Source organism: Cibotium barometz, chromosome 25 (genome assembly GCF_041138505.1).
Source record: "Cibotium barometz isolate CiBa-2024 chromosome 25, ASM4113850v1, whole genome shotgun sequence".
In the NCBI taxonomy this organism is placed as follows: domain Eukaryota; kingdom Viridiplantae; phylum Streptophyta; class Polypodiopsida; order Cyatheales; family Cibotiaceae; genus Cibotium; species Cibotium barometz.
Window position 1 is genome coordinate 7,789,602 of NC_141070.1, and position 72,089 is coordinate 7,861,690.

The 72,089-nt window shown below is 39.1% G+C and overlaps 1 protein-coding gene across 1 annotated transcript; it reads left to right on the forward strand.

The window, feature by feature from the left end:
• Nucleotides 1-9,436: 9,436 nt before the first annotated feature.
• On the forward strand, nt 9,437-32,947 carry LOC147624207 (uncharacterized). The gene is made up of 4 exons (XM_086820034.1): nt 9,437-9,523; nt 30,360-30,674; nt 31,613-31,698; nt 32,325-32,947. The coding sequence occupies exons 1-3, from the start codon at nt 9,437-9,439 to the stop codon at nt 31,691-31,693; spliced, it is 483 nt and encodes a 160-aa protein (XP_086676160.1). The 3' UTR covers nt 31,694-31,698; nt 32,325-32,947.
• Nucleotides 32,948-72,089: the final 39,142 nt, after the last annotated feature.

Here is a 72,089-nt window from a genome sequence, read left to right on the forward strand (position 1 = left end):
CGCTAATTAGTGCGTCCTCTTTACCGCAAGAAACTAGACTTGGTGACTGCGGTATTGCCGTATGATCATTAGCGCTAGTTGTGCTCGCGTTTAAGCTTGAGTCCAACTCTAGCTGTGCAGGTAGTACAGGTGATAATGAGTATAATTTCTGCACACATGGCCAATAAGCATTGCCACCAATTAGTGCGTCCTCTTGACAGCAACCAAGAAACTAGTGGTGACTGCACACATGGCCAATAAGCATTGCCGCTAATTAGTGCGTCCTCCTCTTGACAGCAAGAAACTAGTGGTGACTGCGGTGTTGCCGTATGATCATTATAAGCAGTAGTTGTGCTCGAGCTTACAACACCAGCTTGTTCTACTTCTTGTGCGCCATTCGTGATATAATAATTAAAGCTGGAGACATGAAGCTCTGGCGGTGTTTCCATAAAAATGTCTTGCCATTCAAATGTGCCGAGATCACTGTGCAGTAGATCTTCCTCCAGAGCCATTTGTGCGCTATATATAGTACCTTGTAATGTAGTAGTGGTGATGAAAGGAGAAGGAGAATCAGGTGAATACAACTCAGAGAGGAACGATGTGAATACAATTGGAGAGGAACGACGAGCTTTAAAGTCACTGTTGCCTGAGGTCGCTCGGCCACGTGGCTCGGGAGTCTGCACTGTTACAGTATTGCGGCAGGCCTCCTCAACTTTAAAAAGTCCCACTCATAAGCCGAGAAAGTAATATGCCTTGAATCTCCAAATTTACCAAAAAAAGTATAGTAATAACGAGATGAAATTATGAAGAAAATGTTCAGTCAAAATTGCCTTCTCCTCAACTTCACTAAAAAATATTTCTCGAACACTAAAAATATTTCTCAAACACAGTACAGCTCTTGATCGTAGGCCTTGTTCCCGGAGCCAACAGTGTCACGGAATTAAAGGAGACCAGGACAAGAGGGCCCGCAAGTCTCACGCTGCACAATCATCACGATTTGTAAACTAGACACTGGAGTTTAAACTGTACATATTACAACCAATGTTTGAAAATGACATTTTTCTCAACCACTCAGATTAAAGAGACTTTCAAAAATCTACAAACCGACCGGTTTTAAAACTAAAATTCACAAAATCTTCACACACGTGAGTTTAAACTGTACATATTACAACCAATGTTTGAAGATGACATTTTTCTCAACCACTCAGATTAAAGAGACTTTCAAAAATCTACAAATCGACCGGTTTTAAAACTAAAATTCACAAAATCTTTACACACGTGAGTTTAAACTGTACATATTACAACCAATGTTTGAAAATGACATTTTTCTCAACCACTCAGATTAAAGAGACTTTCAAAAATCTACAAACCGACCGGTTTTAAAACTAAAATTCACAAAATCTTCACCGTCATTTCAAGGCCAACATAAATTTCCATTGGATTTTTCCAAATTCAGCCATGAAAAATACACCAAAGGCCAGTTTTTTCCTAAAACTAGTTGCTAGCCATGCTGGCTTTTTCCTTACGTCAGAATGCATGTGCCCTTATTGAAACACTCTAGGATCCTTCCTTTATCTGATGCATATGAAGAGACCTTTTTGGCTTGCCTTGGGTAGTGTGTGCGAAAAAACGTTTTACTACTTGAAGTGGTAAATTTTGACCTAGCAAAATCCAAGAGTTTTAGAAATTTAAAGGCTCTACTACATTGAATACTTTAAAAACTTGACAACGTAAAACTCCCACTTCTAAAAATCTAAGGATTTTCCCCACCCAAAATGCAAAAAAATACATTTAAAGATAATGACCCCACTGGAGTTGATAGCTCTAAAGGTTTATAGATATGTGACCATGCTTAGGGACATACTAGTTGGTAGACTACATAAGTTGACTTGGGAATCACGCTCCAAAATCGAGGGCACCATCTTGAAGAAAGTTAATAATGTTCATGTGGGTCCTTGACATAAGGACATATATGGGGGGTTGAAAGGTTCCTAGGACTTACTCCCAAAGATATGAAAAATGTGTAGATCTTGATACATTTACTCAATATTCTATATGCCATTGGAGGTAAGCGCGGATTTAATCCAAAATATTATTAAGCTCTTGATTACTAAACCATATAGAAAGAGGGTCATGCTCAGTCGCACATTCGTGTACCCATTCAGATGCGAGCATGAAGAGTTATCATTACTTTGTACTAAATTGCACAATTTTGGGTATTGAAGTTTGGCCTTCGCGGGGTAGTTGGCATCCTACATATTGAGACCAAGACAAGAGTGCCCACAAGTCTCACACTGCACATTCATCACGATTTGTGAACTAGACACACGTGAGTTTAAACTATACATATTACAATCAATGTTTGAAAATGTCATTTTTCTCAACTACTCAGATTTTTCTCAACCAATCAAATTAAAGTGACTTTCAAAAATCTACAAACTAACCGGTTTTAAAACTAAAATTCACAAAATCTTCACCATCATTTCAGGGCAACATAAATTTCCTTTGGATTCTTCCAAATTGAGCCATGAAAAATACACCAAAAGAAAAAGAAAAAAATGTTGATAATTGGTAAATACAATAAGAAATCCATATGAGCAAGCTTTGGCATACTCCTTATAAGAACATAAAAACATGGACAATAGGAATCACAAATTAAGTACCTAATTTAATGTTTCTTGGTAATTGACAATACATTAGACATAGAAGTCTAATGTTCTAACATTATTTGCATGTGGTCCTATTTTAAAGACTTAGACACTCCTTACATCACCATGACTTAGCCTAATGATGAGATCATTGTGTATGAAATCCTTAAAAGTGAAACAAGGCAGCCATTTATTCTCACTATGATAAGCTTTAACATATTGAGATCATTGTGTATGAAATCCTTTAAAAGTAAAGCAAGCCTAGCCATTTATTCTCACTATGATAACTTTTAACATATTGAGATCATTGTGTATGAAATCCTTTAAAAGTAAAACAAGCCTAGCCATTTATTCTCACTATGTTAATTTTTCACATATTCATCAAAGAAATTTTGATTCAAATGAATAAAGCCTAGAGAGGAGTGTTGAGCTTTATAGAGTTTTATGGGCCCACATGACCAAAAAGTAACCCTGGATTGCTCTATTATTGGGTATTTCTACTTTTTATTGAACACTCTTTCTTGAAGGAAGTATTGGAAATAATTAAATGAGAATGAGACAAATATTTTCACCTATTGTAGTTGCAACTCGTGAACTAGACACATATGATTTTGGATTTTTGAAATTATCACGCATTGAAAGAGTGTAGGATCAATTTTGGTATGTTTTTTTCAACTCTGTGTACAACGAAATATTTTCGCCTAGATTGATAATGGTGTGCAAAAACCATTTTACTACTATAGATAGTCCCATTTAGTAAATTTGGGAATTTATGAAAATTTTAAGGTTTTTTCCTTATTGTTATTTTCTATCCACATTCAAAATCTCTCACATTTAAAACTTCAACTTTTTAAATTTGAATATATGCTTTCATTAAACATAAAATCAAAGGTATTGAAAAGAGTAAGGTGGCTCTTGCCAGGCTACAACGAAAAGAGTAAGGTGGCTCTTGCCAGGCTGAAGATCGTAGAAACAACCAGAGTAACATGGAGGAACCACTGTGAGATAAGCCGCTTGGATCGGAACACCCAGACGTGGGATGATCTCAAAGCATACCTCAGAAAGAGATTTTGTCCTACAGGCTTCTTGGAGACAAAGATGAACGAGTTCCTGGAGCTAACTGAGGGAAGCCAAAATATGGAGGAATATCACCAGGCATTCGCTCTCCTCCTCAAATACTCGCCACCGCTGGATGAAGAATAGCTGATGGCTAGGTTCATTCGGGGAATGAACGAACCCTTGGATACCTTGGTGAAAAATGCTAAGCCAGTTTCTATGGTTGAAGCAATGCGGATGGCAAAGGATTTCGCCAAGGCCTTTGTTGTCAAGTTCCCGCCCCGCCGAAATCAACACCCTCGTATTTCAAAAGATTCCTAACCTCGGAAAGTGACTCCAACTTGTTTTTATGTCTATAGCTTGAAGCAGTGGACCACTCCCTACACAAGATGCATATGATTTTGCATTACAATGGGGTTTGGAAGCTCTATTTGAAAAAGGGTGCAAGACGAAGGATATATTGTTATTACTGGGGAGGACATGCTTGGCAAGCATGACAAGTAAATACATTCCTAAACCCTAAACCTCTTTGATTTTACAAAACTAATTTTTAATGAAAATGTGAGAAGAGAAGGGGGTGGAGATTCAATGAACAATAATAAGTGCAATGCATGAGATGTAGACCCCCTCAATGTAGCCCCCCTCAATGTAGCCCCTAGCTCCATGGATTTTAATTACGCTTTATTTTGTATATGAGCTTTTTGAAATCATACACTTATGTAATTCCGCCAAGTATTGTAATTGAATTTCGACATTCCTAAAACCATGAATTCAATTGTCCTTTTTTTGTAGTTGTCAAGTTTTACATTACACTTGTCCATGACGATAGGTAGGACATGTGAAGTTATGTTAGTCTTATTGTGTCTACATTAGAAAAAAATGAGTTGGGGCAAACTGGGGAATCCTGTGCAAACTCCCCAATCTACTCGAGCTTTTTTTTACTATGTAGTATATTTGCTACTAAGAAAGCAAAATCACGTTGCTATTTTTGCTACTCAGTTGTGCAAACCCATTGCAACAAAAATAGAAGCTTTTTTAGCAAAACGAAATGGGTCCGATATCTTCGTACCCTTCTAGTTATAAAAGCGTTGCTATTTTCACTGCTGCTAAACCCTCACTCTATTGTAGTGGTGGTTGGATGTGAGTTCTACAATACTTCACCTCCCCTTAATGTAGGTTATAGGTGGATAAACATCATCTCCCCTGGGTGTTCAACTGGCTACTCTCAGGTGTTCAACTGGCTACTCTCAGGTGGTCAAGTAGATACACACAACAAACAAGATAAAATGATAAGAGGGGTGTCTACTCATATGGTGACCCTAGCCATCTGTTATAAAAGAGGGGTGTCTACTCATATGGTGACCCCTCTTTTATAACAGATGGCTAGGGTATTTGTAGTGTTTACCTCATTGGTCTTTAGAAGAGATGATCACTAGGGATGTCTTCGAGAACTGGATAGGGTATTTGTGGTGTTTACCTCATTGGTCTTTAGAAGAGATGATCACTAGGGATGTCTTCGAGAACTGGGTGATCGAAGTAGTCCCCAAAAAGTTTCCTTCACTTCTCTTCAATCTGCAATCTTCCTCATTGTGCCCAAACTTGTTGCAGTGATAACACTTAAATGGCTTATCTTTGAACCTACATTCATTTTGAAATTTTCCTGTCCTATAACACAATTGCAACACTTCACATTGATTTTGTTAAACAATAAATAATGAACAGCATTGGGATTGCTTCCTTTTAATTATCTCTCTTTATCTAAGAGGGAGAAGACACATCCATCAAATGTTGGCTCTGGCAGATTCTTCAAGGTTATGATGATAAGTGCATTATATTCCTTTCGTGTTCTTTTAAAAGTGAATTTTTTGGTTCTTTCCCTTAGCTCCAAACATGAGATTCAATGTAGTCATTGTGATGAATAAGACTAGTTCCCAGGTGTAAACCAATAAGCAACAATGATTGGTAATGTTTTTCAACCTACCCTTTACTTGGTTCATTTGACACAATTTCTTATGCATTATAAGGTACTTTATCTATGTAGCCTATGTGTGGAACCCTTCCCCATTGAACTTCTCTACATGTGAAGTGATGCTTGTTGATGTTGCCATTAGAAGTACTTCATTTATGTAGCCCAGGTGTGGAACCTTTCCCCATTAATCTTCTCTACATATTCGAAGTCATGCTTGTTGATGTTGCCATAATAAGAAGGTCTTACCAATGAGCTTATGATGCTTTAATTGACAATGCCAATTCTTGTACAACTTGGCAAATGTGGGTGCTTTAAACAAGATGAAATGCAAGTAGCGTGTGTGCTTTCAATTTTTAATTTTTTTCTTCTAGAGCTTCCTGAGGATAGCCTCAATGTAAAGTTAGTGCTTTTGATGTGTAAACACATTGAATGCAACCCTAATTGCTCAATTGTATCCCCAATAGCACCTAATTATTACTTTATTAGTTTCTAATATAGTGATTAGCGTGCTTAAAACTTGGAGTCTTCAATTGAGCTGATTGAAGTGGAATTTGAGGGGGCTTTCTGTCTCGGGGGGGTCACTATATGTAAAATATCCCTATCGCGTGCGTTCAAGGCCTATATTTTAAATCCCTTATTTGTGAATTTTTTAATCTATATAATATCCCCTTTTCTTTATGAATCTGTAAATTTTTTTGAAAAAATTTTAAATCATACCCTTATGTAAATATATTTCTGTAAGTTTCATAAATTAAAATTATGCTTCTGTTGAACGCACGTGATATTCACATTTTTTTGTGTGACCCCCCCCGAGCTTTCTGTATAGCCTTATTTCTCTTAATGAGGAGCAAGGCATTTAGCCTAAGAATCAGCTCAAAACATGTAAAAATCACTGAGATTTAGCAAAAAGCCCCGAAGACTAATAATGTGCTTTGTTGTGGCTCAATCGATGGATCATTTAACATGAAGCTTGGGATCTAGATAGCCTATAACATTGCTAAACATCCCCTAAGACAAGAAAATTGACATTTTTGCTTGCTACACTTGACTGGGATCAATTTGGGCTGAATCCTTGGAGGTGTGGCTTAGCAATTATATGAACAATGTGCTTCTGAAAGGGTTTGGCCATTGGTAGAGAGACTAGAGAGAAATCAGCTCTAGAGGTGAGAAGAGGATAAGATGGGATTAGTGCTATATTAAAAGATAATATTAATAAAATGGAGGGTTAGAGAAGCTTGTGGGGTGAGGGGAAGCTTTGATACCATGTTAAAATCCATGATGGTACCTTCACTAATGCAAGTGAATTAAGCTAATTGTTAGCAAAAATAATATGGGATTGATCATGGTCTAAGACACACTTGAGATTAAGCTAATTGTTAGCAATCCTAATATGGGATTGATCATGGCCTAAGACACACTTAAGATTAAGCATAAGATTAAGGTGGGTTATACCACACTAAAAACTCCATGACTAGAGAGAGAGAGTGAGAGTTATTGCACACTCAATCAACACAAGATCTCTATTGTATTTACAATGAACCATACAATGATATAGGCCTTTTTGCCTTATCCCACTTTACACATCATCATCCATGTGGCACTCCCTTTTCCACTCTTTTAACACTCGCATACCATACAATACCACATGCGGCATTCTTATCTTACCACAATATCTTACACCTATAAGGTACTTTCACACACTCAACCAAATAACCCATTCATTTTACATTACACTTTTCAACACCCCTCCTCAATGTAAACTTGGGTGTGTGCATAGAATCTCTCCAATCAATTTTATCAACTCATCTCTCACCCCCATCAATTTGGCATTGCCAATCTCAACGCTCCCCCTTAATGCAAATTGAAGTGTTCAACAAGTGTGCATGCATGTGTCTACCATCCTAGACACAAAGTCCATTTTGAGCCCACTTGTTCACAGCAGAACCACTGAGTCCAATTTGAACATAAATATTTGGGCGGGAGCCAACCCATGAAGTGCGACTTCTATGCGTGCACAATTCAATGCATGGCCATCACCGCCTCCCCAACACACATCATTTTGTAGCACAACTCTTGAGTGCAGAGAATGGGGGTTTTTGACGATGTTTTATTATGATTAATTATATGCACTACGATATTTATCCATAAATCTTGCTTACTAAATCTCTGCTACCACCTACTCACTTCCTCACTACAAGGGATCGGGCTCATACCCGTGCTCCTAGCCGCTAAAAATGACTTGTGAAAAAAAGTAGCGGGCCCGTGTATCAGCGCGGCCAGAGACATGCGTGTAAAAGCGCGTGTATAGGACTATTTAGACGTGCTCATACACGGGCGTATACACGCATTCTGTCAGTTCAGCTGCGCTCAGACGCACTGATGGAAGCGTCTATACACCCTTTTTGTTAGTTTAGCTGCGCTTATACACGCGTATTTCATAGATTTGATGCGTATTTTACAGATTATCCACGTATATACATGCGACTTTTTGCAGATCCGATGCGTTTATACACGCGAATAGAGAGCAAAAAAAAAAATCCAGAGAGTGCTATTTGGTACCTGAATGCTGTTCCAGCATTCCAGCACCCAATAACACTCTCTGGATTTTTTTTTTTTGGTGCATTGGACCATCCACGAGGAAGATTAAGACAAGAACGACATGAATGCATACATTGTCAATACACGATTCAAGACAGACATGAATGCAATACTATCGATTCACGATTCAATATTACTATCAAAATTTTATGTGTACACATATATACAAGGGAGTCCATATGTCGAAGTAGCCCATGGCTTCAGTTACAAAAATATATATACAACCACATCCTCAATATGGAATGTGATACTATAAGTCTGAGTACTACTCAGACCCAGATGATGACTCGGTGCTCCCTCCATGCTCAGATGATCTCACATCGGTCGGAATGTCCGATGAGTAGTGCTCACGTCCACCCTCTGTAGTGGCGGCGGGTGGATCATCAGCAGCTTGTGCCTGTTCAAGTAATACATAGTATATAAGTATATATATATATGTAATTCAATAAACCAAAATCATTCGTTTAGAGTTTTCAAGTACCTGTCGACCGTATGGTCTCATGGCCATCTCAAACTGTGCGTCCGTAATACGTCCCTCGGCTCTGAAGATGGCCCACGTGTCACGTCTGCTATGCCGGCGAGCATACCCAGTATCGTGGGCTGTGGCCTTCCTCCCCGTAAACCGTCGCTAGATTATAATCAACACAATTTGTAAGATTAAAACAATCATAGAATCAATGATCACCTCCCTAACTAATCGGCTATTTTGATCTTTAAATTTAATAAAATAATTTCTATACAAGTTTGATACTACCCCACGCATGTACTCCATTACCTCTTTCCCCCTCGTCGCATCCATCACTATCCCGCCCCTATCCGTCACATCATAGCAGATCACTCCCTCCACCTCTCTCATCTCCCCCTCTTCCGAACTGTCTCCTCTAACTCTTCTCCCTCTATCTCCTCTCTCACCGCGTGCCCTACTACCTCCCCCACCAAAGCACCCGCCGCATCCTCCACTCCCACTCTTCCTACTGCTGCGGGTGGAGTCACGAGACTGGTGGATTGTCTACGTGACGGTGGCTGTGAGCCCTGACGTGATGGTGGCTCTGAGAGAGTACGTGATGGTGGCTGTGAGCCCTGACGTGACGGTACTTGGGAAGGTGTGCGTGAGTGTGTCTAGGAGACGAGGTATGTGATGGTGGCTATGAGCCCTGACGTGACGGTGGCTTTGAGAGAGTACGTGATGGTGGCTGTGAGCCCTGACGTGAGGGTGGCTCTGAGAGAGTACGTGATGGTGGCTGTGAGCCCTGACGTGACGGTACTTGGGAAGGTGTGCGTGGGAAGGTGTGCGTGAGTGTGTCTAGGAGACGAGGTATGTCTCCTCGGTGGGCGTGGAAGAGGAGAAGCTGCATGCCGTCTCATCGGACTCGTAGGCATAGACGGCAGTGGAGTGCCCTGGATACTCGCGGTAGGGGTATAGACACCAGGCATGGAAGGAGGGGGATGGGCATACATGTACTCTGTAAGCTCAACTGGACTAGGATGACGTCCAAAATGATTTAGTATCTCTATCAGCCAATTGCTGTACACAAATGGATTGGATGAAGAACCTGGAATATCCATAAAGAATCTGCAAAAATAAAAGTATATACATGATTGCATCAAAGCACAAATGCAAGCTAGGCGCACATATGATTTTCCACCATCAAACTGACATCACTATCTAGAGAATTCACATCTTCAACAACACTCAGAATTATAGAGTTATCCTCCTACAACTCTTCAAAAACTACATCACTATCCCCACAACATCCATCTTATGTGGTTATCTTCAAAGGTTGCACACACATTATTGCATGCATGACTATCACCATCCTCATGTACATCATGGGCTGTCTCTTGACTCACACAAATATCATCATCCAAGCCACCTATCAGCCTGCAAACCATAGAATGGGAAAACACAATCTCGTCCAGAAACGTGTGTATACACCCGTCCAGAAATGCGTGTATACACCCGTCTAGAAACGCATGTATACACCCGTCTAGAATATACGCGTGAACCGTCTGTGCAGACAGGATACACGCAAACATACACGCGTTCCTACACGCGACCTGCAAAAAAAAATTGAAAGCGACCGACCTCCGACAAATTGTCCTTATAAAAGGCCCACTGTCGCCCCTGTCAGAATCATTCACCAAATGGCAACCAGAGAAGGAGAAGGACGGAGACAAACCCATAAAAGAAAGAGACAATAGCATAAACAAATCCGAGGAAAGAGACAGGGCAAAGGACAAATTGACTCACCTCTGAAAAAGTGAGTCTTCTTTTTGGTCGGTTTCCTTCACCCGTGTTCATACACGCGATTTTCAGGATGTAGCCACGTTCATACACGCGATTTTCAGGATGTAGCCACGTTGATACACGTAATTTTTTGGATTTAGCCGCGTTGATACACGCGATTTTCAGGATGTAGCCGCATTAATACACGCAATTTTGGATGTAGCCGCATTAATACACGCGATTTTTAGGATGTAGCCGCGTTAATACACGCGATTTTTATACTTTCATTAAAAACTGATTATGATTTTGTGTTTTCTGGTTTGTACATAAGATGTCATCAACCTCCTCAAGCAGTTCTGGTGAAGATGAGACTATGCATCATCGTAATCGCGATGTGTGGTTGGGACAAAGGATCAAGTGTATGTGTAACCGATGTCAAGGATGCATTGTACGAGCACGTCGAATTACCTCGAATCACATCTCCATGTATGGAGAATGGAATCAAACAGGTTTAGAGGTGAGTAGATGTAAATTGATAGTATTCAAATGACTCATGGTATCCAAATTAAATTAATGGAGTTGTAATATATATACTCTAATTGAAGCAGGATGCAGTACCACACCCTAACATGGTGCCCTACGCGCGGCGAGAGCACGCAAAGCGTCGACGAGATGATGCTTGAGCTTCGGGATCTATTGTCAGAGATGAGTGGGAAAGGGATGACAATAGCCCTGCACCCCACGAAGTTGTGGAAGAGGAAGTGTTTGATGATATGGTGCGGAATCTTTTTAAGGATGATCCCAAAGGTATGGATGACAATGATATGGAACAAGAGCATCTTTACAAGGCTTCATCGACACCGGTTTTTGAAGGGTGCACATTCTCTATTTTACGTGCTTCACTTGAACTACGCAATATACAAACAGTTTATGGATGGAGCAATGCAAGCCTTGACGCATTATTGAAGTAAGCATTCTAACTTGCAAATTTGAATTAGTGGTTTAAGGTTTAGGGTTTAGGACTAATTGCTGATATTGGATGCAGGCTATTATCAAACATGCTTCCAAAGGGAAATAGACTACCCAAATCAAGAGACATAGCGAGGCGCTATGTGACATCTCTTGGAGGATTGGATTATGATCGCATACCTGCATGCGTCAATGATTGCATTCTCTTTCGTGGGACGCATAAGGAGGCTCGACATTGTCCCACTTGTGGTGAAGCAAGGTATAGAACAGATGTGAAGAGTTTTGATGTACCTCGTAAAGTCTTGCGACACTTTCCTATAATTCTTCGCATCAAACACATGTTCAAGTGCAAATCCATAGCAGAGCTCATGTCATGGCATTCCTCACATCGATCGGATGATGGCATGTGGAGAGTTCCCGCAGACACTCTTGCTTGGAAGCATATTGAAGATGAGTGGCCCAGCTTTAAAACAGAGCCCAAAAACTTGAGACTTGGCCTAGGTATGGATGGAGTGAATCCATTTGGTTTCAAAAGCACCGCATACAGCGTGTGGCCAGTTGTGTTGGTGAATTACAACCTTCCACCATCAATGGCGATCAAGAAGGGACATCTTATGTTATCCCTTCTAATTCTAGGGAAACATAAAGTCAAGCATATGGATGTTTATCTCGAACCGTTGATTGATGAGTTGGAGGAACTATGGAGAGGTGTTGCGGTGGTGGACATTAGTAGGCCTCCCTCCTCTCGACACTTCAACTTAAAAGCAGTGTTGATGTGGACAATGTATGACTTTCTAGGATACAGCGATTGTTCTGGTAAGAATTCTAATTACCTCCCTACTCTAATACTATTGGCTATATTAATTATAAATATTGACTTTATTATTCTAACTTTTATTTATATTTTAGCAAGTTTGAAAACATCGAGTAAACATGCATGTCCTATTTGTGGCCCTTCGTTAGTACATGAGTATGCTGACGGTTTGTGTAAGACCATATTCGATAATCATCATCGATTTCTCCCCTCAGATCATCCTAAATATGTTGCTAGTAAGAGTAACATTCCTCCACAAACACTTCGTGCAAAAGATTGGAAGCGTATTTGGGAGTCTACAAATATTCTTCCATGAACAGGTATAGTAATGTTTTTCAATCTTGTTTTGTGTAGTCTCTAATTGGATTAAAGGTCACATAGAGCAATCCCTGGTGTAGGTACTCCATTTTTTTTCGGCTACCATATTGGACCCATCTTAAGATCAACCATCTTCTTGATCCCATGCACATCTTCAAGAATGTGGGATCTGGTATTTAGGAACATGTTATTGGTAAACGAGACAATGTTAGCGTACGGGAGGACTTGCGGGTCGCAGGACGTATGCGTCAAGCTTGGCCACGAGAGGAGGGTGGGCACGTTCATCTTCCGCCTGCACCATGGATTATATCAAAGAAAGAGGAGAAGCAGGTAAAGCAGGCCATCACCACTTGCGGGTCGCAGGACGTATGCGTCAAGCTTGGCCACGAGAGGAGGGTGGGCACGTTCATCTTCCGCGTGCACCATGGATTATATCAAAGAAAGAGGAGAAGCAGGTAAAGCAGGCCATCACCACTTTGTGTACTCCCACTCGATGCATGAGATCATTGAAGGGAGCCTTTACAACCACTAAGAAAAGAGGCGTTGAGCAACTATATGGGTTGAAGTCCCACGATTGGCACAAGATGCTCCAAGTAAGTGTTTTCCAAGTCTTGTATGTTGAAATTAAATTTTGTGTAATGCCATAAACCATACATACATGTAACTCATGTCTCTCTAAATCTCTCTCACACACATGTCTCTCTAAATCTCTATAACTCTCTCTTTCTAATTTACTCTCTAACTCTCTCTTTACCTCACTCTCTCTCTAACTATCTCTCTCTCTCTCTCTCTCACACACACACACACATACACACACATCAATATAGAGCCAATGTCACTTATAGTTAGGGCGTGCAATGTGTATACTTTAGAAAGGGGGTCCCGGGGGAGCTCTAAGACAGACCGTCCCGTACCTCTGCATTTTCAACTCCCTTTAACTCAGGGGGTGCAATTTGCATACTTTAGAAAGAAGGGGGATGTTAAAGACACATCGTCCGGTACCTCTTTTTTTTATATAAAGAAATGGAAGCGCTTTGGAAAAGAAATGGTTCCCTAAACATTGTGTAGTTTACCAAATGTGGCGATTAATATAATGTGAATGATTGCTAAAAATACAAGTAGTGGCAGGATGCCGTTTGCAAATGAGCAAAAACTTGCAGCGTGACTTAAGTGTTCCATCAAATATACAAACTTTAGCCGAATTCTTGCAAATGTATTCACAGAGGCTTCTGAATTTTGTCTCTCTATTGCTACTTTCACGACGTGACATAAGGTCTAGCACGCCGCGTGTAGTGTGATCAGGTTCAATTAAGAAAGACATTGTCTATATTCTGGAGCTGAAGAGATTCTGCTTGCAAAGGAAGCTGTGCTGAGAGGCACTTGCAATGTTGGTGAGGTTAATTAGGAGGATGGTAGGTTGGGCAAAAAGTAAGCAAAGTCGGCACCACAAAGATCTGGAAGTCTGTGGTGATTGTGTTGGCCCACAAAGTAGGTTGGTGAGCATTCTAGGATTAAAAACGCTAGCTGCTGCTGCTAGGCAGCGCGATGGGCAATTTGTGATAAAGAAAGCGTGAGTGAGCTGCAATATTTACCTTATATAGGGGCTCTTCTTGACTGCTTTTCGTCCGTATTTGCGCCATCTGTAACCATCAGGTACATCGTCCGACTCGCTCTCTACAACGATTGCAACCCTGGGTAGTCGACGATCAGGGTGCTTTGGAACTTTTCTTGGTTGTGGTTTTATGCTGTTATGCATTGACATTAATAAGTAAGCAACTTAATTTTAAACATCGGTATAAACAAGAATATGTCGGCGCATAAGAGCTTAGTTATCCACGGATCAATGTGTGTGCGACGAATTCGTCCATGCTTATGTGAAAACAAATTGTAATTAAAAAAACAATTATTAATCGCAATTTCAAGAATGCAAGTCCGCTATGCTCGTGCTGCTATGCAAATTATTGTGGGTATTGGTAGAAACAAACCAAAAAAAGAAGAAGCAAAGATTGAAATTAGTAATTCCTTTGGGGCCGGTATTGCAGCAGGTATTGCCATGTCGGGCCTTGATGCCTTCATAATTTGTGAAACCACTTCTTGCAGTACCTTGGCTCCGTCTTCGACGGCTGGAACGATATTCTCCGACGAAGCTCCGTGATCACCACCATTTGCAATACTAGAAATATGGAGTGCAGGTGAGGAGGAGTGGCGCAGTAGCATCTTATAAATGTACACCTTATTATTATCATAATTCGACATCTCTTTTATAATTGATTATTGGACACCTTACTATCACAAGAAATCGACATTGAAAAACCTTGTTGTGGTTCTTCTTCTTCTTGTGCAAAAATTGAGCCCAACCCTACTGAAGTTAACGATGAGTATAATTTCTGCATACATGGCCAGTACGCATCGCCGCTAATTAGTGCGTCCTCTTCACCACAAGAAACTAAACTTGGTGTCTGCGGTATTGTCGTATGATCATTAGTGCTAGTTGTGCTCGAGTTTAAGCTTGAGTCCAACTCTAGTTGTGCAGGTAGTACAGGTAGTCCAATAAGCATTGCCACCAATTAGTGCGTCCTCTTGACAGCAAGAAACTAGTGGTGACTGCACACATGGCCAATAAGCACTGTCGCTAATTAGTGCGTCCTCCTCTTGACAGCAAGAAACTAGTGGTGACTGCGGTGTTGCCGTATGATCATTATAAGCAGTAGTTGTGCTCGAGCTTACAACACCAGCTTGTTCTACTTCTTGTGCGCCATTCATGATATAATAATTAAAGCTGGAGACATGAAGCTCTGGCGGTGTTTCCATAAAAATGTCTCGCCATTCAAATGTGCCAAGATCACTGTGCAGGAGATCTTCCTCCAGAGCCATTTGTTCGCTCGATATAGTACCTTGTAATGTAGTAGTGGTGATGAAAGGAGAAGGAGAATCAGGTGAATACAACTCAGAGAGGAACGATGTGAATACAATTGGAGAGGAACGACGAGCTTTAAAGTCACTGTTGCCTGAGGTCGCTCGGCCACGTGGCTCGGGAGTCTGCACTGTTACAGTATTGTCTCCTGGAGCGGCAGGCCTCCTCAACTTTAAAAAGTCCCACTCATAAGCCGAGAAGGTAATATGCCTTGAATCTCCAAATTTACCCCAAAAAAATAGTAATAACGAGATGAAATTATGAAGAAAATGTTCATTCAAAATTGCCTTCTCAGAAGGATACTACACTAAAAAATATTTCGCGAACACTAAAAATATTTCTCAAACACAGTACAGCTCTTGATCATAGGCCTTGTTCCCGGAACCAACAGTGTCAGAGAATTAAAGGAGACCAAGACAAGAGGGCCCGCAAGTCTCACGCTGCACAGTCATCACGATTTGTAAAGTAGACACACGTGAGTTTAAACTGTACATATTACAACCAATGTTTGAAAATGACATTTTTCTCAACCACTCAGATTAAAGAGACTTTCAAAAATCTACAAACCGACCGGTTTTAAAACTAAAATTTACAAAATCTTCACCATCATTTCAAGGCCAACATAAATTTCCAGTGGATTTTTCCAAATTTAGCCATGAAAAATACACCAAAGGCCAGTTTTTTCCTAAAACTAGTTGCTAGCCATGCTGGTTTTTTCCTTACATGAGAATGCATGTGCCCTTATTGAAACACTCTAGGATCCTTCCTTTATCTGATGCATATGAAGAGACTTGTTTGGCTTGCCTTGGGTAGTGTGTGCAAAAAAACATTTTACTACTTGAAGTGGTAAATTTTCACCTAGCAAAATCCAAGAGTTTTAGAAATTTAAAGGTTCTACTATATTGAATACTTTAAAAACTTGGCAACGTAAAACTCCCACTTCTAAAAATCTAAGGATTTTCCCCACCCAAAATGCAAAAAAATACATTCAAAGAATATGACCCCACTGGAGTAGATAGCTCTAGAGAAGGTTTATAGATATGTGACCATGCTTAGGGACATACTAGTTGGTAGACTACATAAGCTGGCTTGGGAATCACACTCCAAAATCGAGGGCACCATCTTGAAGAAAGTTAATAATGTTCATGTCACTCCTTGACATAAGGACATATATGGGGGGTTGAAAGGTTCCTAGGACTGACTCCCAAAGATATGAAAAATGTGTAGATCTTGATACATTTACTCAATATTCTATATGCCATTGGAGGTAAGCGCGGATTTAATCCAAAATATTATTGAGCTCTTGATTACTAAACCACATAGAAAGAGGGTCATGCTTAGTAGCACATTCGTGTACCCATTCAGATGCGAGCATGAAGAGTTATCATCATTACTTTGTACTAAATTGTAGAGTTTTGGGTAATGAAGTTGGGCCTTCAGGGGGTAGTTGGCATCCTACATATTGAGACCAAGACAAGAGTTCCCACAAGTCTCACACTGCACATTCATCACGATTTGTGAACTAGACACACGTGAGTTTAAACTGTACATATTACAATCAATGTTTGAAAATGTCATTTTTCTCAACCACTCAGATTTTTCTCAACCAATCAAATTAAAGTGACTTTGAAAAATCTACAAACTAACCGGTTTTAAAACTAAAATTCACAAAATCTTCACCGTCATTTCAGGGCAACATAAATTTCCTTTGGATTCTTCCAAATTGAGCCATGAAAAATACACCAAAAGAAAAAGGGAAAAAATGGTGATAATTGGTAAATACAATAAGAAATCCATATGAGCAAGCTTTGGCATACTCCTTACAAGAACATAAAAACATGGACAATAGGAATCACCAATTAAGTACCTAATTTAATGTTTCTTGGTAATTGACAATACATTAGACATAGAAGTCTAATGTTCTAACATTATTTGCATGTGGTCCTTTTTTAAAGACTTAGACACTCCTTACATCACCATGACTTAACAATACATCACCACAAAGTACCTTGATGTCTTTGTAGACTAAAGACCCACATCAAATTGTTTAACATGTGATGCACATGTTCATGATTTTAGCCATTATACAATGATGAGATCATTGTGTATGAAATCCTTCAAAATTGAAGCAAGCCCAATGATGAGATCATTGTGTATGAAATCCTTCACAATTGAAGCAAGCCTAGCCATTTATTCTCACTATGATAACCTTTAACATATTGAGATCATTGTGTATGAAATCCTTTAAAAGTAAAGCAAGCCTAGCCATTTATTCTCTTTATGATAACTTTTAACATATTGAGATCATTGTGTATGAAATCCTTTAAAAGTAAAACAAGCCTTGCCATTTATTCTCACTATGATAACTTTTAACATATTTATCAAAGAAAATTTGATTCAAATGAATAAAGCCTAGAGAGGAGTGTTAAGCTTTATAGAGTTTTATGGGCCCACATGACCAAAAAGTAACCTTGGAGTGCTCTATTATTGGGTATTTCTACTATTGAACACTCTTTCTTGAAGGAAGTGTTGGAAATAATTAAATGAGAATGAGACAAATATTTTCACCTATTGTAGTTGTAACTCGTGAACTAGACACATATGATTTTGGATTTTTGAAACTATCCCACATTGAAAGAGTGTAAGATCATTTTTTGGCATGTTTTTTTTCAACTTTGTCTACAAAGAAATGTTTTTGGCCTAAATTGATAATGGTGTGCAAAAACAATTTTACTACTATAGATAGTCCCATTTAGTAAATTTGGGAATTTAGGAAAATTTTAAGGTTTTTTCTTATTGTTATTTTTAACCCACATTCAAAATCTTTCACATTTAGAACTTTAACCTTTTAAATTTGAATATCTGCTTTCATTAAACACAAAATCAAAGGTATTGAAAAGAGTAAGGTGGCTCTTGCCAGGCTACAACGAAAAGAGTAAGGTGGCTCTTGCCAGGCTGAAGATCGTAGAAACAACCAGAGTAGCGTGGAGGAACCAATGTGAGACAAACCGCTTGGATTGGAACACCCAGACGTGGTATGATCTCAAAGCATACCTCAGAAAGAGATTCTATCCTACAGGCTTCTTGGAGACAAAGATGAACGAGTTCCTGGAGCTAACTCAAGGAAGCCGAACTATGGAGGAATATCACTAGGCATTCGCTCTCCTCCTCAAATACTTGCCACCGCTAGATGAAGTATAGCTGATGGCTAGGTTCATTTGGGGAATGAATGAACCATTAGATACCTTGGTGAAAAATGTAAGCCAGTTTCTATGGTTGAAGCAGTGCGGATGGTGAAGGATTTCGCCAAGGACTTTGTTGTCAAGGTCCCGCCGAAGCCAACACCCTCGTATTTCAAAAAATTCCTAACCTCGGAAAGTGACTCCAACTTTCTGCCTCCAAAGAGACAGCAAGAACCCAAGATACGTGAAGCTTCAGAATGGAAGCAAGGCCTTTTCCTCAAAACACAGTCCCCTGGTACTCAACCTCAGAAGTTCCACCCTTGAACAAAAGAATTAGATGCTTTAACTGCCAAGGATACAATCATCGTAGCATGGAATGCTCAACTCCTTTTGGATCAAGGTTTTCAAGACAAGGAGGTAAAGGACCAAGATTCCAGATTCCAGATTCCAGCTCCTCCCTTCCAGAGTAATCAAGGTCCATCCCGTTAAAATCAGGGAAACCCCAGAGGTAGATCCCCTAACCAATCCTCAGCTTCGATGCAAAGTAATGCAAGACCTCAATCTAAGAATTGGGAAAGTCAAAGAGAGAAGTTACCAAACTAGCCATCTACTTCCAAATTAGTAACGCTGGAAGTAATAGAAGAAGAAAGAGATGTAAGAGATTATCCTCCAGCTGCCTGGAGATGAGGACATTTCACATTTTTTAAGTGGGGTATGATTTAAGATTCCTCCTCAGCCCCAAAAAGATGTATAAGTTCTCCTCTTAGTCCCGTGTAATTATCCCCTATTTCAAAATGCAAGAAAACATTGTTTTCCCTTGTTTTTGACCTAGAGAGAGATAATATTCTAGAGAGAGATAATATAATGAGAGAGATAATATTCTAGAGAGAGATAATATAATTTTGAGATATTTTTGGATATAAAGTTATCCTTTATATTTAAGATGAATTTTCCTAAAACCAAAGTTTAAAAGAGTTTTCCAATATGCATTAGAAATTAATTGAAAATGTGCACTGTGGACACCTTAGCCTAAGGGTACCTATTTTCTGCATTCTTTGGGAAAGGAATCTTGAATTCTTGAAAGGATCGAGGATCCAAAAGTGAAATAGAAATTGAGTCAAGAAAAAGTTACCTTTAACTGTACCAAGTAATGGTCGATACTTAGAAGTTATGTAAGTGTGAAAAGTAGAGTAACTGTACTCTTAACCTGGTTGATTGTGGAACAAAAATTTTGATAATTAGATCAAGGAAAGTTGATAATTAAACTGGATTCTCTCAAAGCGAAAAGAGACCATCTTGTTTGTGGGAATTGGATTGAGGTGTAGAAATGATGTGGATTGATGTGTGTAGCATTTTGACTATATTATGGAATAAGGTCATCACAACAAGACAAAGCACCTACAGACGCGCACATAGATGCATTTACTCAACTAAAAAAAACTTACGGGCGCATCTATTTGCATGTCTATTAGCACGTATACAGACTCGCGCCTAAAGGCGCGTTTAAAAGATAGCAAATAGATGCGCCTATAGACACGCAAATAGACGCTCGAGAAAAAATTTAAAAAAATAGACAGACACATGCATAGACGTGTTTATAGACGCAATTATAGAGGTGTTTGTAGACATGCAAATAGACGCTTCTTGAACAGACAGATGCGTATATAGACACGTTTATAGATGCGCTACAGAATATTTGTTAAATTTTGTGTGCTTGAACAGAATGCTGTGTATGTTGTGTATGCTATGTAGTTACAAGAATCCCATTTTCCCATTGTGTAATTCAATTCTTACAGCCAACCGCATTTTAATTAGCACTCTTGCAAAAGCACGTCTATAGCCGACATTAATTACAATTCTAAATAAAACATTATAACTCCAAAACGTTTAGTTACAAGGAATTAATTGATATCTCAAAAAGTGCTTGTATGTACATATAGCACGAAGCTAAGCCACGTCCTGTGGCTTCAAGTACCAAAAATAAGAGGAGTGTATATACAAGAGGCACGAAGCCAAGCCAGTGGCTAAGTACAAAAAAGAGTAGCTAGCACTATTTCTAGGACTAATCTAAGTTCTCCACGTCCTCGCTCCCTTCTGCGCTCCCTTCTGCGCCTCCTTCTTCCTCGTCTTCTTCCTCATCTTCTTGTGTAGGGTCCTGTAAACAAGGGACAACATATATCAATGTATGAAAAATCAAATCTTTATTTATAATATTGACATTATTTAATTACTTTCAAATACCTCGGGGTCTCTCCAGTAGCCCGGATATACTGCTCCTCAGTAATCAACCCGTCATTATAGAAGTGTCTCCATGTATCTCCTCTGTGATGGTGGCGGTGGGTAGGCTGTCTCGACAGGATTAGGGTATCTGCCCACGATATCAAGCTGCAAAAATGACACAATTTGCGGAGGGGTTAGTACAAAGAAACAACCTCCTAATAAACTACATAACAATATAATTTGAGATCGATACTTTTTACAAACTGGGCCTCCCATGATTCAACACCCCCTGCCCCAAAATGCACGCTTCCATATTGCTCCATTTGGATCCTTCATGCCTCCATGTGCTTTAGACTGGGTTCCTCCTTCGTGCCTCCACGTGCTTTAGACTGGGTTCCTCCTTCGCTGACTTCATTGCTTTCTTCCACTTACGCTTGTGATGATCGGTGTGGGGTGGGCCCCTTGGTGGTTGACCTCCCTGGAGCCTGGCAAGCTCCGCTAGTGCATGCCTCTTAAGCGAAGATCTTTTGCTAAGTATCGAAACAATCTTTGACTTGGCCCATTTATCTGTGAACTGAACATTGGGGGGTTAGGATACCTAGAGCAAACAACAGCGAGGGTCTCATCAGCCGACCTCGTTGGTTGATCTTTGTAGTGAATAAAGCAATCTCTGTAATTGTTAGCAATTACAGAGCGCATGAAGGCCATGATGTCCTTTCCCCGTGCATCCATCAAGATGCCTCCTGTCTGAGTGATGTCATAGTAGATCGTACCATCACCCGGAGGCACGTCTAAATCATCTGAATCCTTCTCGTCCCCACCACCACCCCTCCCAAAGCACTGTGCCATGCATCCCCCACCGCTATGCCTTTTACTGTGTCGTGTCAAGCTAGTATGCTGGAGAACCAAGTCTCGACTGCACGCGAGTACGCCGACAGCTCTGCGAGGCAAAAGGGCCTCTTGACGGCATGGGGGAAGGGGCATAGGATGGCATGGGGGAAGGGGCTCGGCTATGTAGCCGGCTGGGCTGTGTTGACTCCGCTCGGGTAATCTCAAAAGGTGTGGGGTTGGGGTGGTTTGGAGTTTGTAGTGCCGAATCCTGGGGGGTGTTTAGAGTACCCGTCATATAGCCGTATAACTCCCCAGGACTGGGAGGGTGCCCCAAAAGGTTATATAAGTCCCGAAAGATGGTCTCCCGAAGATCAGGTGAGCTTGAAGAGCTTCTTGGCCACATGATGAACTGGAAAAAAGAAAAAAAGAAGATTACTGATCAACTGAGAAGAGGAAAAGAAGAGAAAAAGAGAGAAAAAGAGAGAAGGAAAGAGAGTAGAAAAGGCATGCATAGCGAGGATAAAAGAGAGGAGAAAGGAGAGGAAAAGAGAGGAGAAAAAGAGGGGATAAAATAGAGGAAAAGAGAGGAGAATAGAGAAAAAGAGAGGAGAAAAAAAGAGAGAAAAAGAGAGGAGATAAGAGAGAAAAAGAGAGACGAAAAGAGAAGGAAAGAGAGGATAAAAGAGAGAAGGAAAAAGAGAGGAAAATATAGAGTGCAATCCATTATTTCAATCATGCTTTCCCTTTCCATCATTCATGCAATCCCCTTCTTCAATCATGCAATCCCTTTCCATCATTCATGCGATCCCTTTCTTCATTCATGCAATCACTTATTTCCATGAAAGGAGAGGAAAAGAGAGGAGAAAAAGTGGGGATAAAAGAGAGGAGAAAGGAGAGAAAAAGAGAGGAGAAAAAAAGACAAAAAAAGAGAGGAGAAAAACAACGTCTTACTTCGCGTATAACAGCGCGTCTATAGACGCGACTACTTGTTTCCAACACAGAGTAGACGCGCTTTTTGACGCGCTCTCAGATGCGTCTATAGATGGGTTCTGACAGAGACGGACTATTCTAAAAACTCGAAAAGGACATACGCCTGACACAAAAGCACAACAGTTGTACCAAAAACATTCGTTTCAAAGAGAGCAAAGGATGAATCCAAAGAGAGCAACTTTCAAAGAAGATCAACCCTAAAGATACTTACCTTGGATAGAGGTATGGAAGCTTCTTATCCTTCTTCAAAGCTGCTTCTCTTTCTTCTCTTCCTTGTTCACTCTTTGCTTCTCTTTCTTCTCTTCCTTGTTCACCCTCTTCTCTTGTGTGCTTGGAGATGATTGTGTAAGCCTGGAGATAAGTGTGGGTGCTTGAAGATAAGTGTGGATGCTAGGCTGTGGATCTGTTAATAGCAAAGCAAGCCCATATTAAAAGTATGTGAAGAAAAGCAAGCGCGCTAAAAGTAGGTTTGAAAATCGCGTCTATAGGCGCGTCTATAGTATTGTCTCCTGGAGCGGCAGGCCTCCTCAACTTTAAAAAGTCCCACTCATAAGAGAAGGTAATATGCCTTGAATCTCCAAATTTACCCCAAAAAAATAGTAATAACGAGATGAAATTATGAAGAAAATGTTCATACAAAATTGCCTTCTCCTCATGGTGAGAAGGATGCTACTTCATTAAAAAATATTTCTCGAATACTAAAAATATTTCTCGAACACAGTACAGCTCTTGATCATAGGCCTAATTGTTCTCGGAACCGGCAGTGTCAGAGAATTAAAGGAGACCAGGACAAGAGGGCTCGCAAGTCTCACGCTGCACAGTCATCACGATTTATAAAGTAGACACACGTGAGTTTAAACTGTACATTTTACAACCAATGTTTAAAAATGACAGTTTTCTCAACCACTCAGATTAAAGAGACTTTCAAAAATCTACAAACCGACCGGTTTTAAAACTAAAATTCACAAAATCTTCAATGTCATTTCAAGGCCAACATAAATTTCCATTGGATTTTTCCAAATTCAGCCATGAAAAATACACAAAGGCCAGTTTTTTCGTGAAACTAGTTGCTAGCCATGCTGGTTTTTTCCTTACGTCAGAATGCATGTGCCCTTATTGAAACACTCTAGGATCCTTCCTTTATCTGATGCATATGAAGAGACCTTTTTGGCTTGCCTTGGGTAGTGTGTGCCAAAAAACATTTTACTACTTGAAGTGGTAAATTTTGACCTAGCAAAATCCAAGAGTTTTAGAAATTTAAAGGTTCTACTATATTGAATACTTTAAAAACTTGACAACGTAAAACTCCCACTTCTAAAAATCTAATGATTTTCCCCACCCAAAATGCAAAAAAATACATTCAAAGAATATGACCCCACTGGAGTAGATAGCTCTAGAGAAGGTTTACAGATATGTGACCATGCTTAGGGACATACTAGTTGGTAGACTACATAAGTATGCTTGGGAATCACGCTCCAAAATCGAGGACACCATCTTGAAGAAAGTTAATAATGTTCATGTCAGTCCTTGACATAAGGACATATATGGGGGGTTGAAAGGTTCCTAGGACTTACTCCCAAAGATATGAAAAATGTTTAGATCTTGATACATTTACTCAATATTCTATATACCATTGGAGGTAAGCGTGGATTTAATCCAAAATATTATTGAGCTCTTGATTACTAAACCACATAGAAAGAGGGTCATGCTCAGTCGCACATTCGTGTATCCATTCAGATGCGAGCATGAAGAGTTATCATTACTTTGTACTAAATTGCACAGTTTTGGGTATTGAAGTTGGGCCTTCGCCGGGGGGTAGTTGGCATCCTACATATTGAGACCAAGACAAGAGTGCCCACAAGTCTCACACTGCACCCCATGTCTCACACTGCACCCCATGTCTCTCTAAATCTCTCTAACTCTCTCTTTCTAATTTACTCTCTAACTCTCTCTTTACCTCTCTCTCTCTCTCTCTCTCTCTCACACACACACACACACACACACACATCAATATAGAGCCAATGTCACTTATAGTTAGAGTGTGCAATGTGTATACTTTAAAAAGGGGGGCCTAGGGGGAGCTTTAAGATAGCATCCCTAACACTCATGTCTCTCTAAATCTCTCTAACTCTTGTCTTTTTAAATCTCTCTAACACACATGTCTCTCTAAATCTCTATAACTCTCTCTTTCTAATTTACTCTCTAACTCTCTCTTTACCTCACTCTCTCTCTAACTATCTCTCTCTCTCTCTCACACACACACACACACACTCTCACATACACACACATCAATATAGAGCCAATGTCACTTATAGTTAGGGCGTGCAATGTGTATACTTTAGAAAGGGGGTCCCGGGGGAGCTCTAAGAGAGACCATCCCGTACCTTTGCGTTTTCAACTCCCTTTAACTCAGGGGGCGCAATTTGCATACTTTAGAAAGAAGGGGGATGTTAAAGACACATCGTCCGGTACCTCTTTTTTTTATATAAAGAAATGGAAGCGCTTTGGAAAAGAAATGGTTCCCTAAACATTGTGTAGTTTACCAAATGTCGCGATTAATATAATGTGAATGATTGCTAAAAATACAAGTAGTGGCAGGAGGCCGTTTGCAAATGAGCAATAACTTGCAGCGTGACTTAAGTGTTCCATCAAGTATACAAACATTAGCGGAATTCTTGCAAATGTATTCACAGAGGATACTGAATTTTGTCTCTCTATCGCTACTTTCACGACGTGACATAAGGTCTAGCACGCCGCGTGTAGTGTGATCAGGTTCAATTAAGAAAGACATTGTCTATATTCTGGAGTTGAAGAGATCCTGATGTTGTGGGAAAGCATCAAGGTAATTAGCCTTCGGTGCTTGCAAAGGAAGCTGTGCTGAGAGGCACTTGCAATGTTGGTGAGGTTAATTAGGAGGATGGTAGGTTGGGCAAAAAGTAAGCAAAGTCAGCACCACAAAGATCTGGAAGACTGTGGTGATTGTGTTGGCCCTCGTAGGTGAGAATGAGCATTCTAGGATTATCAAGGAATCGTTGTGTTCTCTTCTTGACTGAGCATACGCTGTTTGTGCAGCGGAAGTAGTTTTTGCAGCAGCACAAGGCACTTTTGTTCATTCCCTATATAGTGAACTTTACCATATATGGGAAATTTTGAGAGATTTCCTGGTTATGTTGATGGAAATTTCCTATATATATCTAGACAATCGTATTCCCCATTTACTCAATCCTCTATATGTAGGAAATATGGGCTTATATCTAGGTAATTCAATTTCATATATAGGAAATATGGACTAGTATCTAGGTAATTAAATTTCCTATATAGAGAGTATGAGCCAATATCTAGGTAATTCAATTTCATATATAGGAAATATGGACTAGTATCTAGGTAATTAAATTTCCTATGTAGAGAGTATGAGCCAATATCTAGATAATTCGATTTACTATATACACAATATGGCCAATATCTAGGTAATTCAATTTCCTATATAGAGAATGAATAAGAAATATAGGCTATTATCTAGATAATACAATTTCCTATACAGAGAATGAATTGCATATGTGGAGAATTGAACCACAAATGAGTAAATGGTTATTTAAAAAATTAGTTATTTTTAAAAATTGGTTACTTTAAAACTTTTATACTTAATTATTCAAACATCAATATTATTACAAATTGAAATACTTAAATTCTTCTTCTTCTCTCTCTCTCTCTCTCTCTCTCTCTCTCTCTCTCTCTCTCACCTTTCTATCACCCAATGTGTGGTAGATTGGTTAGCTCATATATGGAGTTGTTATTCAACACGTCTTGTGTTCGAATCTCACTCCCGTCGGATAGATCATATTTCGTCTCTTGGGATTGTTCCTACGATGTTAAAAGAGCTTCTTCTTCTTCTTCTTCTCTTTCTCTCTCTCTCTCTCTCTCTCTCTCTCTCTCTCTCTCACACACACACACACACACAAACTCAATGTAACATACATTAAAATATAGGTATGTCCTCTCATCTTATATCAAAAAGTAAGAGAATTATTTTACCAATACTAGCATGCCCATATTCAAGCTAAACGACCACCTTTCTTAAAAACTAAGGTTTTCTCTCTCCTCATCAAACAGACAGATATTCTCTCTCTCTCTCTCTCCCTCTCATATGTAATCCAAAACCTTAGATCATTATCTCTCTCTAATGTGTCGCAGCAGTAATTAATGATTATAGTAAGGTTTTACACCTTAGCGAAAATGTCTCCCTCTCTCCCCCTCTTAGTGTTTTCATATCCATCTCTTTTTCTCACTTTGTGTCAAACGTCTCTTTGAATGTAAATTGAAATTAAAAAAACATATACAATAGCCTTTATCTCTCTTTCACTAGGTCATTGCCCGACAAGAAAATACTACACACAATGTATTTAGAGCCTCTCTCCGAACTCTCCAGAATATGAAAACCTCTAGAGCTCCGAACCTCCAGTCTTCCATACATCAAGATTTCATCTCTAAGGATCTCTAAGGTTACCTCTCACCACTTCAAATTGATTAATCGAAAAATAAATTGGGAAACCATACTAAACTAGTTGCACTAAGTTAAAATATATACAAATAGGACAAAAGAATTGTATTGATATTGCGAAACAATGGGAAAGAACATTTTGCATGGGAATGGTGAGAAAGAGTGAGTGTTTTGTTAGAAGCTACGTACATAGCTTTCAAAGTGTAGCTATAGAACCTCTTAAGATCTCATAATACCATATCCATGAGTTCATGATCTTTCTTAAGATCTCATAATTTATGTAAGATCTCATATAATTTCATAAAATCTTGTTAGAGATCTAATGAGATCATAAGATCGATAAGACTTCCTCTATGAGCCCATAGAGGATCACATAAGGGTTGAGAAGGGCTCATCAAACTTAGCCTGGTCCTACTGTTTATAATATTTTAAGATGATCAAAGCTAAGTTCCCTAGGAATGTACCCAGACAACAAATTTTCTCCTAGTCTTAGGTATACTAGCTGTGAGAGAAACATTAAGAGAGTGATGCTAGTGTCCCACTCATTAGATTGCTACTTTGTGGAGATACAATGTTTCTTGTGTCATCTAAACTAATCACCAACCCAATCTCAAAACTAGGAATCTTTGGCACTAACATAGGAGATGCCAAGATAGGAGAGCAAGAGATAGACACTAGCGCTACACTAGCGTAACTATAGCCATGATAAATTAATCTGCCAAAACTAGTGCAGCTATAGCTCTAATAGTGATATTTTTTTGCCCCCAATTGTCTATGACTCCGTGTCACTTAGATGAGAATAAGTTTTTAGCATTCAAAAAAACGTTATTATGCTACCCAAGTCAAACCTTACAAAAACACATATGCAAGTGACAAGTTAAAGAAGCAAGGAACTTGCTAGGAAATAGAATTATATTTAAAGACTCGAGTCTTAAAGTAAAGATATCATGCCATGAGTGCTTGGCCCATAAATAATTATAATAGTTCAAAATAAAAGTGGACACAATAGTTGCTTTATGCTCATAAGAGAAGTAAAAGTGGACACAAGAGTTGCTTTATGCTCATAAGAGTTCTTTAAACTTAATATACATTTGCCATTGTGCTTCTTCCTTTCCATATTAAGGCGGTAGTCATAAACATGATTCTTCTTGCATGACTAGGAATCATTTGAGAAGTAAAAGTGAACAAAAGAGTTACTTTATGCTCATAAGAGTTCTTTGAACTTAATATACATTTGCCACTATGCTTCTCCCTTTCCATGTTGAGGTGGTAATCTTTACCATGATTTTGCTTGCATGTACACAATTTAGATTAATGTGATCACCTTATAATGTCTAAGCTTGGATTTTATGACCACATAGTGTATGGTAGAAGCTCTTAAGATCTCATAAGACCATATATGAGGTCATGAAATTTCCTAGATCAATGTGATCATCCTTTAATGTCTAGATTAGTTTTTATGACCACATAGTGTATGGTAGAAGCTCTCAAGATCTCATAAGACCATACACGAGCTCATAATATTTCTTAAGATCTCATAATTAATGTAAGATCTCATAATATATGTAAGAGCTCATATAATTCATGTAAGAGCTAATATAATTTCAAAAAATCTTGTTAGAGATTGAATGAGATCATAAGGACCCATAAGACTTCCTACGAGCACATAAGATCACATAAGGGTTGAGAAGAGCTCATAGAACTTATCTTGGTCCTTTCACTTATAGAATCTTGAGATGATAAAAGCTAAGGTCACTAGAAATGACTAGGTTTCTTCTTTAATATCTTGCTATCATAGTCTTTCACGATTTCTAATCTATTGGAAACACTCCATTGTTTTTTCTAAATGCTTTGTTCTTATGATTCCTTGGGATCTCCCTTATCTGATTTAAATCAAGACTTAGGACAGGGTTGCCAAATATGGATAGAACTTGTGAATATTTCTCTATGGCTTTGGCACTTTCTAGTGGTCTAGCTAAGGGTTTGATTCACTACATGTTTTATATCCATTCATGCTCTCCTTGTTTCAGCAACATGAGCCCTCATGCGCTTTCAGGTTGTCATCTCAGAGAGGGTGATCACAACAATGGCATCTAAAACAGGCTCGTCTCATTTTGGGTACCTCCATTTCTTGGGCTTCCCATGCTAAGGCGATATTGTCACACAAAGCACGATTTTCATACCGATCATGGACTTAGCTTTGAAGGGGCCAACCTGAGGCAATTGATGGATGCAAACATACTAGTCAAATCCTCACCTCTATTCAAAAATGGTGACCTTGCATTATAAGGTGTACCACCGAGAGCCCATCAATCATGAGCTTTTGATTGCCTTCGCTCGTGGTTTTGTTTATGAGAATAGCACAACAGCCCCCTTTACTACTGTTGACATAGGAAAGTATAGGGTTGCATGGGTTGAGTTTGTAGAGTCTGTTGATGCAAATGTTAAATAGACTCCACATGAATGAAATATCACCAAGTGTTTTGATGGCCATGGTCACAAGTTGAATTTGTCGTTTGATTTGAGTGGTTCAAACAATCAACATATTCATATTCTAGAATTCTAATCATATCAATGTAAGATTATCTATCAGGCTCATGATTTAAGGCCTAAGATGATTAATATTAAGATATTGTATGATCATACCTAAAACATTACCTCTTTTGATCTAATATTTAGGGATTGGAAGATTTCACATAAGACTAGTTATATATATAGCTCTTATGAGCTATCATACTTATAGCTTTTAAAAAGATCAATAGTATGCTCCAATATCAATTTGATAATCTATCTTGTGAGCTATATGAATTATATAATATGAGCTATATTTAAATTTTAGTATCTTTAATTACAACACTTTTTACTCCTTTATTATATAATATGAGCTATATTACAACACTTTTTACTCCTTTATTTTGTTTTACACCTCAACTAACGTATATGGTGGTGTATCAATATCACTCTTAGCATAGGCTAGAGGTAAGGCCATCATCGAATTCACTCATCTTCCATATAAACAACACACAACAAAAAAAGGACCCTTTCAGACCAAAGAACCGAAAAAAAAACCCTAGCCAATAAATCTCGGTCGCCTTCTTCGACGATCAGCTGTCTCCCGCCTCTGGCCATGGCCGTCCCCTGCTCAGCCTTGCGATCAGCGTTTGAAGCCTGTTGCCGTTGGAGCTCGATGGGCGGAGATCCAACGTTGCTTGCTGCTGCTGCCGGATCAAATTCACGGCAATTCCCAGCTTCGATCCGTTGGCAAACCTCCAAACTGGCCATTCTCAAAGCCGGCTCGTGCACTTCCTGGAAGATATCAACCGAATTATCTGCGAAAGAGCACAGGCAAAACCAGGCCTATGGGAGGTGGAAGGACACCCTTGATGGTCGGAAGATGGCAAAGCTTTGACGAAGAAGTTCGTGCTTGGCGGACAGAGAGGGCAAGCAGACAGTTGACACAGGTAGATGCATCCCAAACCTACCCCAAAGTTTTTCCTCTGCATGGTGTCATCAGCAAGGAGGACGGTGTCAGAGCAGCTCTTCAGCTCTATGTCTTTGAACCTGTTAAAACGAGGCTCTATCTCGAGGGCTACTCTTGGATTTTCTGCTAAATGAAACTGAATCAATTGCCTGTGTCAAATCAAATGTTGATTGGGGAGGGTTTCTGATTGAACGAAATCAAGATGACATGTTTGTTAGAGTAGCTTTACCAGTAGAGGTAAAGCCACCTTGGCAATTCAAATTGTCAGGTGATGGACATGTAGTGGACCTTCTCCAATACCTTGATCCTGCACAGCGTGACAAAGTCAGGTTTAGTGTTGCTCAGATTTACCTGTACATGATTCTGGAAGAAGCAGAATTCGGGGTTTTGTGCTCTAAAGAACAGTATATCTTTATGACGTGCACCACCTACCTGCTCTACAGAAAAGAAGCAAAACCTATGTGTGAAGGTCGACCTTAACCCTAGCTCTATGTGCAAAGATTAGAAGCACAGACCTGCGAAAGCTGAACGAACAGAGCCTCTGCCTTCGCAGCCTTCCCGGCTTCAAAGGGTTTACAACAAGGGCCTCATCGACCTCCTAACTCACTGAGAGGGTCTAGGTCGACCAGTCGTTCCCTGGCTTCCCACACCCACATCAAGGGTCTCATCTTGAATGTACTCTTCAAAGTTCCCTGCACTTCTTGCATTTTTTTTTGAAACTCTATGTTTGAGCTTTGATGTTTTGGATGCCAGGAGGATGGAGGAGAAATTACTAAGGTTTGTGTATTTTCTACCTTTCCTTAGCTTATTAGTGTTTTATCTCATTTAATCAATTTCTTTTGGGATTTCAACCTTTTATGCATTCCATCTGACATGAAAAGTAAGAGTTGATGTTCATATGTTTTATGCCTAGTATAGGCAGAAGGTGTGTTTAGGAGACAACCAGTAACTGCAGCATCGTGCCATACAACATTGATATACATTGTTTGGTGGGGCTGATCAAGGTGCAATACTTTTTACTTTGTGTTGTCATGTAATGATGAATGAAGTTGAAACTGATGTTAATGCTATGCATGATTAACCTAGATTAGGGTGAGGCTATATCATACCTCCCCTTCCAAGTTTTTAGGATGTCCTCCACCTCGCTCAAGCTATGTGGCATGATGGATGATGAATGCCCTTACCCTCCAGCATGACAAGAGTGTTGATAACTTTCTTCACATATGTTGTTAGCAACCTTAGGATGCATGGGTTTGTGAGTACATAAACAGCTCTAAGGACCTCGATCATGTTCTTGAATTAGTCCAAGTATAGGAGTCATCACCATCTGTTTTGGATGCACTAGTTGAGCCAAAGAATGTTGTTTTGACTTGTATCCATGGTCTTTCTCTACTGGTTTTCTCTCGTATGTGCAATAGTGGGGAGTGCAAAATGTTTATAAACAATGTCGTCTCAAGAGTGGCCATCTTGCCGAGAAATACAATGCTATGCAGCAAGAAAGTGACTCACTCGTGGATGACATTGTAGTTTTGAACACTTTACATTTTCCAACTAAGTTTCTAAGTCATTACATGCCATTTCTTTGATATAGCTCTTTTACAGCTTCAAGATTTGTCTTTCTTGGATGCAGGTTTGTATCTTCACTCTTGTTAGTTATAGGTGTCCTCTCTTTTGTTATTGAGATGATGAATGTTACCTTTTCACCTCAAGTTGCCAAGTCATGACATGCCATTTGTTTGAGGTAACTCTTTTACAGTTTCAAGATTTGTCTTTCTTGGATGCAGGTTTGTATCTTCATTCTTGTTAGTTATAAGCATATCTTATAGGTGTCATCTCTTGTTACTGAGATGATGAATAAGTCCTATCGAAATGGTCTAGTCTGCTCTCATGGGTTGCAACAAAGAACATAAATATGGTATGACTTGCTCGTTTATCTTGAATAAGGTTCATGGGCTCCAAACTTTGATGTCTTTCCATCAATTCAGAGGTAGATTAGAGGCAGACTATCTTGTTTTAATTTTCTATAAACCTCCCTTTTGTTATTGAGATGATGAATGTTACCTTTTCACCTCAAGTTGCCAAGTCATGACATGCCATTTATTTGAGGTAACTCTTTTACAGTTTCTAGATTTGTCTTTCTTGGATGCAGGTTTGTATCTTCATTCTTGTTAGTTATAAGCATATATTATAGGTGTCATCTCTGTTTACTGAGATGATGAATTAGTCCTATCGAAATGGTCTGGTCTGCTCTCATGGGTTGTATCTTCATTCTTGTTAGTTATAAGCATATATTATAGGTGTCATCTCTGTTACTGAGATGATGAATTAGTCCTATTGAAATGGTCTGGTCTGCTCTCATGGGTTGCAACAAAGAACATAAATATGGTACGACTTGGTCGTTTATCTTGAATAAGGTTCATGGCCTCCAAACTTTGATGTCTTTCCATCAATTAAGAGGTAGATCAGAGGCAACTATCTTGTTTTAATTTTCTATAAACCTTGATAGATTCTCTTGAAGTTGAAAGTTGTGGACTTTAATATGTATAGTGTGCACTAGTGCTAAGGCATGTTTTGGGTTGAGCCATTTGACAAATTCATGCACACTTGCATCTTCACCAGCCTAAACCTCTATTTGTGTGTGCACACATGCATGCGTGTGTGTGTGTGTGTGTGTGTGTGTGTGTGTGTGTGAGAGAGAGAGAGAGAGAGAGAGAGAGAGAGTTTTTCTTATTTGTTTTTCAACATGTAGGTAAGCGGTCCAGCTTCTTGTAGAGTTTATAACTCTAAGTTGGCAAACAAGTGGAGGCTAAGGCTAAATTGAACAAACATTCGGATCAAGAAATTGACTCTAGATAGAGTCAGCATGCAAGCCACATACCTGGGCAGGCTGAAGAGGTTTTAGAATCTCCAGCGATGTCTGATGTGGACATGGAAGGTGTTCAGCTTAATGACTTTATCAGGGGCATTAATGGGAGTAGATCATCAGATCAGAAAAACAACTGAAAAAGGGGGTTTATAGTTTCAGGTTAAACAACTAATGTTACCATTGCAACGCAATTGCAAAAGATGCTAACACTGAGGCAGTTTCAGAGCATCCAGTTGGAAAAATATCTCGATAAGAAGGTCAATCTGCTATGCTATTGTAACTTGCCGATGAAAGTCATCTCAAGCTGCCAGGGGATGGAGAAGAGAGGAAGATGCTACCCTGTAACATGGTATCATTTTTCGTAAGCTGACTATTAGTGTGGCAATTATGTGCAAGGTAGTGAAGTCTCAAGGATGCATCCAAGAAGCCTAAGTTACTTTCTTTCCTAGGTCTTCTACAACCGTCTCTATGGTAAGTTCTCCGTGGATTTTGTATATCTCCTAGATGCTAGAGTTTGCTCTTTCATATGCTAGGTTCTGTTTCTCATGCTATAATGATTTTGGTTCTACTGTTTGAACATCCGGGTCCATTGGCTTGGGTGGCATAATTTGTGCATGTGGTAGCCATCAATGTGAGCACATAGAAAACCATGCCTACCTGATGGAATATGTGAAGAGCCAAGATCAAGAGGGTGGAAATGATGGCATCTTAGCTGATGTGTGTCGAACTATTAGTGTAACTAGGCAAAGGTTGAGAGAAAACCATCTTGCATAGACGAGAATACCCAAACAAGTAGCTACACAGTTGGAGATATGCTACTCTATTCTTAGCATATGGAGACAATGTATTCACTATATAATTTCTTGGGTACAAAGAAGGATATCTAGGGAAAGTGCAAACTAGGGAAAATAGAACACTTTCCTAGATAGACTAACTAGGGAACATAATGCATAGATTTTCCTACATAGGATTTTTTCCCTATGTAGGCAAATTTTCCTTTCTCTGTATAGGGAAATTTTCCTACATAGGAAAATATCTCTATGTAAGAAAATTTTTCTATACAGAGAAATCTATGCACTATATTTCCTAGTTAACCTATCTAGTAAAGTGTTTCATTTTCTCTAGTTTGCACTTTTCCTAGATATGTTCATTTATATCTAGGGAATTATATGGTGAAGCCTTTTTTTTCCTATATAGGGAATGAACACCACATATATAATGTGATTAAAAAACGCTAGCTGCTGCTGCTAGGCGGCGCGACGGGCAATTTGTGATAAAGAAAGCGTTAGTGAACTTAGATAGGGGCTCTTCTTGACTGCTTTTCGTCCGTATTTGCGCCATCTGTAATAACCATTAGGTACATCGTCCGACTCGCTCTCTACAACGATTGCAACCCTGGGTTGTCAACGATCAGGGCGCTTTGGAACTTTTCTTGGTTGTGGTTTTTTGCTATTATGCATTGACATTAATAAGTAAGCAACTTAATTTTAAACATCGGTATAAACAAGAATATGTCGGCGCATAAGAGCTTAGTTATCCACGGATCAGTGTGTGTGCGACGAATTAGTCCATGCTTACGTGAAAACTAATTGTAATTAAAAAAACAATTATTAATCGCAATTTCAACAATGCAAGTCCGCTATGCTCGTGCTGCTATGCAAATTATTGTGGGTATTGGTACTATTACCCTTCATTAATTCTAGCTAGAAACAAACCAAAAAAGAAGAAGAAAAGATTGAAATTAGTAACTCCTTTGGGGGCGCTTACAGGTTTGCAGCAGGTATTGCCACGTCGGGCCTTGATGCCTTCATAATTTGTGAAACCACTTCTTGCAGTACCTTGGCTCCGTCTTCGACGGCTGGAACGATATTCTCGGACGAAGCTCCGTGATCACCACCATCTGCAATACTAGAAATATGGAGTGCAGGTGAGGAGGAGTGGCGCAGTAGCATCTCATAATTGGACACCTTATTATTATCATAATTGGACATCTCTTTTATAATTGATTATTGGACACCTTACTATCACAAGAAATCGACATTGAAAAACCTTGTTGTGGTTCTTCTTCTTCTTGTGCAAAAATTGAGCCCAACCCGACTGAAGTTGAGGATGAGTATAATTTCTGCATACATGGCCAGTACGCATCGCCGCTAATTAGTGCGTCCTCTTTACCGCAAGAAACTAGACTTGGTGACTGCGGTATTGCCGTATGATCATTAGCGCTAGTTGTGCTCGCGTTTAAGCTTGAGTCCAACTCTAGCTGTGCAGGTAGTACAGGTGATAATGAGTATAATTTCTGCACACATGGCCAATAAGCATTGCCACCAATTAGTGCGTCCTCTTGACAGCAAGAAACTAGTGGTGACTGCACACATGGCCAATAAGCATTGCCGCTAATTAGTGCGTCCTCCTCTTGATAGCAAGAATCTAGTGGTGATTGCGGTGTTGCCGTATGATCATTATAAGCAGTAGTTGTGCTCGAGCTTACAACACCAGCTTGTTCTACTTCTTGTGCGCCATTCGTGATATAATAATTAAAGCTGGAGACATGAAGCTCTGGCGGTGTTTCCATAAAAATGTCTTGCCATTCAAATGTGCCGAGATCACTGTGCAGTAGATCTTCCTCCAGAGCCATTTGTGCGCTCGATATAGTACCTTGTAATGTAGTAGTGGTGATGAAAGGAGAAGGAGAATCAGGTGAATACAACTTAGAGAGGAACGATGTGAATACAATTGGAGAGGAACGACGAGCTTTAAAGTCACTGTTGCCTGAGGTCGCTCGGCCACGTGGCTCGGGAGTCTGCACTGTTACAGTATTGTCTCCTGGAGCGGCAGGCCTCCTCAACTTTAAAAAGTCCCACTCATAAGCCGAGAAAGTAATATGCCTTGAATCTCCAAATTTACCAAAAAAAGTATAGTAATAACGAGATGAAATTATGAAGAAAATGTTCATTCAAAATTGCCTTCTCCTCAAAAATATTTCTCGAACACTAAAAATATTTCTCAAACACACTACAGCTCTTGATCGTAGGCCTTGTTCCCGGAACCAACAGTGTCAGGGAATTAAAGGAGACCAGGACAAGAGGGCCCGCAAGTCTCACGTTGCACAATCATCACGATTTGTAAACTAGACACACGTGAGTTTAAACTGTACATATTACAACCAATGTTTGAAAATGACATTTTTCTCAACCACTCAGATTAAAGAGACTTTCAAAAATCTACAAACCGACCGGTTTTAAAACTAAAATTCACAAAATCTTCACACACGTGAGTTTAAACTCTACATATTACAACCAATGTTTGAAGATGACATTTTTCTCAACCACTCAGATTAAAGAGACTTTCAAAAATCTACAAACCGACCGGTTTTAAAACTAAAATTCACAAAATCTTTACACACGTGAGTTTAAACTGTACATATTACAACCAATGTTTGAAAATGACATTTTTCTCAACCACTCAGATTAAAGAGACTTTCAAAAATCTACAAACCGACCGGTTTTAAAACTAAAATTCACAAAATCTTCACCGTCATTTCAAGGCCAACATAAATTTCCATTGGATTTTTCCAAATTCAGCCATGAAAAATACACCAAAGGCCAGTTTTTTCCTGAAACTAGTTGCTAGCCATGCTGGCTTTTTCCTTACGTGAGAATGCATGTGCCCTTATTGAAACACTCTAGGATCCTTCCTTTATCTGATGCATATGAAGAGACCAAGACAAGAGTGGCATCCTACATATTGAGACCAAGACAAGAGTGCCCACAAGTCTCACGATTTGTGAACTAGACACACGTGAGTTTAAACTGTACATATTACAATCAATGTTTAAAAATGTCATTTTTCTCAACCACTCAGATTTTTCTCAACCAATCAAATTAAAGTGACTTTCAAAAATCTACAAACTAACCGGTTTTAAAACTAAAATTCACAAAATCTTCACGGCAACATAAATTTTCTTTGGATTCTTCCAATTTGAGCCATGAAAAATACACCAAAAGAAAAAGGAAAAAAATGGTGATAATTGGTAAATACAATGAGAAATCCATATGAGCAAGCTTTGGTATACTCCTTTTATAAGAACATAAAACATGGACAATAGGAATCACCAATTAAGAACCTAATTTAATATTTCTTGGTAATTGACAATACATTAGACATAGAAGTCTAATGTTCTAACATTATTTGCATGTGGTCCTTTTTTTAAAGACTTAGACACTCCTTATTTCACCATGACTTAACAATACATCACCACAAAGTACCTTGATGTCTTTGTAGACTAAAGACCCATGTCAAATTGTTTTAACATGTGATGCGCATGTTCATGATTTTAGCCATTATACAATGATGAGATCATTGTGTATGAAATCCTTCAAAATTGAAGCAAGCCTAATGATGAGATCATTGTGTATGAAATCCTTCACAATTGAAGCAAGCCTATTGATGAGATCATTGTGTATGAAATCCTTAAAAGTGAAACAAGGCAGCCATTTATTCTCACTATGATAAGCTTTAACATATTGAGATCATTGTGTATGAAATCCTTTAAAAGTAAAGCAAGCCTAGCCATTTATTCACTATGATAACTTTTAACATATTGAGATCATTGTGAAATCCTTTAAAAGTAAAGCAAGCCTAGCCATTTATTCACTATGATAACTTTTAACATATTGAGATCATTGTGTATGAAATCCTTTAAAAGTAAAACAAGCCTAGCCATTTATTCTCACTATGATAACTTTTAGCATATTTATCAAAGAAATTTTGATTCAAATGAATAAAGCCTAGAAAGGAGTGTTGATCTTTATAGAGTTTTATGGGTCCACATGACCAAAAAGAAACCCTCGATTGCTCTATTATTGGGTATTTCTACTTTTTATTGAACACTCTTTCTTGAAGAAAGTATTGGAAATAATTAAATGAGAATGAGACAAATATTTTCACCTATTGTAGTTGCAACTCGTGAACTAGACACATATGATTTTGGATTTTTGAAACTATCCCGCATTGAAAGATTGTAGGATCATTTTTTGGTATGTTTTTTTCAACTATGTGTACAAAGAAATCTTTTTGGCCTAAATTGATAATGGTGTGCAAAAATAATTTTACTACTATAGATAGTCCCATTTAGTAAGTTTGGGAATTTAGGAAAATTTTAAGATTTTTTTCTTATTGTTATTTTCAACCCACATTCAAAATCTCTCACATTTAAAACTTTAACTTTTTAAATTTGAATATCTGCTTTCATTAAACATAAAATCAAAGGTATTGAAAAGAGTAAGGTGGCTCTGGTCAGGCTACAACGAAAAGAGTAAGGTGGTTCTTGCCAGGCTGAAGATCATAGAAACAACCAGAGTAGCGTGGAGGAACCACTGTGAGACAAACCGCTTGGATCGGAATACCCAGATGTGGGATGATCTCAAAGCATACCTCAGAAAGAGATTTTGTCCTACAGGCTTCTTGGAGACAAAGATGAACGAGTTCCTGGAGCTAACCGAGGGAAGCCGAACTATGGAGGAATATCACCAAGCATTCGCTCTCCTCCTCAAATACTCGCCACCGCTGGATGAAGAATAGCTGATGGCTAGGTTCATTCGGGGAATGAACGAACCCTTGGATACCTTGGTGAAAAATGCTAAGCCAGTTTCTATGGTTGAAGCAATGCGGATGGCAAAGGATTTCACCAAGGCCTTTGTTGTCAAGGTCCTGCCACCGAAGCCAACACCCTCGTATTTCAAAAGATTCCTAACCTCGGAAAGTGACTCCAACTTGTTTTTATGTCTATAGCTTGAAGCAGTGGACCGCTCCCTACACAAGATGCATATGATTTTGCATTACAATGGGGTTTGAAAGCTCTATTTGAAAAAGGGTGCAAGACGAAGGATATATTTTTATTACTAGAGAACATGCTTGGCAAGCATGACAAGTAAATACATTCCTAAACCCTAAACCTCTTTGTTTTTGCAAAACTAATTTTTAATCATTGTGTTAGTTTTATTGTGTTTTAGGATCATAATATTAGAAACGATGGTGCAAATATCCAAGCAAGAAGTAATGAAAATGTGAGAAGAGAAGGGGGTGGAGATGTAAGGAATAATAATAAGCGTAATGCATGAGATGTAGACTCCCTCAATGTAGCCCCTAGCTCCACGGATTTTAATTACACTTTATTTTGTATATGAGCTGTTTGGAATCATACACTTATGTAATTCCACCAAGTATTGTAATTGAATTTCGACATTCCTAAAACCATGAATTCAATTGTCCTTTTTTTTTTAGTTGTCAAGTTTTACATTACACTTGTCCATGACGATAAGTAGGACATATGAAGTTATGTTAGTCTTATTATGTCTACATTAGAAAAAAATGAGTTGGGGCAGACTCGGGAATCTTGTGCAAACTCCCCAATCTGCTCGAGCTTTTTTTTACTATGTAGTACATTCGCTACTAAGAAGCAAAATCACGTTGCTATTTTTGCTACTTAGTTGTGCGAACCCATTGCAACAAAAATAGAAGCTTTTTTAGCAAAACGAAATGGGTCCGATATCTTCGTACCCTTCTAGTTATAAAAGCGTTGCTATTTTCACAGCTGTTAAACCCTCATTCTCTTGTAGTGGTGGTTGGATGTGAGTTTTACAATACTTCACCTCCCCTTAATGTAGGTTATAGGTGGATAAACAACATCTCCCGTGGGTGTTCAACTGGCTACTCTCAGGTGGTCAAGTAGATACACACAACAAACAAGATAAAATGATAAGAGGGGTGTCTACTCATATGGTGACCCCTCTTTTATAACAGACAGCTAGGGTATTTGTGGTGTTTACCTCATTGGTCTTTAGAAGAAATGATCACTAGGGATGTCTTCGAGAACTAGGTGGTCGAAGTAGTCCCCACAAAGTTTCCTTCACTTCTCTTCAATCTGCAATCTTCTTCATTGTGCCCAAACTTGTTGCAGTGATTACACTTAAATGGCTTATCTTTGAACCTACATTCATTTTGAAATTTTCCTTTCCTATAACACAATTGCAACACTTCACATTGATTTTGTTAAACAATAAATAATGAACAGCGTTGGGATTGCTTCCTTTTAATTATCTCTCTTTATCTAAGAGGGAGAAGACACATCCATCAAATGTTGGCTCTGGCAGATTCTTCAAGATTATGATAAGTGCATTATATTCCTTCCGTGTTCTTTTAAAAGTGAATTTTTTGGTTCTTTTCCTTAGCTCCAAACATGAGATTCAATGTATCCTATGCATACTTTGCATATTCCTTAGAGTCATTGTGATGAATAAGACTAGTTCCCAGGTGTAAACCAATAAGCAACAATGATTGGTAATGTTTTTCAACCTACCCTTTACTTGGTTTATTTGACACAATTTCTTATGCATTATAAGGTACTTTATGTATGTAGCCTACATGTGGAACCCTTCCCCATTGAACTTCTCTACATGTGAAGTGATGCTTGTTGATGTTGTCATTAGAAGGTACTTCATCTATGTAGCCCAGGTGTGGAATCTTTCCCCATTAATCTTCTCTACATACGCGAAGTCATGCTTGTTGATGTTGCCATAATAAGAAGTTCTTACCAATGAGCTTATGATGCTTTAACCGACAGTGCAAATTCTTGTACAACTTGGCAAATGTGGATGCTTTAAACAAGATGAAATGCAAGTAGCGTGTGTGCTTCCAATTTTTAATTTTTGTCTTCTAGAGCTTCCTGAGGATAGCCTCAATGCAAAGTTAGTGCTTTTGATGTGTAAACACATTGAATGCAACCCTAATTTCTTAATTGTATCCCTAATTGCACCCAATAACTACTAATTACTTGTTAATTATATGATTAGTTTCTAATACAGTGATTAGCGTGCTGAAAACTTGGAGTCTTCAATTGAGCTAATTGAAGTGGAATTTGAGGGGGCTTTCTGTATAGCCTTATTTCTCTTAATGAGGAGCAAGGGATTTAGCCCAAGAATCAGCTCAAAACATGTAAAAATCACTGAGATTTAGCAAAAAAGCCCCGAAGACTAATAATGTGCTTTGTCGTGGCTCAATCGATTGATCATTTAACATGAAGCTTGGGATCTAGATAGCCTATAACATTTCTAAACATCCCCTAAGACAAGAAAATTGACATTTTTGCTTGCTACACTTGATTGGGATCAATTTGGGCTGAATCCTTGGAGGTGTGGCTTAGCAATTATATGAACAATGTGTTCCTGAAAGGGTTTGGCCATTGCTAGAGAGACTAGAGAGAAATGAGAAGAGGATAAGATGGGATTAGTAGAGGTATTAGTGCTATATTAAAAGTTAAAAGATAATATTAATAAAATGGAGGGTTAGAGAAGCTCATGGGGTGAGGGGAAGCTTTGATACCATGTTAAAATGCATGGTACCTTCACTAATACAAGTGAATTAAGCTAATTGTTAGCAATCCTAATATGGGATTGATCATGGTCTAAGACACACTTGAGATTAAGCTAATTGTTAGCAATCCTAATATGGGATTGATCATGGTCTAAGACACACTTGAGATTAAGCTAATTGTTAACAATCCTAATATGGGATTGATCATGGTCTAAGACACACTTGAGATTAAGCATAAGATTAAGGTGGGCTATACCACACTAAAAACTCCATGACTAGAGAGAGAGAGTGAGAGTTATTGCACACTCAATCAACACAAGATCTCTATTGTATTTACAATGAACCATACAATGATATAGGCCTTTTTGCCTTATCCCACTTTACTTATCATCATCCATGTGGCACTCCCTTTTCCACTCTTTTAACACTCGCATACCATACAATACCACATGCGGCATTCTTATCTTACCACAATATCTTGCACCTATAGGGTACTTTCACACACTTAACCAAATAACCCATTCATTTTACATTACACATTTCAACACCCCTCCTCAATGTAAACTTGGGTGTGTGCATAGAATCTCTCCAATCAATTTTATCAACTCATCTCTCACCCCCATCAATTTGGCATTGCCAATCTCAACGCTCCCCCTTAATGCAAATTGGAGTGTTCAACAAGTGTGCATTCATGTGTCTACCATCCTAGACACAAAGTCCATTTTGAGCCCACTTGTTCACAGCAGAACCACTGAGTCCAATTTGTGAACATAAATATTTGGGCGGGAGCCAACCCATGAAGTGCGACTTCTGTGTGTGCTCAATTCAATGCATGGCCATCACCGCCTCCCCAACACACATCATTTTGTAGCACAGCTCTTGAGTGCAGAGAATGGGGGTTTTTGACGATGTTTTATTATGATTAATTATATGCACTACGAGATTTATCCATAAATCTTGCTTACTAAATCTTTGCTACCACCTACTCACTCCCTGCCTCTACATGTGCTCTATGGCACCACTTCTCAACAATTGTTATAACTCGAAGAGAGTGTTAGAGCGAGCTAAAGAGAGAGTCAGCCAGTCAGCATAGTTACAACTTACAATGTTGATTAGTCTTACCCACCAAGCACTTATCTCATCACTAAACAACACGGGGTCTATAAGATTTCCTCCAGGAGGAATCTATGACTACAAATAGGCATCGTGATTGTCAATTTTTTGGACCGTTGATTTGTCGTCGAAAGTGAACTAGGGGAGGCAGTTTTGCGAGCGAACTACGGGGTGAATTAGGAAAAGCAACTGGGATGGATGGGGAGGTGTTTGGGACTTAGAAGTTTTTTGAGAAAGTGCAAAAGAGTATTTGAACTCACTACTTGCATTTTGAAAGTGAAACATCTAACCACTATGCTATACTTTCTAGCAAGTAGTGAGATGAGGGAGGGAGAGAGGGGGGAGGGGAAATGATCTGTTCTTTTCTAGCTTCTATTGTATAGAGGCATTAATGGAAAAGAAAATGCTTTTGCCAAAAATGCATGATTCCACCTTTTCATCAATATAGAGCCAATGGTACTTACACTCTCTCTCTCTACTTTTCTCTTTCTAACCCCCCTTTCTCTCTCTCTCTCTCTCTCTCTCTCTCTCTAATTTTGTCAATCTCTATTACTCTCTCTGACTCTCTTTATTTCTCTCAAACGAGCCAACTCTCTCTCATACATTCACTCTCTCTCTCTCTTAGTTTCCTCTCTCTAACTCCCTCTTCTTACCTTTCTCTATCTCACTCTGTAGCTCCCTCTATTTCTCTCTCTCTCTCTCTCTCTCTCTCTCTCTCTCTCTCTCTTTAACTCTGTCTAACTCTATCGAACCGACGAACTCTCTCTAGATTCTTTAACACACTCTCTCTCTAGATTTCTCTAATAGTCTCTCTCTAACCCTTTTTAATATTTCTCTCTATCTCTTTGTCTCTCTTTCTCTTTTTATCTGTGTCTCTCTAATTCTCTCAACTCTCTTAGTGTTTCTAACTCTCTCTATTTCTCTTGAACTGGCTCTCTCTCTCTCTCTCTCTCTCTCTCCAACTTTTCAAACTCTCTACTTCTCTCTCTCTAACACTCATGTCTTTCTAAATCTCTCTAACTCTCTCTTTCTAAGTTACTCTCTAACTCTCTCTTTACCTCTCTCTCTCTCACACACACACACACACACACACATCAAAATAGAGCCAATGTCACTTATAGTTAGAGTGTGCAATGTGTATACTTTAAAAAGGGGGGCTAGGGGGGAGCTTTAAGACAGCATCCCTAACACTCATGTCTCTCTAAATCTCTCTAACTCATGTCTCTCTAAATCTCTATAACTCTGTCTTTCTAATTTACTCTCTAACTCTCTCTTTACCTCACTCTCTCTCTAACTATCTCTCTCTCTCTCTCTCTCTCTCTCTCTCTCACACACACACTCACACACACACACACATCAATATAGAGCCAATGTCACTTATAGTTAGGGCACGCAATGTGTATACTTTAGAAAGGGGGGCCCCGGGGAGCTCTAAGACAAACCGTCCGGTACCTCTACGTTTTCAACTCCCTCTAACTCAGGGGGCGCAATTTGCATACGTTAGAAAGAAGGGGGATGTTAAAGACACATCGTCCGGTACCTCTTTTTTATATATAAAGAAATGGAGCGCTTTGGAAAAGAAATGGTTGCCTAAACATTGTGTAGTTTACCAAATGTCACGATTAATATAATGTGAATGAATAAAAATACAAGCAGTTTGCAAATGAGCAAAAACTTGCAGCGTGACTTAAGTGTTCCATCAAATATACAAACTTTAGCGGAATTCTTGCAAATGTATTCACAGAGGCTACTGAATTTTGTCTCTCTATTGCTACTTTCACGACGTGACATAAGGTCTAGCACGCCGCATGTAGTTGTCTATATTCTGGAGCTGAAGAGATTCTGATGTTGTGGGAAAGCATCAAGGTAATTAGCCTTCGGTGCTTGCAAAAGAAGCTGTGCTGAGAGGCACTTGCAATGTTGGTGAGGTTAATAAGGTTGGGTAAAAAGTAAGCAAAGTCGGCACCACAAAGATCTGGAAGGCTGTGGTGATTGTGTTGGCCCTCGTAGGTGAGAATGAGCATTCTAGGATTATCAAGGTGTTCTCTTCTTGATTGAGCATATGCTATTTGTGCAGCGGAAGTAGTTTCTGCAGCAGCAGGCATAGTACCCACATATATAATGTGATTAAAAAACGCTAGCTGCTGCTAGGCGGCGCGACGGGAAATTTGTGATAAAGAAAGCGTTAGTGAGCTGCAATATTTACCTTTGATAGGGGCTGGTCTTGACTGCTTTTCGTCCGTATTTGCGCCATCTATAACCATCAGGTACATCGTCCGACTCGCTCTCTACAACGATTGCAACCCTGGGTTGTCAACGATCAGGGCGCTTTGGAACTTTTCTTGGTTGTGGTTTTATGCTATTATGCAACATTAATAAGTAAGCAACTTAATTTTAAACATCGGTATAAACAAGAATATGTCGGCGCATAAGAGCTTAGTTATCCACGGATCAATGTGTGTGCGACGAATTAGTCCATGCTTACGTGAAAACTAATTGTAATTAAAAAAACAATTATTAATTGCAATTTCAAGAATGCAAGTCCGCTATGCTCGTGCTGCTATGCAAATTATTGTGGGTATTGGTACTATTACCCTTCATCAATTCTAGCTAGAAACAAACCAAAAAAGAAGAAGAAAAGATTGAAATTAATAATTCCTTTGGGGCCGCTATTGTAGCAGGTATTGCCATGTCGGGCCTTGATGCCTTCATAATTTGTGAAACCACTTCTTGCAGTACCTTGGCTCCGTCTTCGACGGCTGGAACGATATTCTCCGACGAAGCTCCGTGATCACCACCATCTGCAATACTAGAAATATGGAGTGCAGGTGAGGAGGAGTGGTGCAGTAGCATCTCATAAATGGACACCTTATTATTATCATAATTAGACATCTCTTTTATAATTGATTATTGGACACCTTACTATCACAAGAAATCGACATTGAAAAACCTTGTTGTGGTTCTTCTTCTGCTTGTGCAAAAATTGAGCCCAACCCGACTGAAGTTGAGGATGAGTATAATTTCTGCATACATGGCCAGTACGCATCGCCGCTAATTAGTGCGTCGTCTTTACCACAAGAAACTAGACTTGGTGACTGCGGTATTGCCGTATGATCATTAGCGCTAGTTGTGCTCGAGTTTAAGCTTGAGTCCAACTCTAGCTGTGCAGGTAGTACAGGTGATAATGAGTATAATTTCTGCACACATGGCCAATAAGCATTGCCACCAATTAGTGCGTTCTCTTGACAGCAAGAAACTAGTGGTGACTGTGCACACATGGCAAATAAGCATTGTGGCTAATTAGTGCGTCCTCCTCTTGACAGCAACAAACTAGTGGTGACTGCGGTGTTGCCATATGATCATTATAAGCAGTAGTTGTGCTCAAGCTTACAACAACAGCTTGTTCTACTTCTTGTGCGCCATTCGTGATATAATAATTAAAGCTGGAGACATGAAGCTCTGGTGGTGTTTCCATAAAAATGTCTCGCCATTCAAATGTGCCGAGATCACTGTGCAGGAGATCTTCCTCCAGAGCCATTTGCGCGCTCGATATAGTACCTTGTAATGTAGTAGTGGTGATGAAAGGAGAAGGATAATCAGGTGAATACAATTTAGAGAGGATTGATGTGAATACAATTGGAGAGGAACGACGAGCTTTAAAGTCACTGTTGCCTGAGGTCGCTCGGCCACGTGGCTCGGGAATCTGCACTGTTACAGTATTGTGTCCTGGAGCGGCAACTTTAAAAAGTCCCACTCATAAGCCGAGAAGGTAATATGCCTTGAATCTCCAAATTTACCCAAAAAATATAGTAATAACAAGATGAAATTATGAAGAAAATGTTCATTCAAAATTGCCTTCTCCTCATGGTGAGAAGGATACTACACTAAAAAATATTTCTCGAACACTAAAAATATTTCTCAAACATAGTACAGCTCTTGATCATAGGCCTTGTTCCCAGAACGGACAGTGTCAGAGAATTAAAGGAGACCAGGACAAGAGGGCCCGCAAGTCTCATGCTGCACAGTCATCACGATTTGTAAAGTAGACACACGTGAGTTTAAACTATACATATTACAACCAATGTTTGAAAATGACATTTTTCTCAACCACTCAGATTAAAGAGACTTTCAAAAATCTACAAACTGACCGGTTTTAAAACTAAAATTCACAAAATCTTCGCCGTCATTTCAAGGCCAACATAAATTTCCATTGGATTTTTCCAATTTCAGCCATGAAAAATACAGCAAAGGCTAGTTTTTTCCTGAAACTAGTTGCTAGCCATGCTGGTTTTTTCCTTACGTGAGAATGCATGTGCCCTTATTGAAACACTCTAGGATCCTTCCTTTATTTGATGCATATGAAGAGACCTTTTTGGCTTGCTTTGGGTAGTGTGTGCGAAAAAATGTTTTACTACTTGAAGTGGTAAGTTTATAGATAGTCCCATTTAGTAAATTTGGGAATTTAGGAAAATTTTAAGGTTTTTTCCTTATTGTTATTTTCAACCCACATTCAAAATCTCTCACATTTAAAACTTTATCTACTTTCATTGAACATAAAATCAAAGGTATTGAAAAGAGTAAGGTGGCTCTTGCCAAGCTACAACGAAAAGAGTAAGGTGGCTCTTGCCAGGCTGAAGATCGTAGAAACAACCAGAGTAGCGTGGAGGAACCACTGTGAGACAAACCGCTTGGATCAGAACACCCAGATGATCTCAAAGCATACCTCAGAAAGATATTTTGTCCTACAGGCTTCTTGGAGACAAAGATGAACGAGTTCTTGGAGCTAACTGAGGGAAGATGAACTATGGAGGAATATCACCAGGCATTCGCTCTCCTCCTCAAATACTCGCCACCGCTGGGGATGAAGAATAGCTGATGGCTAGGTTCATTAGGGGAATGAACGAACCCTTGGATACCTTGGTGAGAAATGCTAAGTCAGTTTCTATGGTTGAAGCAATGCGGATGGCGAAGGATTTCGCCAAGGCCTTTGTTGTCAAGGTCCCACCGTCGAAGCCAACACCCTTGTATTTCAAAAGATTCCTTACCTCGGAAAGTGACTCCAACTTGTTTTTATGTCTATAGCTTGAAGCAAAGGACCGCTCCCTACACAAGATGCATATGATTTTGCATCACAACGGGGTTTGGAAGCTCTATTTGAAAAAGGGTGCAAGATAAAGGATATATTGTTATTACTGGAGGACATGCTTGGCAAGCATGACAAGTAAATACATTCCTAAACCCTAAACCTCTGTGTTTTTGCAAAACTAATTTTCAATTATTGTGTTAGTTTTATTGTGTTTTAGGATCATGTTATTAGAAACGATGGTGCAAATATCCAAGCAAGAAGTAATGAAAATGTGAGAAGAGAAGGGGGTGGAGATGCAAGGAACAATAATAAGTGTAATGCATGAGATGTAGACCCCCTCAATGTAGCCCCTAGCTCGATGGATTTTCATTACGCTTTATTTTGTATATGAGCTTTTTGGAATCATACACTTATGTAATTCCGCCGAGTATTGTAATTGAATTTTGACATTTCTAAAACCATGAATTCAATTGTCCTTTTTTTGTAGTTGTCAAGTTTTACATTACACTTGTCCATGACGATAAGTAGGACATATGAAGTTATGTTAGTCTTATTGTGTCTAAATTAGAAAAAAATGAGTTGGGGCAGACTGGGGAATCGTGTGCAAACTCCCCAATCTGCTTGAGCTTTTTTTTACTATGTAGTACATTCGCTACTAAGAAGAAAAATCACGTTGCTATTTTTGCTACTTAGTTGTGCGAACCCATTGCAACAACAAAAATAGAAGCTTTTTTAGCAAAACGAAATGGGTCCGATATCTTCGTACCCTTCTAGTTATAAAAGCGTTTCTATTTTCACTGCTGCTAAACCCTCATTCTATTGTAGTGGTGGTTGGATGTGAGTTTTACAATACTTCACCTCCCCTCAATGTAGGTTATAGGTGGATAAACATCATCTCCCCTGGGTGTTCAACTGGCTACTCTCAGGTGGTCAAGTAGATACACACAACAAACAAGATAAAATGATAAGAGGGGTGTCTACTCATATGGTGACCCCTCTTTTATAACAGATGGCTAGGGTATTTGTGGTGTTTACCTCATTGGTCTTTAGAAGAGATGATAACTAGGGATGCCTTCGAGAACTGGGTGGTCGAAGTAGTCCCCAAAAAGTTTCCTTCACTTCTCTTCAATCTGCAATCTTCTTCATTGTGCCCAAACTTGTTGCAGTGATTACACTTAAATGGCTTATCTTTGAACCTACATTCATTTTGAAATTTTCCTTTCCTATAACACAATTGCAACACTTCACATTGATTTTGTTAAACAATAAATAATGAACAGTGTTGGGATTGCTTCCTTTTAATTATCTCTCTTTATCTAAGAGGGAGAAGACACATCCATCAAATGTTGGCTCTGGCAGATTCTTCAAGGTTATGATAAGTGCATTATATTCCTTTCGTGTTATTTTAAAAGTGAATTTTTTGGTTCTTTCCATTAGCTCCAAACATGAGATTCAATGTATCCTATGCATACTTTGCATATTCCCTAGAGGCATTGTGATGAATAAGACTAGTTCCCAGGTGTAAACCAATAAGCAACAATGATTGGTAATGTTTTTCAACCTACCCTTTACTTGGTTTATTTGACACAATTTCTTATGCATTATAAGGTACTTTATCTATGTAGCCTACGTGTGGAACCCTTCCCCATTGAACTTCTCTACATGTGAAGTGATGCTTGTTGATGTTGCAATTAGAAGGTACTTCATCTATGTAGCCCAGGTGTGGAACCTTTCCCCATTAATCTTCTCTACATATGCGAAGTCATGCTTGTTGATGTTGCCATAATAAGAAGGTCTTACCAATGAGCTTATGATGCTTTAATTGACAGTGCAAATTCTTGTACAACTTGGCAATGTGGGTGCTTTAAACAAGATGAAATGCAAGTAGCGTGTGTGCTTTCAATTTTTAATTTTTCTCTTCTAGAGCTTCCTGAGGATAGCCTCAATTGCTTGTTAATTATATGATTAGTTTCTCATATAGTGATTAGCATGCTGAAAACTTGGAGTCTTCAATTGAGCTAATTGAAGTGGAATTTGAGGGGGCTTTCTATATAGCCTTATTTCTCTTAATGAGGAACAAGGGATTTAGCCCAAGAATCAGCTCAAAACATGTAAAAATCACTGAGATTTAGCAAAAAAGCCCCAAAGACTAATAATGTGCTTTGTTGTGGCTCAATCGATGGATCACATGAAGCTTGGGATCTAGATAGCCTATAACATTGCTAAACATCCCCTAAGACAAGAAAATTGACATTTTTGCTTGCTACACTTGATTGGGATCAATTTGGGCTGAATCCTTGGAGGTGTGGCTTAGCAATTATATGAACAATGTGCTCCTGAAAGGGTTTTGCCATTAGTAGAGAGACTAGAGAGAAATCAGGTCTAGAGGTGAGAAGAGGATAAGATGGGATTAGTGCTATATTAAAAGATAATATTAATAAAATGGAGGGTTAGAGAAGCTCGTGGGGTGAGGGGAAGCTTTGATACCATGTTAAAATCCATGGTACCTTCACTAATGCAAGTGAATTAAGCTAATTGTTAGCAAAAATAATATGGGATTGATCATGGTCTAAGACACACTTGAGATTAAGCTAATTGTTAGCAATCCTAATATGGGATTGATCATGGCCTAAGACACACTTGAAATTAAGCATAAGATTATACCACACTAAAAACTCCATGACTAGAGAGAGAGAGTGAGAGTTATTGCACACTCAATCAACACAAGATCTCTATTGCATTTATAATGAACCATATAATGATATAGGCCTTCTTGCCTTATCCCACTTTACACATCATCATCCATGTGGCACTCGCTTTTCCACTCTTTTAACACTCGCATACCATACAATACCACATGCGGCATTCTTATCTTACCACAATATCTTGCACCTATAAGGTACTTTCACACACTCAACCAAATAACCCATTCATTTTACATTACACATTTCAACACCCCTCCTCAATGTAAACTTGGGTGTGTGCAAAGAATCTCTCTAGTCATTTTATCAATTCATCTCTCACCCCCATCAATTTGGCATTGCCAATCTCAATGCTCCCCCTTAATGCAAATTGAAGTGTTCAACAAGTGTGCATGCGTGTGTCTACCATCCTAGACACAAAGTCCATTTTGAGCCCACTTGTTCACAGTAGAACCACTGAGTCCAATTTGAACATAAATATTTGGGCGGGAGCCAACCCATGAAGTGCGACTTCTATGCGTGCACAATTCAATGCATGGACATCACCGCCTCCCCAACACACATCATTTTGTAGCACAACTCTTGAGTGCAGAGAATGGGGGTTTTTGACGATGTTTTATTATGATTAATTATATGCACTACGAGATTTATCCATAAATCTTGCTTACTAAATCTTTGCTACCACCTACTCACTCCTTGCTTCTACATGTGCTCTATGGCACCACTTCTCAACAATTGTTATAACTCGAAGAGAGTGTTAGAGAGAGCTAAAGAGAGAGTCAGCCAGTCAGCATAGTTACAACTTACAATGTTGATTAGTCTTACCCACCAAGCACTTATCTCATCACTAAACAACACGGGGTCTATAAGATTTCCTCCAGGAGGAATCTATGACTACAAATAGGCATCGTGATTGTAGAAATTTTGGACCGTTGATTTGTCGTCGAAAGTGAACTAGGGGAAGCAGTTTTGCGAGCGAACTAGGGGGAATTAGGGAAAGCAACTGGGATGGATGGGGAGGGGTTTGGGACTTAGAAAATTTTTGAGAAAGTGCAAAAGAGGATTTGAACTCACTACTTGCATTTTGGAAGTGAATGCTATACTTTCTAGTAAGTAGTTAGGAGCGTAAATTTTTTTTTATTCTTGTAAAAAACTAATCTTCCAATCCCCTAGTTCACCGTCATGAGTTTATTCCTCTAGTTCCGAGGGGGGGAGGGGAAACGATCCGTTCTTTTCTAGCTTCTATTGTATAAAGAGGCATTAATGGAAAAGAAAATGCTTGCCAAAAATGCATGATTCCACCTTTTTTATCAATATAGAGCCAATGGTACTTACTCTCTCTCTAGTTTTCTCTTTCTAACCCACCCCCCTCTCTCTCTCTCTCTCTCTCTCTAACTTTGTCAATCTCTATTACTCTCTCTGACTCTCTTTATTTCTCTCAAACTAGCCAACTCTCTCTCATACATTCACTCTCTCTCTCTCTCCCTCTTCTTACCTTTCTCTATCTCACTATGTAGCTCCCTCTATTTCTCTCTCTCTCTCTTTCTCTCTCTCTCTCTCTCTCTATATATATATATATATCTTATACTCTCTAACTCCCTCTATTTCTCTCTCTATCTCTCTCTCTCTCTCTCTCTCTCTCTCTCTCTCTCTCTTTAACTCTGTCTAACTCTATCGAACCGACGAACTCTCTCTAGATCTCTTTAACACACTCTCTCTCTCTAGATCTCTCTAATAGTCTCTCTCTAACTCTTTTTAATATTTCTCTCTATCTCTTTGTCTCTCTTTCTCTTTTTATATGTGTCTCTCTAACTCTCTCAACTCTCTTACTATTTCTAACTCTCTCTATTTCTCTTGAACTGGCTCTCTCTCTCTCCAACTTTTCAAACTCTCTACTTCTCTCTCTCTAACACCCATGTCTCTCTAAATCTCTCTAACTCTCTCTTTCTAATTTACTCTCTAACTCTCTCTTTACCTCACTATCTCTCTCTCTCTCTCTCTCTCTCTCTCTCTCACACACACACACACACACACACACATCAATATAGAGCCAATGTCACTTATAGTTAGAGTGTGCAATGTGTATACTTTAAAAAGGGGGGCCTAGGGGGAGCTTTAAGACAGCATCCCTAACACTCATGTCTCTCTAAATCTCTCTAACTCATGTCTCTCTAAATCTCTCTAACACACATGTCTCTCTAAATCTCTATAACTCTCTCTTTCTAATTTACTCTCTAACTCTCTCTTTACCTCACTCTCTCTTCAACTCTCTCTCTCTCTCTCTCTCTCTCTCTCTCACACACACACACACTCTCACATACACACACATCAATATAGAGCCAATGTCACTTATAGTTAGGGCGTGCAATGTGTATACTTTAGAAAGGGGGTCCCAGGGGAGCTCTAAGACAGACCGTCCCGTACCTCTGCGTTTTCAACTCCCTTTAACTCAGGGGGCGCAATTTGCATACTTTAGAAAGAAGGGGGATGTTAAAGACACATCGTCCGGTACCTCTTTTTTTATATAAAGAAATGGAAGCGCTTTGGAAAAGAAATGGTTCCCTAAACATTGTGTAGTTTACCAAATGTGGCGATTAATATAATGTGAATGATTGCTAAAAATACAAGTAGTGGCAGGATGCCGTTTGCAAATGAGCAATAACTTGTAGCGTGACTTAAGTGTTCCATCAAGTATACAAACATTAGCGGAATTCTTGCAAATGTATTCACAGAGGCTACTGAATTTTGTCTCTCTATTGCTACTTTCACGACGTGACATAAGGTCTAGCAAGTGTGATCAGGTTCAATTAAGAAAGACATTGTCTATATTCTGGAGCTGAAGAGATCCTGATGTTGTGGGAAAGCATCAAGGTAATTAGCCTTCGGTGCTTGCAAAGGAAGCTGTGCTGAGAGGCACTTGCAATGTTGGTGAGGTTAATTAGGAGGATGGTAGGTTGGGCAAAAAGTAAGCAAAGTCGGCACCACAAAGATCTGGAAGGCTGTGGTGATTGTGTTGGCCCTCGTAGGTGAGAATGAGCATTCTAGGATTATCAAGGAATCGTTGTGTTCTCTTCTTGACTGAGCATACGCTGTTTGTGCAGCGGAAGTAGTTTCTGCAGCAGCAGGCACAGTACCCACATATATAATGTGATTAAAAAACGCTAGCTGCTGCTGCTAGGCGGGGCGACGGGCAATTTGTGATAAAGAAAGCGTTAGTGAGCTGCAATATTTACCTTAGATAGGGGCTCTTCTTGACTGCTTTTCGTCCGTATTTGCGCCATCTGTAACCATCAGGTACATCGTCCGACTCGCTCTCTACAACGATTGCAACCCTGGGTTGTCGACGATCAGGGCGCTTTGGAACTTTTCTTGGTTGTGGTTTTATGCTATTATGCATCGACATTAATAAGTAAGCAACTTAATTTTAAACATCGGTATAAACAAGAATATGTCGGCGCATAAGAGCTTAGTTATCCACGGATCAGTGTGTGCGCGACGAATTAGTCCATGCTTACGTGAAAACTGATTGTAATTAAAAAAAACAATTATTAATCGCAATTTCAACAATGCAAGTCCGCTATGCTCGTGCTGCTATGCAAATTATTGTGGGTATTGGTACTATTACCCTTCATTAATTCTAGCTAGAAACAAACCAAAAAAAGAAGAAGAAAAGATTGAAATTAGTAACTCCTTTGGGGGCGCTTACAGGTTTGCAGCAGGTATTGCCACGTCGGGCCTTGATGCCTTCATAATTTGTGAAACCACTTCTTGCAGTACCTTGGCTCCGTCTTCGACGGCTGGAACGATATTCTCGGACGAAGCTCCGTGATCACCACCATCTGCAATACTAGAAATATGGAGTGCAGGTGAGGAGGAGTGGCGCAGTAGCATCTCATAATTGGACACCTTATTATTATCATAATTGGACATCTCTTTTATAATTGATTATTGGACACCTTACTATCACAAGAAATCGACATTGAAAAACCTTGTTGTGGTTCTTCTTCTTCTTGTGCAAAAATTGAGCCCAACCCGACTGAAGTTGAGGATGAGTATAATTTCTGCATACATGGCCAGTACGCATCGCCGCTAATTAGTGCGTCCTCTTTACCGCAAGAAACTAGACTTGGTGACTGCGGTATTGCCGTATGATCATTAGCGCTAGTTGTGCTCGCGTTTAAGCTTGAGTCCAACTCTAGCTGTGCAGGTAGTACAGGTGATAATGAGTATAATTTCTGCACACATGGCCAATAAGCATTGCCACCAATTAGTGCGTCCTCTTGACAGCAAGAAACTAGTGGTGACTGCACACACGGCCAATAAGCATTGCCGCTAATTAGTGCGTCCTCCTCTTGACAGCAAGAAACTAGTGGTGACTGCGGTGTTGCCGTATGATCATTATAAGCAGTAGTTGTGCTCGAGCTTACAACACCAGCTTGTTCTACTTTTTGTGCGCCATTCGTGATATAATAATTAAAGCTGGAGACATGAAGCTCTGGCGGTGTTTCCATAAAAATGTCTTGCCATTCAAATGTGCCGAGATCACTGTGCAGTAGATCTTCCTCCAGAGCCATTTGTGCGCTATATATAGTACCTTGTAATGTAGTAGTGGTGATGAAAGGAGAAGGAGAATCAGGTGAATACAACTCAGAGAGGAACGATGTGAATACAATTGGAGAGGAACGACGAGCTTTAAAGTCACTGTTGCCTGAGGTCGCTCGGCCACGTGGCTCGGGAGTCTGCACTGTTACAGTATTGCGGCAGGCCTCCTCAACTTTAAAAAGTCCCACTCATAAGCCGAGAAAGTAATATGCCTTGAATCTCCAAATTTACCAAAAAAAGTATAGTAATAACGAGATGAAATTATGAAGAAAATGTTCAGTCAAAATTGCCTTCTCCTCAACTTCACTAAAAAATATTTCTCGAACACTAAAAATATTTCTCAAACACAGTACAGCTCTTGATCGTAGGCCTTGTTCCCGGAACCAACAGTGTCAGGGAATTAAAGGAGACCAGGACAAGAGGGCCCGCAAGTCTCACGCTGCACAATCATCACGATTTGTAAACTAGACACACGTGAGTTTAAACTGTACATATTACAACCAATGTTTGAAAATGACATTTTTCTCAACCACTCAGATTAAAGAGACTTTCAAAAATCTACAAACCGACCGGTTTTAAAACTAAAATTCACAAAATCTTCACACACGTGAGTTTAAACTGTACATATTACAACCAATGTTTGAAGATGACATTTTTCTCAACCACTCAGATTAAAGAGACTTTCAAAAATCTACAAACCGACCGGTTTTAAAACTAAAATTCACAAAATCTTTACACACGTGAGTTTAAACTGTACATATTACAACCAATGTTTGAAAATGACATTTTTCTCAACCACTCAGATTAAAGAGACTTTCAAAAATCTACAAACCGACCGGTTTTAAAACTAAAATTCACAAAATCTTCACCGTCATTTCAAGGCCAACATAAATTTCCATTGGATTTTTCCAAATTCAGCCATGAAAAATACACCAAAGGCCAGTTTTTTCCTAAAACTAGTTGCTAGCCAGGCTGGCTTTTTCCTTACGTCAGAATGCATGTGCCCTTATTGAAACACTCTAGGATCCTTCCTTTATCTGATGCATATGAAGAGACCTTTTTGGCTTGCCTTGGGTAGTGTGTGCGAAAAAACGTTTTACTACTTGAAGTGGTAAATTTTGACCTAGCAAAATCCAAGAGTTTTAGAAATTTAAAGGCTCTACTACATTGAATACTTTAAAAACTTGACAACGTAAAACTCCCACTTCTAAAAATCTAAGGATTTTCCCCACCCAAAATGCAAAAAAATACATTTAAAGATAATGACCCCACTGGAGTTGATAGCTCTAAAGGTTTATAGATATGTGACCATGCTTAGGGACATACTAGTTGGTAGACTACATAAGTTGACTTGGGAATCCCGCTCCAAAATCGAGGGCACCATCTTGAAGAAAGTTAATAATGTTCATGTGGGTCCTTGACATAAGGACATATATGGGGGGTTGAAAGGTTCCTAGGACTTACTCCCAAAGATATGAAAAATGTGTAGATCTTGATACATTTACTCAATATTCTATATGCCATTGGAGGTAAGCGCGGATTTAATCCAAAATATTATTAAGCTCTTGATTACTAAACCACATAGAAAGAGGGTCATGCTCAGTCGCACATTCGTGTACCCATTCAGATGCGAGCATGAAGAGTTATCATTACTTTGTACTAAATTGCACAGTTTTGGGTATTGAAGTTTGGCCTTCGCGGGGTAGTTGGCATCCTACATATTGAGACCAAGAGAAGAGTGCCCACAAGTCTCACACTGCACATTCATCACGATTTGTGAACTAGACACACGTGAGTTTAAACTATACATATTACAATCAATGTTTGAAAATGTCATTTTTCTCAACTACTCAGATTTTTCTCAACCAATCAAATTAAAGTGACTTTCAAAAATCTACAAACTAACCGGTTTTAAAACTAAAATTCACAAAATCTTCACCATCATTTCAGGGCAACATAAATTTCCTTTGGATTCTTCCAAATTGAGCCATGAAAAATACACCAAAAGAAAAAGAAAAAAATGTTGATAATTGGTAAATACAATAAGAAATCCATATGAGCAAGCTTTGGCATACTCCTTATAAGAACATAAAAACATGGACAATAGGAATCACAAATTAAGTATCTAATTTAATGTTTCTTGGTAATTGACAATACATTAGACATAGAAGTCTAATGTTCTAACATTATTTGCATGTGGTCCTATTTTAAAGACTTAGAAACTCCTTACATCACCATGACTTAGCCTAATGATGAGATCATTGTGTATGAAATCCTTAAAAGTGAAACAAGGCAGCCATTTATTCTCACTATGATAAGCTTTAACATATTGAGATCATTGTGTATGAAATCCTTTAAAAGTAAAGCAAGCCTAGCCATTTATTCTCACTATGATAACTTTTAACATATTGAGATCATTGTGTATGAAATCCTTTAAAAGTAAAACAAGCCTAGCCATTTATTCTCACTATGTTAATTTTTCACATATTCATCAAAGAAATTTTGATTCAAATGAATAAAGCCTAGAGAGGAGTGTTGAGCTTTATAGAGTTTTATGGGCCCACATGACCAAAAAGTAACCTTGGATTGCTCTATTATTGGGTATTTCTACTTTTTATTGAACACTCTTTCTTGAAGGAAGTGTTGGAAATAATTAAATGAGAATGAGACAAATATTTTCACCTATTGTAGTTGCAACTCGTGAACTAGACACATATGATTTTGGATTTTTGAAACTATCCCGCATTGAAAGAGTGTAGGATCATTTTTTGGTATGTTTTTTTCAACTCTGTGTACAACGAAATATTTTCGCCTAGATTGATAATGGTGTGCAAAAACCATTTTACTACTATAGATAGTCCCATTTAGTAAATTTGGGAGTTTATGAAAATTTTAAGGTTTTTTCCTTATTGTTATTTTCTATCCACATTCAAAATCTCTCACATTTAAAACTTCAACTTTTTAAATTTGAATATATGCTTTCATTAAACATAAAATCAAAGGTATTGAAAAGAGTAAGGTGGCTCTTGCCAGGCTACAACGAAAAGAGTAAGGTGGCTCTTGCCAGGCTGAAGATCGTAGAAACAACCAGAGTAGCGTGGAGGAACCACTGTGAGATAAGCCGCTTGGATCGGAACACCCAGACGTGGGATGATCTCAAAGCATACCTCAGAAAGAGATTTTGTCCTACAGGCTTCTTGGAGACAAAGATGAACGAGTTCCTGGAGCTAACCGAGGGAAGCCGAAATATGGAGAAATATCAATAGGCATTCGCTCTCCTCCTCAAATACTCGCCACCGCTGGATGAAGAATAGCTGATGGCTAGGTTCATTCGGGGAATGAACGAACCCTTGGATACCTTGGTGAAAAATGCTAAGCCAGTTTCTATGGTTGAAGCAATGCGGATGGCAAAGGATTTCACCAAGGCCTTTGTTGTCAAGGTCCCGCCCCGCCGAAATCAACACCCTCGTATTTCAAAAGATTCCTAACCTCGGAAAGTGACTCCAACTTGTTTTTATGTCTATAGCTTGAAGCAGTGGACCACTCCCTACACAAGATCCATATGATTTTGCATTACAACGGGGTTTGGAAGCTCTATTTGAAAAAGGGTGCAAGACGAAGGATATATTGTTATTACTGGGGAGGACATGCTTGGCAAGCATGACAAGTAAATACATTCCTAAACCCTAAACCTCTTTGTTTTTGCAAAACTAATTTTTAATTATTGTGTTAGTTTTATTGTGTTTTAGGATCATGTTATTAGAAACGATGGTGCAAATATCCAAGCAAGAAGTAATGAAAATGTGAGAAGAGAAGGGGGTGGAGATGCAAGGAACAATAATAAGTGCAATGCATGAGATGTAGACCCCCTCAATGTAGCCCCTAGCTCCATGGATTGTTATTACGCTTTATTTTGTATGAGATGTAGACCCCCTCAATGTATCCCCTAACTCCATGGATTGTTATTACGCTTTATTTTGTATATGAGCTTTTTGGAATCATACACTTATGTAATTCCGCCAAGTATTGTAATTGAATTTCGACATTCCTAAAACCATGAATTCAATTGTCCTTTTTTTTGTAGTTGTCAAGTTTTACATTACACTTTTGTCCATGACGATAAGTAGGACATGTGAAGTTATGTTAGTCTTATTGTGTCTACATTAGAAAAAAATGAGTTGGGGCAAACTGGGGAATCCTGTGCAAACTCCCTAATCTGCTCGAGCTTTTTTTTACTATGTAGTACATTCGCTACTAAGAAGCAAAATCACGTTGCTATTTTTGCTACTCAGTTGTGCAAACCCATTGCAACAAAAATAGAAGCTTTTTTAGCAAAACGAAATGGGTCCGATATCTTCGTACCCTTCTAGTTATAAAAGCGTTGCTATTTTCACTGTTGCTAAACCCTCATTCTATTGTAGTGGTGGTTGGATGTGAGTTTTACAATAGTTCACCTCCCCTTAATGTAGGTTATAGGTGGATAAACATCATCTCCCCTGGGTGTTCAACTGGCTACTCTCAGGTGTTCAACTGGCTACTCTCAGGTGGTCAAGTAGATACACACAACAAACAAGATAAAATGATAAGAGGGGTGTCTACTCATATGGTGACCCCTCTTTTATAACAAATGGCTAGGGTATTTGTGGTGTTTACCTCATTGGTCTTTAGAAGAGATGATCACTAGGGATGTCTTCGAGAACTGGGTGGTCGAAGTAGTCCCCAAAAAGTTTCCTTCACTTCTCTTCAATCTGCAATCTTCTTCATTGTGCCCAAACTTGTTGCACTGATTACACTTAAATGGCTTATCTTTGAACCTACATTCATTTTGAAATTTTCCTTTCCTATCACACAATTGCAACACTTCACATTGATTTTGTTAAACAATAAATAATGAACAGCATTGGGATTGCTTCCTTCTAATTATCTCTCTTTATCTAAGAGGGAGAAGACACATCCATCAAATGTTGGCTCTGGCAGATTCTTCAAGGTTATGATAAGTGCATTATATTCCTTTCGTGTTCTTTTAAAAGTGAATTTTTTAATTCTTTCCCTTAGCTCCAAACATGAGATTCAATGTATCGTATGCATACTTTGCATATTCCTTGGAGTCATTGTGATGAATAAGACTAGTTCTTTCCCTTAGCTCCAAACATGAGATTCAATGTATCGTATGCATACTTTGCATATTCCTTAGAGTCATTGTGATGAATAAGACTAGTTCCCAGGTGTAAACCAATAAGCAACAATGATTGGTAATGTTTTTCAACCTACCCTTTACTTGGTTCATTTGACACAATTTCTTATGCATTATAAGGTACTTTATCTATGTAGCCTACATGTGGAACCCTTCCCCATTGAACTTCTCTACATGTAAAGTGATGCTTGTTGATGTTACCATTAGAAGGTACTTCATCTATGTAGCCCAGGTGTGGAATCTTTCCCCATTAATCTTCTCTACTTATGCAAATTAGTCATGCTTGTTGATGTTGCTATAATAAGAAGGTCTTACCAATGAGCTTGTGATGCTTTAATTGACAATGCAAATTCTTGTACAACTTGGCAAATGTGGGTGCTTTAAACAAGATGAAATGCAAGTAACATGTGTGCTTTCAATTTTTAATTTTTTTCTTCTAGAGCTTCCTGAGGATAGCCTCAATGCAAAGTTAGTACTTTCAATGTGTAAACACATTGAATGCAACCCTAATTGCTCAATTGTATCCCCAATTGCACCTAATTATTACTAATTGCTTGTTAATTATATGATTAGTTTCTAATATAGTGATTAGCATCCTGAAAACTTGGAGTCTTCAATTGAGCTGATTGAAGTGGAATTTGAGGGGGCTTTCTGTATAGCCTTATTTCTCTTAATGAGGAGCAAGGGATTTAGCCCAAGAATCAGCTCAAAACATGTAAAAATCACTGAGATTTAGCAAAAAAGCCCCGAAGACTAATAATGTGCTTTGTTGTGGCTCAATCTGGATCAGCACTGAGTGAGAGAGAGATGATGGTCGAACTGCTGCTGACGACACATGCAGAGTAGATGGGCTGCAGAGAGTTGAAGGTTAGCTGGTGTGGGCGTCTTCTGAAGTGAGTGGTCGGGTTCTTTCTGATGTGATTGGTACAGCAGGCAGGCGAGTGGATCATGTGGTGATTGGGAATGTGGTGTATCCTCGGCAGTGAGGCCTGAGTGAGTGTTTGTATGGTTGTGTGAGTAAGGCTTCTGTGTCGGTAGAAGCTTGTATACAGTGTTTTCTGGAAATATAAATTGCTGGGTGTTTGCTTTGTCTATGGTGCCCCTGTTTTTTGCTGTCTGTCTGGCGTGGGTGGGTGGAGAATTGTGAGAAAGTGTTCCAGCCGGTGGCTGGTGGTGCCCCCGTTCGGGTTGTTATTCCAAGTTTGGGAGGTGGAAGAGCTGTAGAGGCAGGGTGTTCTTTCTTCTTTTTTTCACCTCACATCCTTCTGGTGCCTTCACTGAGGAGTTGCTCTGGCATTGTTTAACTGAGGATAGCTCTGGTATTGTTCGTTGCCTCGAAGGGCGTGTGTTCCAATGAGGAGAGCTCAGGGATTGGTACAGGTTGTCATGATGTGGATGGATCATTTAACATGAAGCTTGGGATCTAGATAGCCTATAACATTGCTAAACATCCCCTAAGACAAGAAAATTGACATTTTTGCTCGCTACACTTGATTGGGATCAATTTGGACTAAATCCTTAGAGGTGTGGCTTAGCAATTATATGAACAATGTGCTTCTGAAAGGGTTTGGCCATTGGTAGAGAGACTAGAGAGAAATCAGCTCTAGAGGTGAGAAGAGGATAAGATGGGATTAGTGCTATATTAAAAGATAATATTAATAAAATGGAGGGTTAGAGAAGCTCGTCGGGTGAGGGGAAGCTTTGATACCATGTTGAAATCCATGGTACCTTCACTAATGCAAGTGAATTAAGCTAATTGTTAGCAATCCTAATATGGGATTGATCATGGTCTAAGACACACTTGAGATTAAGCTAATTGTTAGCAATCCTAATATGGGATTGATCATGGCCTAAGACACACTTGACATTAAGCATAAGATTAAGGTGGGTTATACCACACTAAAAACTCCATGACTAGAGAGAGAGAGTGAGAGTTATTGCACACTCAATCAACACAAGATCTCTATTGCATTTACAATGAACCATACAATGATATAGGCCTTCTTGCCTTATCCCACTTTACACATCATCATGGAGGCACTCCCTTTTCCACTCTTTTAACACTCGCATACCATACAATACCACATGCGGCATTCTTATCTGACCACAATATCTTGCACCTATAAGGTACTTTCACACACTCAACCAAATAACCCATTCATTTTACATTACACATTTCAACACCCCTCCTCAATGTAAATTTGGGTGTGTGCAAAGAATCTCTCCAATCAATTTTATCAACTCATCTCTCATCCCCATCAATTTGGCATTGCCAATCTCAACGCTCCCCCTTAATGCAAATTGGAGTCTTCAACAAGTGTGCATGCATGTGTCTACCATCCTAGACACAAAGTCCATTTTGAGCCCACTTGTTCATAGCAGAACCACTGAGTACAATTTGAACATAAATATTTGGGCGGGAGCCAACCCATGAAGTGCGACTTCTATGCGTGCACAATTCAATGCATGGCCATCACTGCCTCCCCAACACACATCATTTTGTAGCACAACTCTTGAGTGCAGAGAATGGGGGTTTTCGATGATGTTTTATTATGATTAATTATATGCACTACGAGATTTATCCATAAATCTTGCTTACTAAATCTTTGCTACCACCTACGCACTCCTTGCTTCTACATGTGCTCTATGGCACCACTTCTCAACAATTGTTATAACTCGAAGAGAGTGTTAGAGAGAGCTAAAGAGAGAGTCAGCCAGTCAGCATAGTTACAACTTACAATGTTGATTAGTCTTACCCACCAAGCACTTATCTCGTCACTAAACAACACGGGGTCTATAAGATTTCCTCCAGGAGGAATCTATGACTACAAATAGGCATCGTGATTGTAGAAATTTTGGACCGTTGATTTGTCGTCGAAAGTGAACTAGGGGAAGCAGTTTTGCGAGCGAACTAGGGGGAATTAGGGAAAGCAACTGGGATGGATGGGGAGGGGTTTGGGACTTAGAAAATTTTTGAGAAAGTGCAAAAGAGGATTTGAACTCACTACTTGCATTTTGGAAGTGGAACATCTAACCACTATGCTATACTTTCTAGCAAGTAGTTAGGAGCGCAAATTTTTTTTGATTCTGGTAAAAAACTAATCTTCCAATCCCCTTGTTCACCCCTAGTTCACCGTCATGAGTTTATTCCTCTAGTTTCGAGGGGGGGAGGGGAAACGATCCGTTCTTTTCTAGCTTCTATTGTATAAAGAGGCATTAATGGAAAAGAAAATGCTTGCCAAAAATGCATGATTCCACCTTTTTTATCAATATAGAGCCAATGGTACTTACTCTCTCTCTCTAGTTTTCTCTTTCTAACCCACCCCACCCCTCTCTCTCTCTCTCTCTCTAACTTTGTCAATCTCTATTACTCTCTCTGACTCTCTTTATTTCTCTCAAACTAGCCAACTCTCTCTCTCTCTCCCTCTTCTTACCTTTCTCTATCTCACTATGTAGCTCCCTCTATTTCTCTCTCTCTCTCTCTCTCTCTCTCTCTCTCTCTATATATATATATATATATATATATATATATATCTTATACTCTCTAACTCCCTCTATTTCTCTCTCTATCTCTCTCTCTTTAACTCTGTCTAACTCTATCGAACCGACGAACTCTCTCTAGTTCTCTTTAACACACTCTCTCTCTAGATCTCTCTAATAGTCTCTCTCTAACTCTTTTTAATATTTCTCTCTATCTCTTTGTCTCTCTTTCTCTTTTTATATGTGTCTCTCTAACTCTCTCAACTCTCTTACTATTTCTAACTCTCTCTATTTCTCTTGAACTGGCTCTCTCTCTCTCCAACTTTTCAAACTCTCTACTTCTCTCTCTCTAACACCCATGTCTCTCTAAATCTCTCTAACTCTCTCTTTCTAATTTACTCTCTAACTCTCTCTTTACCTCACTCTCTCTCTCTCTCTCTCACACACACACACACACACACATCAATATAGAGCCAATGTCACTTATAGTTAGAGTGTGCAATGTGTATACTTTAAAAAGGGGGGCCTAGGGGGAGCTTTAAGACAGCATCCCTAACACTCATGTCTCTCTAAATCTCTCTAACTCATGTCTCTCTAAATCTCTCTAACACACATGTCTCTCTAAATCTCTATAACTCTCTCTTTCTAATTTACTCTCTAACTCTCTCTTTACCTCACTCTCTCTTTAACTATCTCTCTCTCTCTCTCTCTCTCTCTCACACACACACACACACTCTCACATACACACACATCAATATAGAGCCAATGTCACTTATAGTTAGGGCGTGCAATGTGTATACTTTAGAAAGGGGGTCCCAGGGGAGCTCTAAGATAGACCGTCCCGTACCTCTGCGTTTTCAACTCCCTTTAACTCAGGGGGCGTAATTTGCATACTTTAGAAAGAAGGGGGATGTTAAAGACACATCGTCCGGTACCTCTTTTTTTTATATAAAGAAATGGAAGCGCTTTGGAAAAGAAATGGTTCCCTAAACATTGTGTAGTTTACCAAATGTGGCGATCAATATAATGTGAATGATTGCTAAAAATACAAGTAGTGGCAGGATGCCGTTTGCAAATGAGCAATAACTTGCAGCGTGACTTAAGTGTTCCATCAAGTATACAAACATTAGCGGAATTCTTGCAAATGTATTCACAGAGGCTACTGAATTTTGTCTCTCTATTGCTACTTTCACGACGTGACATAAGGTCTAGCAAGTGTGATCAGGTTCAATTAAGAAAGACATTGTCTATATTCTGGAGCTGAAGAGATCCTGATGTTGTGGGAAAGCATCAAGGTAATTAGCCTTCGGTGCTTGCAAAGGAAGCTGTGCTGAGAGGCACTTGCAATGTTGGTGAGGTTAATTAGGAGGATGGTAGGTTGGGCAAAAAGTAAGCAAAGTCGGCACCACAAAGATCTGGAAGGCTGTGGTGATTGTGTTGGCCCTCGTAGGTGAGAATGAGCATTCTAGGATTATCAAGGAATCGTTGTGTTCTCTTCTTGACTGAGCATATGCTGTTTGTGCAGCGGAAGTAGTTTCTGCAGCAGCAGCAGGCACAGTACCCACATATATAATGTGATTAAAAAACGCTAGCTGCTGCTGCTAGGCGGCGCGACGGGCAATTTGTGATAAAGAAAGCGTTAGTGAGCTGCAATATTTACCTTAGATAGGGGCTCTTCTTGACTGCTTTTCGTCCGTATTTGCGGCATCTGTAACCATCAGGTACATCGTCCGACTCGCTCTCTACAACGATTGCAACCCTGGGTTGTCGACGATCAGGGCGCTTTGGAACTTTTCTTGGTTGTGGTTTTATGCTATTATGCATCGACATTAATAAGTAAGCAACTTAATTTTAAACATCGGTATAAACAAGAATATGTCGGCGCATAAGAGCTTAGTTATCCACGGATCAGTGTGTGCGCGACGAATTAGTCCATGCTTACGTGAAAACTGATTGTAATTAAAAAAAACAATTATTAATCGCAATTTCAACAATGCAAGTCCGCTATGCTCGTGCTGCTATGCAAATTATTGTGGGTATTGGTACTATTACCCTTCATTAATTCTAGCTAGAAACAAACCAAAAAAAGAAGAAGAAAAGATTGAAATTAGTAACTCCTTTGGGGGCGCTTACAGGTTTGCAGCAGGTATTGCCACGTCGGGCCTTGATGCCTTCATAATTTGTGAAACCACTTCTTGCAGTACCTTGGCTCCGTCTTCGACGGCTGGAACGATATTCTCGGACGAAGCTCCGTGATCACCACCATCTGCAATACTAGAAATATGGAGTGCAGGTGAGGAGGAGTGGCGCAGTAGCATCTCATAATTGGACACCTTATTATTATCATAATTGGACATCTCTTTTATAATTGATTATTGGACACCTTACTATCACAAGAAATCGACATTGAAAAACCTTGTTGTGGTTCTTCTTCTTCTTGTGCAAAAATTGAGCCCAACCCGACTGAAGTTGAGGATGAGTATAATTTCTGCATACATGGCCAGTACGCATCGCCGCTAATTAGTGCGTCCTCTTTACCGCAAGAAACTAGACTTGGTGACTGCGGTATTGCCGTATGATCATTAGCGCTAGTTATGCTCGCGTTTAAGCTTGAGTCCAACTCTAGCTGTGCAGGTAGTACAGGTGATAATGAGTATAATTTCTGCACACATGGCCAATAAGCATTGCCACCAATTAGTGCGTCCTCTTGACAGCAAGAAACTAGTGGTGACTGCACACACGGCCAATAAGCATTGCCGCTAATTAGTGCGTCCTCCTCTTGACAGCAAGAAACTAGTGGTGACTGCGGTGTTGCCGTATGATCATTATAAGCAGTAGTTGTGCTCGAGCTTACAACACCAGCTTGTTCTACTTCTTGTGCGCCATTCGTGATATAATAATTAAAGCTGGAGACATGAAGCTCTGGCGGTGTTTCCATAAAAATGTCTTGCCATTCAAATGTGCCGAGATCACTGTGCAGTAGATCTTCCTCCAGAGCCATTTGTGCGCTATATATAGTACCTTGTAATGTAGTAGTGGTGATGAAAGGAGAAGGAGAATCAGGTGAATACAACTCAGAGAGGAACGATGTGAATACAATTGGAGAGGAACGACGAGCTTTAAAGTCACTGTTGCCTGAGGTCGCTCGGCCACGTGGCTCGGGAGTCTGCACTGTTACAGTATTGCGGCAGGCCTCCTCAACTTTAAAAAGTCCCACTCATAAGCCGAGAAAGTAATATGCCTTGAATCTCCAAATTTACCAAAAAAAGTATAGTAATAACGAGATGAAATTATGAAGAAAATGTTCAGTCAAAATTGCCTTCTCCTCAACTTCACTAAAAAATATTTCTCGAACACTAAAAATATTTCTCAAACACAGTACAGCTCTTGATCGTAGGCCTTGTTCCCGGAACCAACAGTGTCAGGGAATTAAAGGAGACCAGGACAAGAGGGCCCGCAAGTCTCACGCTGCACAATCATCACGATTTGTAAACTAGACACACGTGAGTTTAAACTGTACATATTACAACCAATGTTTGAAAATGACATTTTTCTCAACCACTCAGATTAAAGAGACTTTCAAAAATCTACAAACCGACCGGTTTTAAAACTAAAATTCACAAAATCTTCACACACGTGAGTTTAAATTGTACATATTACAACCAATGTTTGAAGATGACATTTTTCTCAACCACTCAGATTAAAGAGACTTTCAAAAATCTACAAACCGACCGGTTTTAAAACTAAAATTCACAAAATCTTTACACACGTGAGTTTAAACTGTACATATTACAACCAATGTTTGAAAATGACATTTTTCTCAACCACTCAGATTAAAGAGACTTTCAAAAATCTACAAACCGACCGGTTTTAAAACTAAAATTCACAAAATCTTCACCGTCATTTCAAGGCCAACATAAATTTCCATTGGATTTTTCCAAATTCAGCCATGAAAAATACACCAAAGGCCAGTTTTTTCCTAAAACTAGTTGCTAGCCAGGCTGGCTTTTTCCTTACGTCAGAATGCATGTGCCCTTATTGAAACACTCTAGGATCCTTCCTTTATCTGATGCATATGAAGAGACCTTTTTGGCTTGCCTTGGGTAGTGTGTGCGAAAAAACGTTTTACTACTTGAAGTGGTAAATTTTGACCTAGCAAAATCCAAGAGTTTTAGAAATTTAAAGGCTCTACTACATTGAATACTTTAAAAACTTGACAACATAAAACTCCCACTTCTAAAAATCTAAGGATTTTCCCCACCCAAAATGCAAAAAAATACATTTAAAGATAATGACCCCACTGGAGTTGATAGCTCTAAAGGTTTATAGATATGTGACCATGCTTAGGGACATACTAGTTGGTAGACTACATAAGTTGACTTGGGAATCACGCTCCAAAATCGAGGGCACCATCTTGAAGAAAGTTAATAATGTTCATGTGGGTCCTTGACATAAGGACATATATGGGGAGTTGAAAGGTTCCTAGGACTTACTCCCAAAGATATGAAAAATGTGTAGATCTTGATACATTTACTCAATATTCTATATGCCATTGGAGGTAAGCACGGATTTAATCCAAAATATTATTAAGCTCTTGATTACTAAACCACATAGAAAGAGGGTCATGCTCAGTCGCACATTCGTGTACCCATTCAGATGCGAGCATGAAGAGTTATCATTACTTTGTACTAAATTGCACAATTTTGGGTATTGAAGTTTGGCCTTCGCGGGGTAGTTGGCATCCTACATATTGAGACCAAGACAAGAGTGCCCACAAGTCTCACACTGCACATTCATCACGATTTGTGAACTAGACACACGTGAGTTTAAACTATACATATTACAATCAATGTTTGAAAATGTCATTTTTCTCAACTACTCAGATTTTTCTCAACCAATCAAATTAAAGTGACTTTCAAAAATCTACAAACTAACCGGTTTTAAAACTAAAATTCACAAAATCTTCACCATCATTTCAGGGCAACATAAATTTCCTTTGGATTCTTCCAAATTGAGCCATGAAAAATACACCAAAAGAAAAAGAAAAAAATGTTGATAATTGGTAAATACAATAAGAAATCCATATGAGCAAGCTTTGGCATACTTCTTATAAGAACATAAAAACATGGACAATAGGAATCACAAATTAAGTTCCTAATTTAATGTTTCTTGGTAATTGACAATACATTAAACATAGAAGTCTAATGTTCTAACATTATTTGCATGTGGTCCTATTTTAAAGACTGACACTCCTTACATCACCATGACTTAGCCTAATGATGAGATCATTGTGTATGAAATCCTTAAAAGTGAAACAAGGCAGCCATTTATTCTCACTATGATAAGCTTTAACATATTGAGATCATTGTGTATGAAATCCTTTAAAAGTAAAGCAAGCCTAGCCATTTATTCTCACTATGATAACTTTTAACATATTGAGATCATTGTGTATGAAATCCTTTAAAAGTAAAACAAGCCTAGCCATTTATTCTCACTATGTTAATTTTTCACATATTCATCAAAGAAATTTTGATTCAAATGAATAAAGCCTAGAGAGGAGTGTTGAGCTTTATAGAGTTTTATGGGCCCACATGACCAAAAAGTAACCCTGGATTGCTCTATTATTGGGTATTTCTACTTTTTATTGAACACTCTTTCTTGAAGGAAGTATTGGAAATAATTAAATGAGAATGAGACAAATATTTTCACCTATTGTAGTTGCAACTCGTGAACTAGACACATATGATTTTGGATTTTTGAAACTATCTCGCATTGAAAGAGTGTAGGATCAATTTTGGTATGTTTTTTTCAACTCTGTGTACAACGAAATATTTTCGCCTACATTGATAATGGTGTGCAAAAACCATTTTACTACTATAGATAGTCCCATTTAGTAAATTTGGGAATTTATGAAAATTTTAAGGTTTTTTCCTTATTGTTATTTTCTATCCACATTCAAAATCTCTCACATTTAAAACTTCAACTTTTTAAATTTGAATATATGCTTTCATTAAACATAAAATCAAAGGTATTGAAAAGAGTAAGGTGGCTCTTGCCAGGCTACAACGAAAAGAGTAAGGTGGCTCTTGCCAGGCTGAAGATCGTAGAAACAACCAGAGTAACATGGAGGAACCACTGTGAGATAAGCCGCTTGGATCGGAACACCCAGACGTGGGTTGATCTCAAAGCATACCTCAGAAAGAGATTTTGTCCTACAGGCTTCTTGGAGACAAAGATGAACAAGTTCCTGGAGCTAACTGAGGGAAGCCAAAATATGGAGGAATATCACCAGGCATTCGCTCTCCTCCTCAAATACTCGCCACCGCTGGATGAAGAATAGCTGATGGCTAGGTTCATTCGGGGAATGAACGAACCCTTGGATACCTTGGTGAAAAATGCTAAGCCAGTTTCTATGGTTGAAGCAATGCGGATGGCAAAGGATTTCGCCAAGGCCTTTGTTGTCAAGTTCCCGCCCCGCCGAAATCAACACCCTCGTATTTCAAAAGATTCCTAACCTCAGAAAGTGACTCCAACTTGTTTTTATGTCTATAGCTTGAAGCAGTGGACCACTCCCTACACAAGATGCATATGATTTTGCATTACAATGGGGTTTGGAAGCTCTATTTGAAAAAGGGTGCAAGACGAAGGATATATTGTTATTACTGGGGAGGACATGCTTGGCAAGCATGACAAGTAAATACATTCCTAAACCCTAAACCTCTTTGATTTTACAAAACTAATTTTTAATGAAAATGTGAGAAGAGAAGGGGGTGGAGATTCAAGGAACAATAATAAGTGCAATGCATGAGATGTAGACCCCCTCAATGTAGCCCCCCTCAATGTAGCCCCTAGCTCCATGGATTTTAATTACGCTTTATTTTGTATATGAGCTTTTTGAAATCATACACTTATGTAATTCCGCCAAGTATTGTAATTGAATTTCGACATTCCTAAAACCCATGAATTCAATTGTCCTTTTTTTGTAGTTGTCAAGTTTTACATTACACTTGTCCATGACGATAGGTAGGACATGTGAAGTTATGTTAGTCTTATTGTGTCTACATTAGAAAAAAATGAGTTGGGGCAAACTGGGGAATCCTGTGCAAACTCCCCAATCTACTCGAGCTTTTTTTTACTATGTAGTATATTTGCTACTAAGAAAGCAAAATCACGTTGCTATTTTTGCTACTCAGTTGTGCAAACCCATTGCAACAAAAATAGAAGCTTTTTTAGCAAAACGAAATGGGTCCGATATCTTCGTACCCTTCTAGTTATAAAAGCGTTGCTATTTTCACTGCTGCTAAACCCTCACTCTATTGTAGTGGTGGTTGGATGTGAGTTCTACAATACTTCACCTCCCCTTAATGTAGGTTATAGGTGGATAAACATCATCTCCCCTGGGTGTTCAACTGGCTACTCTCAGGTGTTCAACTGGCTACTCTCAGGTGGTCAAGTAGATACACACAACAAACAAGATAAAATGATAAGAGGGGTGTCTACTCATATGGTGACCCTAGCCATCTGTTATAAAAGAGGGGTGTCTACTCACATGGTGACCCCTCTTTTATAACAGATGGCTAGGGTATTTGTGGTGTTTACCTCATTGGTCTTTAGAAGAGATGATCACTAGGGATGTCTTCGAGAACTGGCTAGGGTATTTGTGGTGTTTACCTCATTGGTCTTTAGAAGAGATGATCACTAGGGATGTCTTCGAGAACTGGGTGATCGAAGTAGTCCCCAAAAATTTTCCTTCACTTCTCTTCAATCTGCAATCTTCCTCATTGTGCCCAAACTTGTTGCAGTGATAACACTTAAATGGCTTATCTTTGAACCTACATTCATTTTGAAATTTTCCTATCCTATAACACAATTGCAACACTTCACATTGATTATGTTAAACAATAAATAATGAACAGCATTGGGATTGCTTCCTTTTAATTATCTCTCTTTATCTAAGAGGGAGAAGACACATCCATCAAATG

What these genes read in the sequence shown, in the direction of transcription:
- LOC147624207 (XM_086820034.1), top strand. Translation starts at nt 9,437, where the DNA reads ATGGTGGCTGTGAGCCCTGACGTGAGGGTGGCTCTGAGAGAGTACGTG. An exon ending in ACGTGACGGTACTTGGGAAG is followed by an intron (nt 9,524 to 30,359) that starts GTGTGCGTGGGA and finishes TCCCCTGCTCAG; the next exon opens with CCTTGCGATCAGCGTTTGAA. An exon ending in CAAGCAGACAGTTGACACAG is followed by an intron (nt 30,675 to 31,612) that starts GTAGATGCATCC and finishes TGCCTAGTATAG; the next exon opens with GCAGAAGGTGTGTTTAGGAG.